This window comes from Sciurus vulgaris (assembly GCF_902686455.1).
Source record: "Sciurus vulgaris genome assembly, chromosome: 10".
Lineage (NCBI taxonomy): Eukaryota > Metazoa > Chordata > Mammalia > Rodentia > Sciuridae > Sciurus > Sciurus vulgaris.
The window spans coordinates 62,110,564-62,165,962 of NC_136470.1; the positions used below are offsets into that span (position 1 = coordinate 62,110,564).

General features: G+C 40.8%; 1 protein-coding gene across 1 annotated transcript; it reads left to right on the forward strand.

Moving 5' to 3' along the window:
* Positions 1–510: 510 nt before the first annotated feature.
* PLCXD2 (phosphatidylinositol specific phospholipase C X domain containing 2) lies at positions 511–53,344 on the forward strand. Its single transcript, XM_079100587.1, has 4 exons — positions 511–1,225; positions 34,881–35,341; positions 40,750–40,991; positions 47,379–53,344. The coding sequence occupies exons 1-4, from the start codon at positions 1,063–1,065 to the stop codon at positions 47,536–47,538; spliced, it is 1,026 nt and encodes a 341-aa protein (XP_078956713.1). The 5' UTR covers positions 511–1,062; the 3' UTR covers positions 47,539–53,344.
* The last annotated feature ends 2,055 nt before the right edge of the window (positions 53,345–55,399 follow it).

Consider the following 55,399-nt stretch of genomic DNA (forward strand, 5'->3'; position numbering starts at 1 on the left):
TGTAGGTGAATCTTAATTATGTAACGCTTGAAACACAGACCATCCTTGACATCGTCATCCCAATTTGAGATACACCATCTTTCTCTGCTTCTCGGGCCTCAGCCTCACCTATTTCTGCGGCTACTGTGATTTACGGACATGTAATACTTTCTGGGTAATTGTCACGGAGCGTGAGCGTGTGCGGGGAGGGGAAGAGGATGGAGAGAAACATGTGTGGTCTCGCTGAACATCTGCGTGCTGACTGTGCGAAAGGCTGGTGGAAAGACCTAAGCATCGACTGGTCAAAGCCTGCAAATCACGTCCGCAGTAACTGCGGCGGCAGCTGTCTACACACAGAAAAGCAGGAGTAGCGGAGGGAGGAGACCGGGAGCAAGGGAGGTGCGGGAGCCGGGTGGAGGGGCAGCCCAGAGGGCGCCGGCCAATCGGAGCGCGCTGCGCCAGCGGCCAATCACGGGCCGCGGAGTCTGGCAAATCTGCCCGGCAGTGCGGGCGGGGCTGCAGGCAGTCGGGGTGCCGCCGGTTACACTTGTGAGTGCCTTTCAGGAAGCTACAGGGCAGTTGGCGTCCGTGCAGAGGACCCGGGAGCGAGTAGCAGGCAGGCCCCGTTTATACACAGCCCAGTGACATACATAGAAGCGTAAATCGGGCTAGAGATGGAGCGCCCGGGCGCGCACATGTGTGCAGACCCCAAGGCGTGCCTGTACGCCGTGGGGGCACCTGTCGTGTGAGTAGCTCCGGGCGTGGCTGCTCCTGGGACGTTCTGTTTCTGTGAGATTTATCTCCAGGGGCCTACCGCCCCCGTCTCCAGAGGGGAACATAAGAAGTTTAACGGAGCTGAGACTGAGCAGATTAAAGGAGTGGAGCAGAGGAAGGGCCGAAAGGGTGGGGACTGCGGGCGCTGGGGAGAGAGAATCGCTTCTCTGACCCCTCTCCCAGCCAGAAAGGCATTTTGGAAAGACTGGCCTGACAAAAGTGGCCCTGAAATGTCTAGTGAGCTGGAACGGTGATGATTATTGAGTAAGTGTCACTGGGCTGAGCCTGGCCAATTTGTGAACGAGAGGGATGCTAGCAGTTAGGAAGGCAAGGAGGAAACTCAGGATGGGGACCATCTGTTCCCCCAACCCCAGCGGGACAAAGGCGGCTTCAGACGTCTGCAATGCCGACTGGATGGCCTCGCTCCCCCCTCACCTCCACAACGTCCCCCTTTCCAATCTGGCAATCCCAGGTATTCTTCTATTCCTACTTGTTCACACTGTGTTGAATTCTGCCATTTTAGTGTTAATGGGTTGGGTTGCTTTTCCATTGTGCTGAGAAAATAATTATCAGTGACCCCTTTTATTCCAAACCCAAAACTTAATACTGAAGCAGCTGCTTTAAAGAGATTTAAGTACACTGCATCATTGGCAAAGGGGACTCATGAGAAAGGAGGCACTGCACTGTTGTTTTCGTTGGTTTTGTTTGGTTTATACTTGATAGCCTCATTCTAAGAATATTAACCTTAATGCTGGGGCCGGGGGATGTGTGGGGAGCAGCATGTACTTGAATCACTAAAAGAAAAAAGGAGAAATCAAGGGTAATGATTAAAAAGTAATTAGCAATTTTAGATCAGGATCAAAATTAAGATGGAAAAATATTTCCTTTCTCATTTATCTCTCCATGTATATTACAGAAACAAAAAACAGATGAACATTAGAGAACAGGTTCAGAATCAGAGCTGAGAGTATAAAGACACATATTTTTGTTTTTGGTAAGGCCAGAAATAGGGACTGCAAGTTATCATTGCAAGCAGTCATTAGGTGTGATGAGGTGGTGGTGTTTGAAGCTTTGTCTATATATACACAGGTGTCTACCTGACTGATTTAGAACTGCAGGCTTGAAAAGCACTTCTGCTCCAGCCACTGTCTCTCGCTTGGGATTTTATACCTTGACATCACTTTCATTAGATTTGTTAAATGTATCCTTTTCCTTTCACTGAAGAAGATATTAAACAGGGTTTCTAGGGACAGATGTTTAGACCACACTGAACTTGGCCTAATGTGCTGAGCAAAGTCCTACAATGCTGATACTTGGAAAACAGTCAAGGAGCAAAGGATGGACTATTGCCAATCTCTTCTCCCACTTGGAGGCATAACAATTGAAGTTCACCTCTAGACTACCAGGCAGACTCCCAAGCATTCTCTGGAGCAGTCTGCCTTTTGGGTGGCTGAAAAGATGACCTCATGCAACCCCCAACCTGTGCTTTCTATGCATGAGGAAGAACAGTGCTGACTTCAAATCTAGGCTCTCTTGTGCTCACCTCTTCTTCTGGAGGTCTTCCAGAGTTGTCGTCCTCATGGGCCCTTTCTGCTTTTGAGCAAGGAGAGGGCTGCTCCATTCTTTATACTTAGGATCACTTCTGTTTTACTAACATTTGACTACATACAGCTCAATGGAAAATGTCAGATGGTCATGCCTCAGAACACGTCTTTTCCATGTTTAATTGATGCCTGTGGAGTCATCACTGAAATGATGCATAGGCCACTTTTAACATTAGTCATTTGCCTTCAGGCTTTCCAATGCAATTATTTTGTCGAGTGATAAGGCAGGTAGTGTGTGTTTGCAAGCAGAATGGCATCTTAGGCAGGTAGTAAATGGCCCTGTCATTCCGGGCATGTCCCGGGTAGGTAGGGGCTTCCTCCTTCCTTGTGGTACTTTGGATAGCTCGAACTGTAGCAACAGCTCTGCTAGTGGGTTAGCTGTGAATTCTGATTCCAGAACTCCAGAAAGGAGCTGGGCATTTTTTTTCTGTGATCTATAGGGTATCTCACAGTTACTAGAATTGTCGGAGAAGCAAACAGCTGGGGCCTGTGGCTGTAACTGGAAATCCTATGATTAGCTGCTATGGGGGGTTCAGGAATTTTTTCACCCTGTTTTGTGAAGTCCAGTCCTGCAAAGCAAAAAAAAAAAAAAAAAAGTGGGGAGCTGATTTCTCCAAAGATGTCGAACTCACTACTGTGAAATGTCTTTTTCCCCAGAAATGGATGGGATATAAGTAAGTGTATGTATATGTAAGCTCAGATAGAGGGTGGAACTCAAGTTCTGTCAAGCTTTGCTGAGAAATTCTGAAATATGGAAGACTTCCAGGAAGTTGGGGGGGGTCATCATATTTTTTCTCCTTCCTCTTTCCCCTGTTATCATCTTCTTCACCATAATATTCCTTACTGAACTCTGCCATGTGGCACCCTTTGGTAAACACAACCTCAAGTCCTTAAACCTCCATGAAGTAGGTATTAACATTGTCCGTCATTTTGGAAATGATTATCTAGAAATTTTAAGTAATTTTCTCAAGATGACACAATTGCTAAGTGGCAGAACTAGTATTTAAGCCCATGTGTAGCTGCAAAACCCACACACTGTCCCTTTGCCCTTGAGGGGGGCTTTGGGAAGTGCAGAGCAGTGTAGCTAGTCTCTAACTGAAAACCAGTGTTCACAAACCGTACTCTACAGGGAGTGAAGGAATTTTTAAAATCAGGTGGTCTTTATCTGAGTGTTTATGCATCACTGTGAAGATTAGGCAGATTGATAGAGCTAACTAGATGTATACATATTATATATCTGATGACAGATAGATAGATAGGTCCTTATTTGGAACTGGAACCCAGTAAACTTCAAAGTCAAATTTAGTGCTTCAACCTGTTTTGTGTCTGAGTGTGTGTGTGCATGCTTCTGTGCCTGACCTGGTGCATCTATAAGACTGGGTCAGCTCTATCAGGATAGGAGAGGGCAGCAGTAACATGGGAAAGGTCAGGGGAAAGGTAGGGGTTCTGGCAATAATAGCAGAACTGGACTGGAGTAAACTGTGTCAGATCTGAGTGCACCTGCTGCGTTTTCCTAAGTCATGATGGAGAGAACGTGTGTGAATGTTCACCTCTCAACAGAGCCTCCATGAATTATTTTGCTTCTGCAACTGTTAAGAACACCTGTTGATCACCAGTGTCACCCAAACATGTTGAAATATCTTAGAGAAGAACCTCAGAATACTTCTCATTGCCAACTGAATAGAATCATTTGATGTCCAGAGGCTTGAAGGATCTGGAAATGACAAAAGTTGGGTTTTAAAATTGAGGCTCCAAACTCTACAAATATATTCATAATGTATTCATTATGTTATTGAGAGCATGATATTTTCTGTGGGTTGGTGGACTGAGAGGGAAATATTTTTCTATAATGTGCACTACCCTTCAATGACTTATTTTTCTTTGTATATTTCAGTGCTATTTCTTTTTCTTTCCTCTTTAACCAAGCTCTTTCTCTTTTATTGAAGGTAAACTATTTACCTATTGGGACATCTGTTGTTGACTCTAATTGTGTGATATGGAAGAAGTATCTGAATTTTTCAGGACTTAGTTTCTTCATTCATAGTTAAGATATTATATCAAATGAAATGCAGAGTCCTTTCCACATTAAAAATTACTTGATTAATTTCTTTGGTGGAGGTACCAGGGATTCAACCCTGGGACATTCAACCACTGAGCCACATCCCCAGCCCTGTTTTGTATTTTATTTAGAGACAGGGCCTTACTGAGTTGCTTAGTGCCCTGCCATTGTTGAGGCCAGCTTTGAACTCGTGATCCTCCTGCCTCAACCTCTGGAATCGCCAGGATTACAGGCATGTGCCACCGTGCCCGGCCTTTTATTAATTAGAAGGTTTTGTTTTGTTACCTGTTCTTTCTCCAAATTTAGAAAAAGATGGAATGAATGGTTGGGTCTTTTTAGGTCTGAAGGTCATTTCTTTTATGCCTCTTTAAAACAAGAAATTATTTTTGATATTTGCAATCAAGGATTCACAACTGCCCCAAAGGAAGTGGAATCTACTTGGTTTAGCATCCTAACAGGGCCTTCAGATTAATTAAAATGAACTTTCATCTGAGAACATTTTATGAAACTTCTATGCTCAGGCTTGTGGGAGACCAAAAGAAGAACAAAGCCCTATAGTAAAAACAGAAAACAAAAAACCTTACAATCTAATGAAACCCTCAATCTGTCTATCCACTCATCTATCCAACCCCCCCACCAAACATAGTTTAAAAAAAGAACAAATTGTTATAAATGTCAGAACAGATATAAATAATGTGTTACAGAAGAACATAGGATAGAAAGATTAATTACAGCTTTTAAGAGGAGGAACTACTTTGTTGAGAAAATGGCATTTGACCTAGATTTGAAGAATGTCCAGGATTTCAAAAGATGTAGCTTAAGGGGTCAGGGTTGGGAAGGGGACTTCCCAGGAGAAATAAACTAATACTGAGGATCAATCAGGAAATGGCTAGAAGACGCCCTCTCCTGACCCTCCATGTCCCTTTCTGGTGCCTTATCATAACACTTCCTGACATAGTTATTTTTAGGTGTCTATCTTTTCCATGGCCTGTGAACAACTTGGAGATAAAGAATATGACTTACTTCTGTTTTTAACCCTAAGTTCTAGTAGAAGGCAGCAGCTCAGTCACTGGTGACCGTTAGGTGCATAATTCAATGCATAGCCCGCAGAGTAAAGAATGCTGCAGAAGCGTCTTGTAGCCACCCTCATTTTCCTCTGGGATCAGAGCTAAACGGGCGGATTAGTTAGTCTCACCTTTCATAAATAGGCACCTGAAGGCAGAGGAAGATTTTCCAGTCCATCCTGGCTGTGTCTCGTTCTGAAACCCTACTATAAAAGGCCCCCTTTAAATAAAAAAAAAAAAAGCTGAGACAGAAGAAATGGTCAGAAGAGTCAGAGGCGGAACTTGGTGTAACTTCTTTCCTTTTCTTTCCCTAGCATGCTTTCTGTCTTCCTTCTGTCCTTGCAGCGTCTCATTTTCCTGCCTGACTGCTGCCTCTCCCTGCTCCCATTTCTCCTTTCCCGCCTCCCCTTGCCTTTCCTCAGGTGCTCCTCATGGCTCTCCAGTTTCCAAATGGCTCTGTCGTCTCAAGTTGTTGGTGTTCACTCGCTTCTCTTTTTTCCTACCTTTCCGGGATGCAGTTGTGCAAGTGGGACCACTTGCTAATTTCTATTGCTCTTCTCCCTGTGGGTCCCTGCTGTCTTCCCATGTGTGTGACTTGGAGACAGCATCATTAAGGGGACAAGGATGATGGGGCCATAACTCCTGCTGCTAGAAGTCGGACCAGGTCTGGTTCAGCTAAAAGAGAGTTGGGAACTATCCCCAAAGACTGCAGAATAACTTGTCTAACAAAAAGATTTGGTTGGCTCTACTTGAAGAATAGCATGAGCTGTGAGTCGGGCCTAGAACAAATCCATTTTTTCACAGCACTTGAAACTTGAAAACCAAGGACAAAGCTGAATCTACCATTTCTGACTCAATCAAGAAATAAAAATTGTATGAGACTAAAATGGTTTCTTAAATGGAAATAGTTTCTTGTTTTGTTTTTCATTTTTCCTTCGGGTAGTCATGGTGAAAAGATAAAAAGAGGTTATAACTTTGGTGTTCCCATTAGTAGATTTTGTCCTCTGAGACAGTTTATCACTCCTATCGTACCTTCCCTGAAAATCACACAAAAGCCACCAAGAATTCAGAAATGCATGTCCATAAGAAGCAAGATCATGGATTGGATAAGAGTATGAATGCTAGAGCCAGACTGCTTGGATTTATCCCTCATAAACTGTGTGATGTTAAGCAGGTTACTTAACCTGTCTGGACCTCAGTATCCTCCTCTTTGAAACAGATGAATATAGTACCACTTCATTTGCTAGGTGTGAGAATTTAATTCAGACAGTGTGCTTTCTTGATGCAAAATAAGTACCATATAATAATGACTATTGTTATCATATCACAATATTCATTTATCGAAAGCCCATGCTTGGACTATATAATGAAGAAGAGGTGTAAGATGCAGTCCATACCTTCAGGTAATTCACAATCTCATTAAGGAGTTGACTATCCAATTAAGCCCTGCCCACTCTATTTGATCAGATTAGGGCAACTCCACCGGCCACCCCTCCAGGGGGCTTTAGAGTAAGGGAAGGATACTCAGAGGGCTGCCCAGTGAGTCTTAAATGCAATATGAGGTTGACTGATGAAGAGAGCCAGAAAGTCTTTAGGATTTACTCAGTCCTATCTACCCATCTGAAATTCAGCTGTCAGACTTTTCATTTGCACACATGGGAAGCCTTTGGGAAAAATTCAGTTCTCTGTGACATGACAGGACCATATTGTTCGTTCTGCTGTTCCCATTTCCTTATCACTTACCGAGTCCTAGCCCAGTCTGTGTTTCCAGCTCTAGAGTGAGACTATTGCAGAATGCTTTTTGTTAAACAAACCTGCATACATGTTTTATTGTTGATCTCCCAGCACAGACGTCATCCTCCGTACAATCACACAAGCGACACACCTCATCTTCACAGGCGCGCACATACACACGCGCGCACACACACACACACACACACACACACACAGAGCTGTGAGCTCAACTGCACCCTCAGAAGGCCTTGGTTCTAACTAATGGCTCTTATTTTCACCCTTCATAAATGTCCTGCTGACCATGCTCACTCTCTGTTCACATCTTACAAGCCGGTTGCTCTCACCTGCACACTCTTCTCCTCACGCATGCTTCTGAAGCTAAGGACTTGGTCTAATGTGTGGTCTGACTTGACCTCCACTAGATGTGACAGATGGCAACCAGGAACTTATGAGCACAGGCATACTAAAAGTAATGTCAGCGAAATGCTTCAGCATCCTGTTAACTGCCTTTGGGAAAATTGCAGACCACTTTGCAGATGCTGACTAACCCCAGTTAGAGTTTTGAATCCGGCCTGTGGAGGAAGGGCTGCTTATAGACATTGTAATAGTTGGGTGTGTTCGTGTGTGTGAAAATAATTTGAACACACATCAAGAAACAAATTTAGGTGGGGGAGACCTGTGAGCAAATTTCTGTATTTTATGCGTGTGGTTAAGCAGGAATCTTGCTGCCCTCTCACTTGCTTAGTTAAATACTGGTAGAATTTTGGAATCAAACATTATGCAGAAGGATGGCATTTCCAAGAGATAGTGGGTCAGGCTGTGGAAGCCTGTGTTGCTGGTAAAGGGGACATCTAGGCTGTCCTAGACACAGATAGTCTTTTCATGAATTCATTGTCTATGAAGCAGACTAAGAAAATAACATGTTGATTTTTTATTAAAAAAAATTTCAGTTACTCTATAACTGTCAGCTATAAAATATCCTTTATTCTCAAAGGATATTTTATCAGCATTTTTTCTGTACAGATCTAATGATATAAAAATAAAGGAAAAAATAGGACTCATTTGTGCCCAGTAATTGAAATGTCCAGAATGCAGCAGTAGTCAACAGTAATGATAGAACTGAAAAATTCCTAGGCTCTGTCAGATTGGGATGAATATTTTATGAACATGTATGATTTGAGGGCTATGTACTGGGCACAATATTCTTAACGTGTAATTGAAACTAGATTAAAAATAAATAAATAAAAAGCCAGACAGCAGAAGGCGAAAACAAGACTTGCACCATCCTTCTTAGGTTTGAGTTCGAATCCTGGAAGGAAGTGCCCATATGGATTCTCATGAAAATTTTGTGAGCACGTTGTGTTAATCTGACTACAATAATATTAGTACTTGTGTACTCCTTTTGCTTTTTCTGGTTCTCATTGCCCATGTAAAATACTGCATTTGTTTAAAATAAAGTTATTAATCCACAAAATATTTATTGAATACCCTTTTGTGTCAGGTATATTAGATAAGGTGATTATAGAGAAGAGTAAAATTCTTCTCTCTACTTTCCATGAAAGTTTGATCTTAGAAGAAAGCTAAAATTCAAACATGATAGAAAAGAATGCATAGCATATTATAACACTCAGAAAACCAATACCCAATTTCATTACTGGTAGTAAGAGGAAAGCTTGATAGACTGGGCTTCGAAGAGGAGGTGACTGCACTGAATCATAAATAATAGGAGTAGATACCAGGCATACAGGTGGAGGGTAGAGTATCAAAATGCAGAGGGACTGGACTGGGATAGAGCACTCACCTAGCATGTGTGTGGCAGTAGTTTGAGTCTCAGCACTGCATATAAATAAATAAAAATAAAGGTCCATCAACAACTAAAAAATATATTTTACAAAATACAGAGGGATTGAGGAGAGGAAGATGAGAGTGATCTTGAAGAAACCTAGGCAGTCTGGTGTGGTCAAAGAATACATTTCATTTAAAGAAAAAGGAATGGAGATGAGACTGGAAGAGTGACAGAAATTAGATCCTAAAGCACCTCGTCTGTCATGCTAAGATTGAACCTCAACCTAAAAGCAAAAAGCAGCCACTGAATGACTTGGTCAGGCGGAAGCCTGTAAGATAACTGCGTAAGAGTGAAATGAGACAAAACGACCTGTCAGTTATTAGACAGAGTGAGGGTCAAGGTGAGAAAATCATTGTTTTTTTCACTCAATTCAACATTAAGTGTGTTAATTTCCTTCCATGTGCCAGACTCTTTCCCAATTTGATGATGATCAATACAAACATAGTCCTTATCTTCAAGGTGCTTACAGTCTAGTTGGGGAAACAGACATTTCATCAATCTGTTATAACATGCCATGCAAGAGAGCCCTGGAGGTGTAGGTTGCAGCTGGAAGAAGCGCATGAGCACCTTAATAAGACTTTCAAGTCCAGGGAGGCCTCCTGGAGGAAGTGAAGAGGAGCTAAATTCTGGAGGATACATAGGAACTTGCCCTCCTGATAGCAGTGTTCTGGGGCGGGCAGGAGAGTGCAGTGTGGGTGATGACCTTCAAGAGACACAGTGGCCATTAACGAACCAAAACAACTAATCATAGTTGTGCCAAAGTTTACAAGGAGGAGAGAAGCTGAAACTAAAGGTACTTAGAGGTCCAATCGACCATGTTAAAGGGATTTAGCATTATCTTAAAGGAGTGTGAGGAGATTTAAGCAGGTGAATAACAAGATCAACTTTGTGTTTTAGAAAGATCTCTCTGGCTGCAGCACAGAATGTATGGAACCAGGAAGAACTGTGACCAAGGGGATGAGGTCATTCAAGTGGGAGGTGATCTGATCTGAAAAAGAGAGTAAAACCATAGACCAAGAAAAGGGACAAACTCGAGACATTTAGAAGGAAGTAGCCACAGGCCTTGGTGATTAATTGGAGGGTTAAAGCAACTGGATTGGATAAGTGGTAAGTGGGAGGAGGTGGTGTTCCCAAGGACACTTGCACAGGAGAAGCAGCAGGTTTAGGATGGTGGAAGGAACAGATGCACTTAGTCTGGGCCATGCTGAGAAGGACACGGGTAGAGCCTGGGAGGGAGATGATTCAGAACTGAATCTAGCATTGCACAATTGGCACACTCCCTGCCCTCACCTACCACTACTATTACAGCTAAGATCAGATGGGTTGAGTTGAAAGCTTATATTCTCATTTAAAAAAAAAAATTATTATTTTTTTTTTTTAGATTTCAACTAAGATTTTACTTCTTTCAGAAAATCTACCCCGAATTTCAAGTTCCAGAGAGGATAATTTCCCGTCTGCCGCTTCTACATGAGTTCTGTTATTTCTTGTTTAACTATTTCCCCAATCATATTGGAAGCTTGTGAGTGGGCCTGGAAGTTAGCTCTGTGTGCCTGTCAGCCGTGACATAGAAACTTTAGGTTACTTTACCTCAGTCATCAGTACCATTGATTTCACACATGGATGTACAGGGTTATACCAAAAGATTCAATAAAAATAAGGTAATTTTGTAGTAAAATGTTTAATTTAATGTTTTCTCCTACCCTGAACCTCAGCATCATTCTTCTGTTAAAAAATGAAATGTTGTTCAATAGATGTTGTCATCTAGAGCTGAGAAGTTTCCTCAGGGAATGCCCACGTGTCCCTCCTGAGGGGCTACGTGACAAAAGACGATGCCAAAATGAACATTAGCAGCAGAGAGGAAGAATTTCTTATTAATGAATTATCTCCACAATATCTTTTGGGGGGTGGAGATTGGAGTCTAATGAACACTGAGGAAGAGATAAATCTTTTGAAAAGAGAATAGACACCCACCCACGTGTGGAGGGGGATTAGACACCCATGTATGGGAGTGCCTCCCATACCTGTCATTGAAAACCCTTTGACTTGAATGAATCGTAGGCCGTGGGGGCTGATTTGGGGACTGTTTAAGGTGACTGAATACTCATGTGCCCTGCACAACCCTGGAGAGGTTTGCTGCCTTCTCTGTGCCTCCCAGGATGCCTCGGGGCAGGAGTGGGGGCTTTGGAGAGAGGCCTTTAACCAGAGAAGCTCTACTTGGATCTGTTTTACACATAAATATTTTATTTGAAAATATCAGCAGTCTGGAAAGCACCATGGAAACTTCTCATATACTCCAACTAACCTGTTCATCCAATTGGGGGTAAAGCAGGACCCCAGGCTGATATCCATCTTCAGACAGTGGGATGCTCACTAGCTTCTCCACACATAAAAATGAATCAGTTAATCAACATCCTCTGCTTCCAGGAGTTTTGCCTTCCACATTGCTTTGTTGCCTTGTGGATAATTACAAATTCAATGGGCAACTGATTAAAAATTAAATTGGCCACATGGCTCTCTCAGATGTTGCTGGCAGTTTGGTGGTGGTTATTAACATTCTCCCACATGCCTCATGGAAAAGACGCCTAAGAGGTGAAGTTTTTCCCTTTGGGTTGGCAAGGAGGTTTAAAGATGTTATTCTTCGGATTGGGAGACTACTAAATGGTCCCCTGATCTGATTCTGGGACTCCAGGCTGGCTAATTTTGATTATGCTAAGTAGGCCCCAGTTTTTTTGCACTTGTTAATATGGAGCAAAAAATCCCTACAAATGCTGCGTTTTCTCCAAGGTCCTAATTCAGGTGTTGAGATGAGAAGTCCCAAGGAGATGTGATCAGAAAATAAATTATGCAGGTATAAATTTCAGGGAATTTACTCTCTGGGACTTTTTTAATTGTGCAGTGCAATATTTTATTATAGCCCTCTTTTTAGTCATAATTTTTGATTTATTTTTGTACTCTCTGTTTTCTGACACTTTTCCTCTTCATTGACACAGATAAACTCAAGCTAGAAGGACAGATGGAGATAAATGGATCTAGGGGTAAACAGGTGCTGGGGGTGAAAAGGTAGAGAGAATGAACTCTACCTGTGTAAAGAAGATAAAAGGAACAGAGAAGTTTGGAAAAGGATCAGGAGACCAGACTTACCAGCTTTAAGCAGCCCTCTGTGCATCTGTTTATTCAGATATTTGTGACTTCATTTATTCGATATTTTTGTATTCAGTACCTACTATGTGCCAGAAACTTATCAGGCATGGAGATGTGAGCATGAATTAGACATTATCCTACCCCTGAAGACTTAGTCAGGTGGCAGAATCAGATATGGAGATAATAACCACCCAGTGTCCAAAGTTCATCAAGTATGAACTAAATGCCCTGGAAGCACAAAACAAAGAGCAGTTAAATTGGCATGGTAGAGCCAGGTGACTCAGACTAATGATTGTGAGCTGGTCACATGTAGGTAATTAAAATGTGAAGGCTAGGGACAATAGGATATATCCTAAGGATGGTAAGACCTCTTTGTTTTTTTAAAATGAATCTGGCAAGAAGAACCTAGAGGAGAAAAAGTTTATTTGGGGATCACGGTTTTAAACGTTTCAGTGCTTAGATGGCTAGCTTCATTGCTCTGGGCCTGAGGTGAGGAAGCACATTGTGGCAGAAGGACTTGGCAGAGGAAAGCAGTCAGGACAGGACAATCGAGAGGCAGAGAGAAAGCTCTGTTCACTAGAAACAAACTATAGGCCCCAAAGGAACTCCCAGAAACCTAACTCCTCCAGTGACACCCCACCCGCCTACAGTTACAGTTACCATCCAAGTAAACCACTCCAGTGGTTAATGCACAGATTAAGTTAAGGTTCTAATAACCCAATCATTTCACCTCTAAACTTCCTTGCATTGTTTCACACATGAGCTTTTGGGGGACATCTTATATCTAAACCGTAACAGGCATGTTGGCTAACTATAGAAGTGAAGGGTGAAAGAAATGGAAAAGATCTGGCAAAACAGAGCCACGTTGTTTTCAATATGTAACCTACACCACATTGTTCTCAACATTGCACTGAGCACTTAATGCTTTGTTTTGTAACCTCTACGGAGCCAGAGACAATGTAGGGTCCAAAGAAAAACCTAAAAGGAAATATAGTGTTCCTTCTATGACTTCAGTCTTTGAATGTCTCTTTCTCTACCATAATTCCCTCTTTTCTAATATGCACCCCCACTTCACTGGGCCAATTATAATTCATCCTGTAAGAAACAGCTCAGGATGGACTTCTGTGCATGCCTCCTTTAAGGTAGGACAGTGTCCCCCACCAGTTCTGTTTCCCCAATAGGCACAGCCGTGTTTTGTCTTCTCTGTACAACTGGTGTCTGGCTCAGAGTGAGCACCTTATGGAAAGAGTGGAGGTAGATGGAGAGGGAAGGAAGAAAGAAACATGGAATCTTGAAATGTCTACAAAGGACTTACACATAAAGAACAGATACTTCCAGGTAAGTTAAGAATAAACTAGGACATGCAAAAAGCAACTAATAATACCTAGGGTGGGACATGATCTTGTAATGGCATTGCAACATCTTCTTGAGGTGCCCTAAGGCTTTTGAAATAAGAATAAGCACAATAATAGTAATAACAGAAGCAAAAGAATAGTCTTCTTAATAACACTTATAAAGAGGTCCAATATTGCTTTACTTGATTTATAGAAACCTAGTTAATCCTACAACCACCCAGTGATGTAGGTACTCTTATTATTCCCATTTTACAGATGAAGAAATTGAGGCACAGAGAAGAAAAACAGATTGAAAAAATCCTGATAACAATACTAGAATTGTGAAAATGAGTCTTTACCAAATTTATTTAATTGCATTTAAGTAAAAGACATTTTTAGAGATGGAGATTGACCCAGTGTTCGGCTGTGACTTCAGTTCCTTTGGTTGGTTGCAATAAAGGGCAGTATTCTTTTCATCTGAGGGCTTTGTTTCCATGCCAGGGCTCTTATGCTGGAGCACCCATGAGGGTGGTTATGTTTGAAGGACTTCCTGCTGACCTGGTCTGGCTGAACAAGTTGCCTTTTTTTTTTTTTTTTTTTAAGACCAGACATCTAGGAGGCTTTTTATTGACTCTCAACAAAAGCAGCCCAGTGGTTTAAGTGGTCTGTGTAGTAATCACCCAGCAAGGCTCCTGGCAGAGGAAAAATCTTTCTGCCTCTATATAAAAAGATCAGCATGCGGCATTAGCAGGTGGGCAAGCTCCTCAGAACACCCGTCTTTGAGAGTAGGTGTATTTCCACAAACTGTCCCTGCTGAGTATAATGTACCAATTTCCTTTAAACCCATCATTCCATGTAATTTAGACTGCAACTTATTGTATTTTCCCTCCTCCCTTTTCCCTTTCCTCTGTCAGAGCACTGGGCTTAGCCCTTCATTTACAGCAAGGAAGAAAGACCCCTCTTGTCCTTGAGGGGATCTACTGAGAAGCATCTCTCTGTCTTGGTTATTCTTCAGTTTGTCAGATGAATCTTAAAATAACCCTGCCCTGTGAAATATTTTAGCAGCTACATAACACGGAACATGGATTATCTTCTCAAAGCCCCCATGATAAATCTCATTAAAAATGCCCACAAAGCAGTGAGCCCCAGCCTTTGGAGTGAAGGAAATTGTGATGTAAATGCTAAACAAGCAGCGACCTTCCAGCCAATGCCTTTGGTCACCGTAGTATAGACCCAACATCAATGGACAGGAAGATGTCACCGTGAATCTGTAGGAGAGGAAAGAATTTCTCCAGCAATTTAATGAAATTCTCAGATGAGCCAAAAAGAAGTAACAACCTGTTTTGGAAATGATTTTTTTTTTTTTTTTTTTTTTTGGTATACATGATGAGTTAAATCTAAAGCACATTTTCAGGTTAAGTATAGTAAGTATGAAAGAAACATTATTTCTTTGTAATCATTAATAGTCCTTGTTAAATAGGGTCATAAATCTCTTTAATGAGTAACTAATAAGTGGAAGCATCCAATTCAAGATAGAAGAGACCCTAAGGCTCATTTTTATCTCCTTCCTATGTTTTAGAAATGAAGAAATTGAGTTCCAACTATGAATTTGTAAGTCCACATTTAAACAAGTACCAGAGCAGAGTCAGCACTGGGGTCAAGATTTTGAGCAGTGGAATTATATAGGAAATGTTTACTCAGCTGAGAGAAGGTTAGAGTGCCCTCATGTGTCCCTACGTAGAAATTCTTTCGGTCTTTACAAAATTTAAATAGCTTTCATCAATTTTCCTTGTACTGGGGTGAGGGCCAGGCATTTAGCTTTAAAGAAAAGCTTTGGGATGTTATCAAAAGTAAAGGAGCATGTATTTGACTTATTTAGTCAGTAAGGATATAGAAGCAATTATATCACCCCTAGAGTGTCTTTATATGGATTTAAGTCTAACAGACCTAGATTCTGTCCTAGGCATCCATTTGGAATCTTTGTGACCCTAAACTAGTTCCAGCCTCAGTTTCCTCATCTATAAGAGGCAGGCACGTGATCACTGCCTTGCAGGATTATGGCAGACATTAAATAAGATGATGTAAGTAAATGTCCATTCAATAAGTTGAAGTTGTTTTAGTTATTTTCAGACAAGAGCCCTGCCAGGGGTTACCAGCAAGTTAATGAAAATCAAAAATGAAAGCAGAAGTGCAAACATTGGGGAGGTAAACTAATGTCTTTTAGTTCTTATGTGAAAGAGCTTCTATGAGCACTGGAGGCAGAGATCATTTTTGAAGAAATGCAGGCTGAATATGTGATTCCTTCAAAATAATTTCTCTTTCAAACAGGGAAGTTTCAGTGGTACTTGGCCATATGGTCTTCCCACAGATAGAAACTTTCAGAAGTAACACCTGATCTCTAGCACAAAAGGTCCAGCAGTTCAAAAAGAAAAAAAAAAAAAAAAAACTACTGTATATGAAGGAAAATTTTTGAAAACTGGGTTCTATTTATGTCATTGATCCGGTTCTTTTTTTTTCTTTTTCCTTTTTTAAAATTATTTTTTGATTCCTTGTACACAAATAGTGTGCAACTTTCATTTCTCTGGTTGTACACAAAGTAGAGTCACACTGTTTGTGTAATCATACATGCACATAGGGTAATGATGTTTGTCTCATTCCATTATCTTTCCTTCCCTCCGCCCCCTCCCCACCCCTCATTTCCCTCTACATAGGATGGATTCACTTTTAGAAATCTTAATTTATTGAGAAGCTAACCATATTACAATCAATAAAAATAGAGGTGAAAAACAATAGCTGGATGGATCCATCCTTTAATTTTCTCCAACTCTTTATGACATAAGCCATCACAGGTAAAGAATTCTGAAATCGCAGCAAATCAAATCTTTTTAGCCAATGAACTTTCAAAGGTCTACACCACCGCCACCCCCCCCCCCCCCATCCCAGTAGCTCTCACAGCTATCTTTTCGTACATGTGGGAGGAAAAAATATCATTATTTATGATACAAGGAGACTTGACCTTTAAATGTCAGTGCAAGTGTAGAGTCTGGCCATTCCATCTGTACCTTCCACCCCCTTATTGGAGAATTGCAGGAAATAGTTTGATAGCGTGTAAACGGTGAGGCGGGAGGGGTGAGGGAAACACAACAAAGGTGCCGCCATCTTTTTTCGTTATACAACCAGGAAAAGTAAAGGAAGAAATGTGCTGGTTTCTGTTATCTAATTACTTGTTGGAGGTACTGCACGAAGTCCCAGGGAGGTTTGTGTAGATTATTGTCCCTCCAGAGCAGATTTAAAAGGCTGATCGGAGTTGGCAGACCTGCTTCTGAGTCCCAGTTGCTGGCTCGCCCTTTCTGGTAATCTGTTACCTTGAAATAAGGCAAATGCAGTACCTGAGACGGGGCATGCATTATTTATAGGACGTTCCTCATCAGAGTCATCTGTGGCTGTGGAGCCACAGAGCTGGAGCCCTGGGCCTCGCTGGGAGCAGACCTGCAGCATTCTAAGGCACCGCAGTGCTCCTCTGGGCAGGGTGAAGCTGGAGCTGGGCTCCTTTTGTGGTCGTAAATCTTTAGTCAACTAATGAAAAGATGTTCCCCGCCTCACATCTGAAGATCTCCTATTTGTTCGGATTAACTGCACAATGCATTTTCTGGCTTTTGCTGTGGTTTTGGTGAAATGCTATTCCCCATGTTCATCTCGTTTTCTACTGTACTCTTCTGTTCCTTTATTTTGTACAGCCTTTTTCTCCACAGAATGCCCCTGACTCTGTGCCTCTTGCTTCCCTGTGTTTATACTGCTGGACCCTGCGAGAGGGTTATGATACCTGTACACCCAAATAAATAAATAGATAAAAGTTTCCCCTTATATTTTTCTACCTTCTTCTCCCCCTTTGAATAGCACAATCTTCTTCCCCAGCTAGATCTGCCTGTGGACTTCCGTTCAGGTACCAGGTGAGACAATGCCAGGAGGGTAGGTCCAGCAAGACAGAGCTCCTGGTGGGATAGGGCCTCAAAACAGGGTTGGATTGAGACCTGTGTTCTTCAGACAGCTTAATAATAGGGCATCCTTTTAAATTGTCACTTTAAAAATATTCATTCATCCCTTAGTGAGAACAGAAGCAAATGGCACTGCATCTGTAAGAAATCTCTGTTTGGTTTGTCTCCTCTCAGGACTGCTTCCTCAGCCCTCCATCATCCTATCATGCCCGGCGTCTGCCCCACTTCCAGTTTCAGTCTCCTCGGTCTTCACTCCTAGTGCCGGGCTTCTCTCCCTTTCCTCCCCAGAGCTGTGAGGTGTTTCCAACACTTCCAAACTTGTGTGCCCTACCCAATTATTAATACTGGTTCAAGTGTGTCAAAAGCCCTTAGTGCCAGAGATAATATTTCACTTGTGACTACCCAACAGAAAATACTGCTGTTACCAGGATTCACTCTGCTTAGAGGAGAGTGGGATTAGAAATGGCTTATTTTTTCTTATCACATGTTCTTGTTCCAGATAAGGCGTTTACTGTGCACATTGAAGAGAACATTTTTGTGTTTAAACATCTTGCCCATTTTGTAAGAAGTCATGAGTGAAAATCTGCATTGACTGGCCCCAGTTTTGCAGTTTGTTCCAGTATTTTTTTTATATCTCTGCTAGATTTATTCCCTCCGTCCCTGAGCTACTGGTGTGCCCCTCCACATGGTCATAATTAAAAGCCCCCATCCCAACAGAGCTGGCCCCTGTTCTGAGTCAGGAAAACACTGGAAGGGAGGGCCTCCATGGGAAGTTAGGGCCTGACAGCAGACAGCCTGGAGTCCAGCTGAACCAGTGCTCGCTGAAGGGTCTCAGATTGGCTCCCTATAGTTCTTGTCACTACCTAGTCTGAGTGCACACTCATGGAGAGAGTGAGCTGTGCGCAAATGAGTGAGAAGTGTCTAAATGGCATTTCTTCCAAGAACTTGCCTTGCAGAGTAACGAATATTGAAATACCTGGAGTCATTTGTAAATTTAGCCATTCGTCAACAGTGATCTCTCCAAACCTTGGGAAAACAGCCAGATTTTTGAATCAAATGATTTTGAGTGGGCATATTTGACTGCCTTCATTTTAGAACATTCGATTTTTTTTTTCAATTTCTTAAAAAAATCACAGGTCACTAAAATGCAAGCACTTTTAGTGAGATAAGGTTGAAGACTAAATCTCATTTTTCAGTCCATTTTCTAAAAAATATTGTTAAGAGATTGTTTTAATAGAAAGTCTATGAAGACAAAGTCTTCTGTTCTCTATGTAAATCAAAGAATAAAATCCTTTTATTCTCTCAGGAAAAAAAAAAAATCCAACTCTTTAAAATTGCTTAACAAGCAACCAGGCCATCATCTCTGAAACTCCAAGTTGGACTGACAGTCTGAAGAGGAGCCATTGTCCTGCTGAGCCTCTCAATTTCTGATCCCAATTCCATTTGGGGACCATTCTCCTTTCTTTACCTCCTTAAGAGATGGGAGTAAATTACCTCTTTCTTGGGCTTGCACACTTAACGTCTTTTCTTTCTTTAATACACAATGGCCTTCTGCCATCTGTACTGATCATCTTCCAGCCCACTTGAGCCTTTACCTACTGCCCAGACACCTTCTGGGAGTTAGCATCTTATGAACGACCTTGCTTACTAAAGTGTGAGCAAGGTTTCTGTCCTGTGCATATCCTGTTTTTGTGGCTGTTGTTGTTTTTGCACTGGACCGGGTCTTTGCAACTAAAATCTTAAATTTGTCTACAACATAGAATTTGTACTTAGTGCGTGTATTTTATATTCATTTAGAAGAAATAAATTTAAAATTCAGTGCAGTTTTGTTCAGCATCAGCTTCACTGGGTAACTGAAAAGTCCACTGTACCAGATGATTTTATTTTTCTCAAACAGCCTGCATTGCTCTGGCAAGTGACACACATGACATAGGCTAACAGTCAGGGAAAGGATATGCAGATTACAAATTATGAAACCTAAAATTCAGCCTGATAAAAAAGAGAAGCCCTAATTGAACACTATTTCTAATAGTAAATACATGCATATCCAGGATATGTTTTCTGTCCAATCTTATAATGGATCAGGCCATCTTAATTTCTACAAAAATGATATGATTAAGTCCTGATAAAAATTTGGAGTTTACATGGCACTTAGGTGACGCTTTCAAAAAAGGTCTTAGAATAATATTTTTCTCTAAAAAAGTTTTTAGAAAAAATTAATAATATCTTTTAGAAGCCCTATCAAATATTTTAGAGAAATTGATTTTTTTTCACTAGTTTTAAAAATGCTTTTCTAAAGAAATGAAAAGTGGCATTTTTCCCCTGGAATAATAGGTTTTTTGGATTTCATTTCAGATGGGCCAGTTTTCGTGTCAACATATATTTATAGACATACACACAAATACTTTAACTGAGAGAACATTAGTTCTAAACACCTCTGTAGATATCCCTTACCATCTAAACTCTAGCTATCTAAACACTTGCTATAACGACTTATGTTTTACTGGGAATTCACCGTCCGAATTTTCTTTTAAAAAAATCTCATTGCAGTCAGCTCATGTGCATGAGTTAGCTGAAACATTTAAGTTGCAGGTGCATCCAGGCGAGAAGGTGGAGAATGCGTTACAACCTTATTTTGCTGTTCTCCCAGTAGGCCGAAGTTCTGCATTAGTGCTCTCGACTTATCACATTATTCAGTGAAAATGTCTTCCAAAAACAGCAAAAAGGCTGAATAAAATGGGCAAAGTCAGGAAGCCTCAAAAGTCCATATATGCAAAGAAAAACAAAGTGATGAAGCACTTTGAGAAAATACAGAAAGCTTATGAAAGTAGTGTAGGTTCTAGTGTTGCTGTTCAAAATAAATCTGGGAGAGATGTTTGAGTGTTTTAATGATATTTGTGAAAACTGTTAGGTGCTTCCCCAGGTCCCCATAAGCTGGAAAGCATTACTGGTTTATTTTTTCCCATTTTAAGTAATAGACTTACATTTTAGTGTAGACTTTTACTCTCCAAAAATCTTCTATTCAACATGTTTTTAGCAAAAGGTTAGATTTGTTTTTCTATGTATTTTTTTCTATTTAAATCCCTTGCAAATGTCTGATTTTATCATACTAAAAATAAAGTTTCAAGAACATTCTTGAAACTTTTTTCCCTACACCCTCAAATCATGATTATTTCCAATTATGGACCTAGGAATAACCTGGAGATCATTTATAAGTTTCATTTTAGTGCTAATTGAAACTTCAATTGTTTAATCCCATGATCTGACTTTGCTTCCTTTGATGTTGATTTTTAACCTAAAATAAATCACTTAAACTTCAGACTTCTTTTTTCCCAGCTCTAAATGTTAATTGTCATGGCAGTACCTAAATATAAATATTTACTGAGGTTTCAATTATTTGTTTCTTCTATAGAATTAGCTAAGTAGAAGATGACAATTTTTTTAATAATAGGTTACGTTTGAGTCCATTTAGTTGGCCAGGGACTCTTCCAAGTGTTACCTCACTTTTTTCATTTAGTTTTCACAATAAACCAGTGAAGTTAGTACTGATGTTATCCCCATTTTGCAGATGAGGAAAGAGAGGCATAGTATTTCAGTCATGTAGCTAGTCAGTATGTATGAATTCGAGCAGCCTGGTCCCAGACCCTATGCTCTTAACCACTGTGAGAACACTCCACTTAGCTTGTTCAGAGCTTTGGTAGTTCACTAAATTAGTCTCATGGCTCATCATTTGTAAATATATATATAGACTGCTAGTCTGGGTCCTTCGGGGCTGAGAAATGACTTGTTGGTGCCTCAGATGACAACTGGGAATACTTAAGAGATAACTGGAAAAGAGAAGAACTGAAAGGTTCCCAACCTATTAGTGTTCTGGGGCAGAGAATGAGACTAGAACTTCCTAGTAATTGGTCACCTATGGATGGAGGTCCACTGGGAAACAGTTGCTGGAAGGATTGAGAGACGTGCCAATAAGGACAAAAAGAGGCACAGTGTCAGAGGTGCAGCCCAGACAAGCCAGGAGCTCAGTCTAGGGCACTGTTTCTCAATCTTCTGTTCATTATCACTCTGCTCAGCAATCTTTTTAAACATCCCTATCCTGATGGCATCCCCCTGTGAAATGTTAATACTGCAGATATACTGTGCATCTATTTATGTACCATATGCATAACTGTGCATAAAAGTAAGATTTTTTTTCTCCCCCACAAGAACTAATTTTTGTGATGTCAGTGATGATAGGCAGATACCCTGAATGGTGAGAGGCACCCAGTCAAGGAAGGGGTCAGTGAGCCAGCCTGGAGGGGAGTGGACTTCAAAGTTGAAGGCTCAGCAAAGCAGAGCTGTACTGGAGGGAGGTGGGGACAGAGAGATTCTTAAATGTGTGATGTGATGAGTTCTCTGACATGGGGTCACCATCCCCACCTTCCTAGATGTCACCCAGAGATGTAGTAAAGAAATTTCTTGTCTCAGTCCTCCCTTCATGGCTTAGAATATGATCACCACATATTCTGAAGTGCCACTGTGTTGTAATGCAATGCATCATTTTAGATACAGAGTGTGTGGCTTGAATTATTTTCATTTTATTTAGAAACCAGGTTCCCGAGAAGCTCACCTTACATTCTTTTTAATGGCGTTCAGAAAATGGCTACTACTCCAATTTGCAAGAAATAGGTAATGAAAGTGCTTTAACTAAAAGCTGCCATGTGCTCACTTGAGATGTCTAATCCCCAAATAACAAACCTCAGAAAGAATTAACCAGCAATGTGTACTCCACCTAAAGAGCAAACTGATTTTCCTGGCAACTCACAAGGCCAGCTTCTTTCTTGCTTCTGGCCTCATAGATCTTCTTGTGCCCCAATGCTATCTAGGAAGAATAACCATCGCTCTAAACAAAGATCCTGGAGCTCTCTCTTCCTTCGTGGCTTTACTGCCCTAGTGACTATTCTGAACTCTCTAACCGAACACATGTCCCAAGGGCCCCAATTAATCTTAAGCAACCTCTTCTAATCACCTCCTAGAAGATACAGTAAGGCAAGTAAGGTCTCCCAATATCTTTTTTCTCAATTAAAAAACTGTGATCATTCATCTGGTCAAATGGGGCATTCCTGGACAAAGGAATGGTGAGGAGAGCATTTGTCTCAGTATGGGAAAGGCAATCCATCTGATTGTCAGTGAAAAATTGAAATTACTAGATGAGCAACTTGAGAAGGCCATGTCTAGAAGTCAAAGGAAGGATAAGCTTGTATTATGGCATGGGTGTCAAGCCTGGGTGTCAAGCCTGGGAATCATCTGGGGAGCTTTCCACTCCCGCTCCAGAGAAATTCCAAATGGGATTGTAGTGGGATTGTGATTTTTTGAAAACTCCCTCTAATGTGCATTCAAGGTTGAGGATCACTGCTTTAGATTACATGTGCCTTTCCATTCATTATCCATGGGTTGGTATGCATACAGAGAGGAAAAAGAAATATTACAATGACTGTTGATGGTCCAAGAAAATTGGAAGAGAAAAGAATATTAATTGTTCAAATAAAAAGGCAGAAAACTAAGTTTTCAGAAACTCAAGAAAGAAAAAAGAATCCTCACCTTTGTAAGGCTAAAAGTAGTCCTAGGAGTATCAAATATTAAGGAAGGACTTATGTCCATATGTCCTACTATTTATAAAAATTAGTTGGCAGATGACAGCAAAAATCCCTGCCAAGAAAAGTCTGAAAATGGTCATCTAATAATATTTGATGCTTATTGCTTCCTAAAACTTTCTTGGGTTTATGCCCTAAATTGGAAATATTAGAGGAGAAAAACATTTGCTGAGAGTCAAAAACTATGTTAGAAAATGTCATGTTAATATTTCCATGTGCATCTCGGGGCTGGGCATATGATTTATGTATAGACAATAATGTGCTTTAGCAGTGATCCTCAGCTTTCAGATAGTTATAATGAATAATCCTGCAGATGACAGTGACAACTGAATGGCCTAGGAGAGAGCTGAAGGATGAAGTAAAGCTGGTACTGGACTCTCAGATTGGTGGGAAATGTAAAAATGCAGTTGCAATGAGGCAGAGTAAATGTAATTTGTGATCAGAAAGTAGAAAATTGAATGCTAAGGTTTTAGAAGAGGGAGGGTGACAGCTTTGTCTATGACCAGAGAATGGTGGCTATGTTCAATAAAGTGCAGGCTAATCTGCCCTCTGTATATCAACCAATAAGACGGTGAGGAGCAGTGAGTCAGGTACAGAAAACAATGTCTTTCAGAGCCTCCGTATTTAGGATACGGAGCTTCAGTTAAGAAGTTCTTTGCCCTCTGCTTTCTAATTAATAAAGAATGGCTGATAATACACATTATGAACTCTTCCTGGGTGTCAGCGTGCTCCTAAGCACTTGGCATGTATTTGAATACTCACAATTTTATGACAACAGGTACTATTGTGCCCATTTTACAGACGAGAAAAGAGACGTGAAGTAAGTAACAATATGGGTTGAAAATGCTGGGGAGAACATATGGACAGATTATGGATGAAATCATATTTTACAGAGGGTATCAACAAAACAAGAGTGAACCTAGGTATACTGCGCTCCAAGGTTGCCAGGCTACCCAGAGGGGTCCTGGGGAGAGATGAGGCTAGATGAGGCATTAGAGTCATATTGAAGAGAGTCCTGACTCCCAGGTTCAGATTTCAAACCTGATTTGGGAGGCAGAGGGAAAGTATCATAATTATAGCTGTGCCTTAAGACCACCTTAATGTGTGCCTTTTTTTTTTTTTTTTTTTTTATTGTAAACAAATGGGATACATGTTGTTTCTCTGTTTGTACATGGCGTAAAGGCATACCATTTGTGTAATCATAAATTTACATAGAGCAATGTTGTTTGATTCATTCTGTTATTTTTTTCCCTTCCCCCCACCCCTCCCACCCCTCTTTACCCTCTATACAGTAGTTCCTTCCTCTATACTTGCCCCCCTCCCTAACCCTAACTCTAACCCTTCCCTCCCCCCCATTATGTGTCAACCTCCACTTATTAGCGATATCATTCGTCCTTTGGCTTTTTGAGATTGGCTTATCTCACTTAGCATGATATTCTCCAATTTCATCCATTTGCCTGCAAATGTCATAATTTTATCATTCTTTATGGCTGAGTAATATTCCATAGTATATATATACCACAGTTTCTTTATCCACTCATCAATTGAAGGGCATCTAGGTTGGTTCCACAGTCTGGCTATTGTGAATTGAGCAGCTATGAACATTGATGTGGCTGTATTTCTGTAGTATGCAGATTTTAAGTCCTTTGGGTATAGGCCAAGGAGTGGGATAGCTGGGTCAAATGGTGGTTCCATTCCAAGTTTTCTAAGGAATCTCCACACTGCTTTCCATAGCGGCTGCACTAATTTGCAGCCCCACCAGCAGTGTATGAGTGTACCTTTCTCCCCACATCCTCGCCAACACCTGTTGTTGCTCGTGTTCTTGATAATCGCCATTCTAATTGGGGTGAGATGGAACCTTAGGGTGGTTTTGATTTGCATTTCTCTTATTACTAGAGATGTTGAACATTTTTCCATATGTTTGTTGATTGCTTGTAGATCTTCTTCTGTGAAGTGTCTATTCATTTCCTTAGCCCATTTGTTGACTGGACTGTTTGAATTCTTGGAGTAGAGTTTTTTGAGTTCTTTATAGATTCTGGAGATTAGTGCTCTATCTGAAGTATGATTGGCAAAGATATTCTCCCACTCTGTAGGCTCTTTCTTCGCATTGCTGATAGTTTCCTTTGCTGAGAGAAAGCTTTTTAGTTTGAATCTATCCCAGTGGTTGATTCTAGCTTTTATTTCTTGTGCTATGGGAGTCCTGTTAAGGAAGTCTGGTCCTAGACCAACAAGGTGAAGATTTGGACCTACTTTTTCTTCTATAATCTGCAGGGTCTCTGGTCTGATTCCGAGGTCCTTAATCCATTTTGAGTTTAGTTTCGTGCATGGTGAGAGATATGGGTTTAGTTTCATTCTGTTGCATATGGATTTCCAATTCTCCCAGCACCATTTGTTGAAGAGGCTATCTTTTCTCCATTGCATATTTTTGGCCCCTTTGTCTAGTATGAGAAAATTGTATTTATTTGGGTTTGTGTCCGTGTCCTCTATTCTGTACCATTGATCTACCTTTCTATTTTGGTACCAATACCATGCCGTTTTTGTTACTATTGCTTTGTAGTAGAGTTGAAGATCTGGTATTGCAATACCCCCTGTTTCACTCTTCCTGCTAAGGATTGCTTTAGCTATTCTGGGTTTCTTATTCTTCCAGATGAATTTCATAATTGCCTGCTCTATTTCTGTAAGGTACGTCATTGGGATTTTAATTGGAATTGCATTGAATTTGTATAGCACTTTAGGTAGTATGGCCATTTTGACAATATTAATTCTTCCTATCCAAGAACATGGAAGATCTTTCCATCTTCTAAGGTGTTCTTTAATTTCTTTCTTTAGTGTTGTATAGTTCTCATTGTAGAGGTCTTTCACCTCTTTTGTGAGATTGATTCCCAAGTATTTTATTTTTTTTGAGGCTATTGTGAATGGGGTAGTTTTCCTAATTTCTCTTTCTGAAGATTCATCACTTATGTATAAAAATGCGTTGGATTTATGGGCATTGATCTTGTAACCTGCTACTTTACTGAAATCACTTATGAGCTCTAAGAGTTTTCTGGTGGAATTTCCAGGTTCCTCTAAATATATAATCATGTCATCAGCGAACAGGGATAGTTTGAGTTCTTCTTTCCCAATTCGTATCCCTTTAATTTCTTTGGTTTGTCTAATTGCTCTGGCCAGAGTCTCAAGAACGATGTTGAATAGAAGTGGTGAAAGAGGGCATCCCTGCCTTGTTCCAGTTTTTAGGGGGAATGCTTTCAGCTTTTCACCATTTAGAATGATATTAGCCATGGGCTTAGCATAAATGGCCTTTACAATATTAAGGAATGTTCCCACTATCCCTATTTTTTCTAGTGTTTTGAGCATGAAGGGGTGCTGTATTTTATCAAATGCTTTTTCTGCGTCTATTGAAATAATCATGTGATTCTTGACTTTAAGTCTATTAATATGGTGAATTACGTTTATTGATTTCCTGATGTTGAACCAACCTTGCATCCCTGGGATGAAACCCACTTGATCATGGTGCACTATCTTTTTAATATGTTTTTGTATGCGATTTGCTAAAATTTTGTTGAGAATTTTTGCGTCGATGTTCATTAAGGATATTGGTCTGAAATTTTCTTTCCTTGATGAGTCTCTGTCTGGTTTAGGTATCAGTGTGATAATGGCTTCATAGAATGAGTTTGGGAGGGTTCCCTCCTCTTCTATTTTATGGAATACTTTGAGAAGTATTGGAATGAGCTCTTCCTTAAAGGTTTTGTAGAACTCGGCTGAGAACCCATCTGGTCCCGGACTTTTCTTTGTTGGTAGGCTTTTGATGACTTCTTCTATTTCAGTACTTGAAATTGGTCTATTTAAATTGTTTATGTCCTCCTCATTCAGTTTAGGCAATTCATATGTCTCTAGAAACCTGTTGATGTCTTCGAAATTTTCTATTTTGTTGGAGTATAGATTTTCAAAATAGCTTCTAATTATGTTTTGTATTTCCATCCTGTCTGTAGTGATATTTCCTTGTTCATTCCGAATTTTAGTGATTTGGGTTTTCTCTCGTCTTCTCTTTGTTAGTGTGGCTAAAGGTTTATCAATTTTGTTTATTTTTTCGAAGAACCAACTATTTATTTTGTCAATTTTTTGTATTGTTTCTTTTGTTTCAATTCCATTGATTTCAGCTCTGAGTTTAACAATTTCCTGTCTTCTACTACTTTTGGTGCTGTTCTGTTCTTCTTTTTCTAAGGCTTTGAGCTGTAGTGTTAGGTTGTTTATTTGTTGAGTTTTACTTCTTTTATTAAATGCGCTCCATGAAATAAATTTCCCTCTAAGTACTGCTTTCATAGTGTCCCAGAGGTTTTGATATGATGTTTCTTTGTTCTCATTTACCTCTAAGAATTTTTTAATTTCCTTCCTAATATCTTCTGTTATCCATTCATCATATAATAGCATATTGTTTAATCTCCAGATGTTGGAATAGTTTCTGTGTTTTACTCTTTCATTTATTTCTAACTTCAATCCATTATGATCTGATAGAATACATGCTAGTGTCTCTATCTTCTTGTATTTGCTAACATTAGCTTTGTGGCATAATATATGGTCTATTTTAGAGAAGGATCCATGTGCTGCTGAGAAGAAAGTGTATTCACTCTTGGTTGGATGGAATATTCTATAAATGTCCGTTAAGTCTAAATTATTGATTGTGTTGTTGAGATCTATGGTTTCTTTGCTCAATTTTTGTCTGGAAGATCTGTCCAGTGGTGAGAGCGGCGTGTTAAAATCACCTAGTATTATTGTGTTGTGGTCTATTTGGTTTCTGAAATTGAGAAGGATTTGTTTGACATACATAGATGAGCCACTGTTTGGGGCATAGATGTTTATGATTGTTATATCTTGCTGATTTATGCTTCCCTTAAGCAGTATGAAATGACCTTCTTTATCCCTTCTGACTAACTTTGGCTTGAAGTCCACATTATCTGAAATGAGGATGGATACTCCAGCTTTTTTGCTGAGTCCATGTGCATGGTATGTTTTTCCCCATCCTTTCACCTTTAATCTATGGGTATCTTTTTCTATGAGGTGAGTCTCTTGCAGGCAACATATTGTTGGATCTTTCTTTTTAATCCAGTCTGCCAGTCTATGTCTTTTGATTGATGAATTCAGGCCATTAACGTTCAGGGTTATTATAGAGAAATGATTTGGTTTCCCGGTCATTTGGTTCATTTTTAAAATTTTGTTTATTTATTTGTTTGACACAACTTGTTTCCTCCTTTATTTGACAATTCCTTTAGGATAATTCCTCCCTTTGCTGATTTGCTTCTTTGTTTTTCATCTCTTCCGCATGGAATATTTTGTTGAGAATGTTCTGTAATGCTGGCTTTCTTTTTGTAAATTCTTTTAGCTTTTGTTTATCATGGAAGGATTTTATTTCATCGTCAAATTTGAAGGTAAGTTTTGCTGGGTATAAGATTCTTGGTTGGCATCCATTTTCTTTCAGGGCTTGAAAAATGTTGTTCCAGGACCTTCTAGCTTTTAGGGTCTGGATTGAAAAATCTGCTGATATGCGTATTGGTTTCCCCCTGAATGTAATTTGGTTCTTTTCTCTCACAGCCTTTAAAATTCTGTCTTTATTTTGTATGTTAGGTATTTTCATTATAATGTGCCTTGGTGTGGGTCTGTTGTAATTTTGTGTATTTGGAGTCCTGTAAGCCTCTTGAACTTGATTTTCCATTTCATTCTTCAGATTTGGGAAATTTTCTGATATTATTTCATTGAATAGGTTGTTCATTCCTTTGGCTTGTTTCTCTAGGCCTTCCTCAATCCCAACAATTCTTAAATTTGGCCTTTTCATGATATCCCATAGTTCTTGTAGATTCTGTTCATGATTTCTTACCATCTTCTCTGTTTGTTCAGCTTTGTTTTCAAGGTTAAATATTTTGTCTTCAATGTCTGAGGTTCTGTCTTCCAGGTGTTCTATCCTATTGGATATGCTTTCTATGGAGTTCTTAATTTGGTTTATTGTTTCCTTCATGTCAAGGATTTCTGTTTGGTTTTTTTTCAATATCTCTAACTCTTTATTGAAATGATCTTTTGCTTCCTGTATTTGCTCTTTTAACTGTCGATTGGTGCGATCAATCAATGCTTGCATTTGCTCTTTCATCTCATCATTCAATGCTTGCATTTGCTCTTTCATCTCCTCGTTTGCTTCTCTGATCATTTTAATTATGTACATTCTGAACTCCTTTTCTGTCATTTCTTCTGCCATGCTGTCATTGGGTTTTATTGATGTAACATCTAGATTTGTTTGCAGCATTTTCTTTCCTTGTTTTCTCATGTTGTTCAGATATCAGTGGACCGCTGAGATATTGCAGATTTCCTCTGTTGATTTACAATGACCCTGAAGATTTCTATATATATCCCCTCTTAGCCTTCAGTAGGCTGAAGTCTTGGAGGAGGTTGATAATGCGGTGCTGCACAAGGAAGCTGCCTCTCTAGGAGTGGTGGCCTTCAGGTGGGGTATATTCCCTGCTAGTGGGCAGAGGTGCCTCCACTTGTTGACCAATGGTCATCCAAAGGGGACCTAGGCTGTGGGCTGAGGCAAGGCCTGTTTGGGCCTGAGCCTCTGGTTTTACCGTCCTTGTGGGAAACCTCACCCAGCAGGGAAGACTCACCCGGTGGGGAGGTCTCGCTGGTCAGTTTCCTCCTAGAGGTTCCCCTCAATTTACATCTACTGCCTGGGCTGGGCTGCCTTCCTCTGCAAAGTTTCCAGGGGCCCGGCCCTACCTCCTGGGCCTGGGAGCCTCACCCTTCGCAGATGAATCTCCTTAGGCTGCCCCTCCTCCGAGAATTTGCCCATAGGCCTGGAACCTTCGCTCCGCCCTAAGCCTGTCTCTGTGCGACTCTTCCACCCAGAAGCCTCCTAGATCCTGGGACCCTGTTCTGCACCTAATCGCCTGGCTGCGTGGCCCCTCCTCTGAGCAGCCACCTGTGGCCCCGAACAATCGCTCTGCGTCCCAGAGACCCGCCACAGGCCTCTTCCTCCAGACAGCAGGCCAGTATGCCGGTGCGTCCACTAGGAGTCCAAGAAACTCACTTCGTGCCTCCTCCTCCCACCAACCACCCGTAGCCCGGGGCAATCAATCACTCCGAGTCGAAGTGACCCTGCCCGTTCCTCCTCCTTCTCCAGATAACCCCCCGGGTGTTCAGGAGCGGTCCCTCTGAGTGGCTCTGAATCCACGTGACCCGCTGCACGGGTCCTCTGGGCAACCGCCCGGAGCTCTGGTGTGGTCCCTCAAGACCAAGCGTCCCACCACGCTTCTCCTCCAGGCAGCCCCCCTGTGTTCAGGAGCTGTCACTTTAAGACCAAACCACTCACCACTCGCCTTCTCCTCTGAGCAGCCGCCTGGAGCGCTAATGCAGTCACTGCGAGTCCAAAGGACCCGCCGCGCTCCTTCTCCTCCTTCTCCTACTCCTCCGGGCAGGCCCCGGGGTTCAGAAGTGGTCAGGGTCCAAACAGCTCGCCACGCAGCCCCTTCTCTGGCAACCGCCTGTAGTTCCCGTATAGTCACCCGAATCCAAGCGGCTGCTCCTCTTCCTCCTCGTCCTCAGGGCAGGCCCCGGGGTTCAGAAGCGTCGTTCTGATTCCAAACAGCTCGCCGCGCGGCTTCTCCTCTGGCAACCGCCTGCAGCTCTGGCGCAGTCTCTCCGAATCCAAGTGGCCACGCTCCTCTCCTCCTCCTCAGGGCAGGCCCCGGTGTCCTGAGTCCACACAGTTCTCCCCGCCACTCCTCCCCCGGGCAGCCGCCGGAGCCCCAGTGGCTGCTCCGAGTCCCAGCGCTGTGCCAAGCGGCCTCCTCTATGGCGCTCCAGCAGGGGGAGGGGCGTCTCGCCGGCAGTTCTACTTCACAAAGTTTCCTGCGTTCTGGGACCCCCGTCCCATCCGGGATGCCCCCCCAGGGGGTGAGAGTCACCCGGCTACTTTGAGTTGGTCCCAAGCGTCTCAATATCTCCTCTCTTGAATCCTGAGTTCTGGAGCAACACGTAATGCAGCCACCCTCTAGGCCGCCATCTTGAAAACCCCATGTGTGCCTTTTAATATGAACAAATTAGAGAGAAGCTGGAGTGAAAGGATTAGGGTTCTTTTAGTCCTGATTATCTGACAGAGAATAAGTCTATCAATGAGGAGTGGCAAAAGTGGAGGGAAGAGATACATTTGATATTTGTCGCAAAGGTCAAGTGTAAGAGTTTTGGTAACTGGTTAGAAAGGAGCGGGGGTGTGGGAAGAATTTAAATAGAATCCAAGATCTCAAGTCTGAGTGGCTGGGTGAGCTATTGACCAGAATTCAGGGTCGACAGGGACAGTGTGAATAGCTGACTTAGGAAATATGTAATTTGTTTTGTGTGCAGGTTGTCAGGTGGAGGACCACAGTAGGAACACAGAGTTTAGAGGAAAGGAAGCTTCTGATGTACTTACGGGTACTATGGTTAACTGGGAAGTGTGTAATCTCTGAAGTGGGAAAAGGGAGAAAATGGAGAACAGATCCTTGGAAAACATTTAAATTTGGGAATAAGAAGGAGGAGGAGGAGCAACCAGAAGGGATAGAAGGATAGAGATGAAGGAAGAATAAAAAACCCAGAAATACATATTTAACTCTTTCATTGAGCTCAAGGGAATGGAAGGCTCCAGAAAAGAGCTAACGTGGCAAGCCTTCAAGAAGCCAAGAAGAATAAAATTATTTGGACTGGTTGACTAGAAGTTGTCAGGATCAACGATAAAAGGGTGGAAGGTAAACTCAGATGGTGAGGAGTGAATAGGTCAGAGCAGGAAAAGGCAGCAGAGCAGGACTGGTCGGCAGGGTGGTTAAGATTCTGACCACAAGAGGGAAAGGGAAGACACTGCAGTATTGAGGGGCAAGTCAGAAGAGGGGAAGTGCTTTGTTTTCTTTAAAAGGGCACCACTTAAGTCTGTTCTAGACAGAGGTAAGCAGACACAGAGTGTGAGTAAAGATGCATGGTCAGTGCTGGGTAGTAGCAGCAAAAAAGCTTTCAGCGACAGGAAGTCACAGAGGATGAGCCCCGAACTGTTTTCTAACCATTTCATTAAACTAACCAGAATGCATAGAACTGTTGTCCTTAACAATTCCCATGCAGCCATTCTCTTAGGGAAGAAGGCAAGGACTAATAAGAGGAGTTTTATTTCTCTCCCTTTAATTCATATCCGAGGGCAAGTGGGGGAATTGCTCTTGTTATAGACTGTTTTTAAGGAGATGAAGGGAGGAAGAGAAGAAGGGAGGAAGTTTTGATAATGAATTTGGATGTAAAATATAAGGATTGTAATAAGAACTATTTGCAAATTGCTTTACATTGTAAATATTGTATGTTCACCAGGAGGGAGGGCAATTTTAGCCTGTTTTTTTTTTTTTTTTTTTTTTTCCAAAAAGTAGTTAAATGCATGATCTTGCTTGAATGTTGTATAACTCACTCTGCAATAGGCAAAAGATGTCTAGGAAAAAAAATAAGTAAAAAAGCAAAAATATTGATAGTGACTATTGAGTGATGGGTTTTTTTGACTGCTGTCAGCCTAGGCAGGACACCTCTATAAAACATTCATCGAACAACCTGTCCCTTGTCTTGTCCTGTAAGGGTGGGAGTAGGTAGAAAGCACAGGATGTCAGAAAGGATAAGATGGACCAGAGGAATGACAAAGAAGCAGAGTTAAGAGAGACTCAGTTTCCTGGGGAATGTGCCTGTTCTCTCTCTCCTGTGGGGTGACCTGGGTACCCAGTGTGTTCAGAAATGGCCCCTGGGGTCCCATTGTTGTCACATTTCGACACAGTCCTCAGACATGGAGAAAAGTGTTGGAGATTGTTAGCACATCTCCCTCTGGACTTGAAACCGGGCTCAGCAGCAAGAAATGAATCCCAGCGGGGATTTGTCTCTCCTCCATGCTTGGATAATGGCTATTCCCCAATGCCCAGAGAAGAATTAAGTTCAATATGTGCTTTGTGCTGTATTACACACTGCATCCTGAACAGCTGGGCTGTTAACACAATTTAAAAAGGAGAGAGAACTGGCTGTTCACCATCCATATATAAGGTATTTATAATAAATCTCTCAATGAGGAGATAAGAAATTTTCCTCTTTCTTTACAGCCAAAGGAAAAGCAGAGCATTAGGCAAGTATCCAGTGAGTCCTATTAACAGTGATAACCAATGTGGAAGATCCAGGGGGACTTGTTCCACATTCCTATTAGTAATGGCAATTTTTTTTTATCTGAAATATGCTGGTAATTTTCTCACTTGCAAAATTTAGTTTGCTTAAGGATTCATAAATATGCTTTTTCTTAATACTTGTGGAATCTCTTCCATGTTCTAGATGCTACATAAAAATAGAGCATCATTTGTCACCTGATTTTCTTTTGTCCACCCTATTTCTGAGATGATAAAATTGTAAAGCCAATGCAAAATGATTTCAAGAGAATGGACATAACATAAAGCAGTGGGGTTTTATAAAATGCCATATTATGTATTAAATTCCTACTCCGAAATTTAGTAAAATGAAAAGCTTGTGACAATAAACTGTTATGAATACGAGAATTTTGGTTCCATATGGTTGGTTTTGGTAAGGACATGGTTAGTAGTGTCAGAACAAGGACATTTTCCTCCTAGATTTGCATTCAGCTACTTCTGTGTGGTCCCCAGACTCAGACCCGGGCACATGCCTAAACACATTAGACTGCCGCATGAGTGAGTTGATAATCAAAGGATAAAAACTGACACTGGATAGAAAATAATGACAATTAGAAGATGCTTTTTAAAGACAATTCTCACCTAAAATATTTACTAATAAAATACTTTCTCACTGCAGTCAGAAATATGCAGATCACAGTCACTCATACTTTATGACCAAATAATTTCAGTGTTTAAGAGGATACCTACCCTCTTATTCTTAAGGCAGAGGAATAAGAACATGCAGTGGGACCATTTAATAGCAATTTCAACCTATCAAGATATCAGTTTAAAAAAAAAAAAGAGGACAATATAACTAATCTGTGTTCAGTACATCAAAATGTTTATCTGATCTGTCAAGAAATCATCCCTACTAACTCAGATTTTTACAATAGTAAAATAGTATATATACATACCATTTTATTTTTTTATATATATTTTAAAAGCATATACAGGAGACCAATTTTTTGAATTCTACATTTCCTAAAATTAAAATACCTGTCCGAGCATTACGTAGACACAGTTTTCAGTGACAGCGTGAAAAAACTGTATGTTCCACCATGAAGTATTCTTCTTTGAGGGGGCACTTAAGCAACCTCTGTGTTAGGATATTCTTCAGCAACCATCTTTGTATTTCCAAATATTTGAGTTTCTTTCCTCTGAACAGCTTTCTTGAAGTGAAATTACTAGATTAAGGAAATGAATATTTTAAAACTACTGCTTCTAAGCATATTTCTAAATAGCTTTCCAATACAGTATTTATTAATCTACCTCACACTAGCAATATATGAGAATTATAGTGTTACCCTAGGCTTAACAAGCTGCTAATAAGGCTGCATTGCTTTTATTTGTGTTCATTTCATTCGCAGCAGGCTTAGAAATTTTTGCAAGTATTCATTTACAATGTTTTCGCATATTTGATTCTTCATTTTTGTTGCAGTGGTTTTCTTCCAGGGTGGCTCCATGCTCCCAGCTTCCATCTCATGTCTTCTTCCTCTTTATTGCCTTGTCCAGGTTCCCATGATTCATTCAGCTACTGGGTGGATGAAAAGTCCCCAGTGGGACCTGACCAAACCCCAGCTATCAAACGTCTTGCCAGGATCTCCTTGGTGAAGAAACTCATGAAGAAATGGTCGGTGACTCAGAACCTGACCTTCCGCGAACAGCTGGAAGCTGGGATCCGCTACTTTGACCTTCGTGTGTCTTCCAAGCCAGGGGACGCTGACCAGGAGATTTATTTCATCCATGGACTTTTCGGCATCAAAGTCTGGGATGGACTGATGGAGATTGACTCATTCCTTACACAACACCCCCAAGAGATTGTCTTCCTGGATTTCAACCACTTCTATGCCATGGATGAGGCACATCACAAATGCCTGATTCTCCGGATCCAGGAGGCCTTTGGAAGCAAGCTGTGTCCAGCCTGCATTGTGGAAAGCATGACACTGCAAACCCTGTGGGAGAAGAAGTGTCAGGTAGGAGGGGAGGAGGGATGAGTGGTCAAAGGGAAGAAGGCAGCTCTTTCTGCTTTTCCTAAGTCATCTGTGAAACAGCTCAACCCTGGGCTCAAAGGCTAGAAAGTGTGGGATTATTTGGCACAGTGATTCCTGAGCTCTAGGATAGTTTCAAGCCTTCCCTGAGTCCTATTGCACTGATTAACACCTGCCAAATATTTAAAGTTTGTCTGGCAATTTGCTTGGCATCTAAATCGACTGAAAGACCTGCCCAGAACCAGCCCAAGGCAAAGTTGTGAAATGGGCCAGTTGGTCTTTCCCATTCTATCTCCCTTGAGGTCTGCTTTAAATCCCCGTCTCAGGTCTCTGCAGATAACCCTTGCCAAGGTTGTAAGTGAAAAGAAACAGTATTAACTGACAGACCTAGGAAGTCATTTATCAAAGGAGTGTGAATGTTTTAAAGGCCCGTCTCATAGAATGTGGATCATAGATGGAAAGAGTTAAGGAAGGAAAGACCTGATGAAAGGGGTCCAGGCTGGGAGTGCGTTCCCAGGTGAAGAGCCTCCAAGCCTAGACCATGCGGGACACACTAGGCAAGGAAACGTGGGCCTCAAATACATCCCACGGAATGGTAACAGCAGGAAAGAGCTTCAGGGAGAGGGATGTGTTTTAATCAGCTTTTTCATCACTCTGACCAAGGCCTGACAAGAACAATCTAAGGAGGAGGAAAAGTTTATTTGGGGCTCCCGGTTTCAGAGGTTCAGTCCATGATTGGTGGACTCCATACCTCTGGGGCCTAAGATGAAAGAGCATCATGGAGAAAAGGGCTTCCCGGGGGGAAAGTAGCTCAGAACATGGCAATGGGAAGCAGAGAGAGCTCCACTCACCAGGGACAAAATCCCCAAAGGCACATCCCTAGAAAGCTCCTCCTGCCACACCCTACCCACCTACAGTTATCACCCAATAAATCCCTATCAATGTTTTATCCATTCATTACCATCCAGCCATTCCACCTTTGAACAGCTCTCACATGGTCTCACACATGAACTTTTGGGGGAGCACCTTGTATCTTGACCACAACAAGTAGCCTCCCATTTAGTCTCTTAAAAAATAATCAAAAAAAAATAGCAAGTACCGTAAGTCAAAGTTATTTATTTGCCCAATAGATGCACAAAGCCCAAATATCCTTAAGAGGCAGATGCTTTTGAACTCTGGGAGGGACTTTTAATTAAATATAAGTTAGAGATTGTTTATTTGTAAATATTACTGAACACTAATATGTACCAGGCACCAATTCTATGGAGGTGGAATAAATCAGTAAATAAAGCAGACAATGACCCTTGTCCCAGTGGAGCCTCTGTTCAAGTGCATAGAGATAATCATAGAATAAAGATAATAAATATATGTTGCTAGAAAGTGGCAAGAACTATGGAAAAGGAGAAGGCCTGGCACAGTATCCGGGGGACCAGGGCTCTGTGGGTGGGCAAGTTGGTTGCAGTTTTGCTTAGAATGAACAGGGAACTCTATGCAAAGATTCATGGAAAAGGTAGCATTTGAGGGTATTGTGGGTATCTGGAAGAAAGGAAGCAGCCAGCACAGAGGCCTCAAGGCAGGAGTGTCCCTATTATCTTTGAGGAAAAACAGGGACAAAAGCTGATGAGCAGGTGATGAATAGCCGGAGGAGGTCAGAGTGGTCACATGGGGAGAGTTCTGAGCACAGAGTGTGCCCTGACGCAGGTCTTAATGGGATCCCTCAGATTCTTGTGCTAGGACAACATCAGGGACAGGGGGAGAGAGCAGAAGTAGGGAAACCAATGAGAAGACTTGATGGCAAGTGCTCATATTCTGAACCTGTCCAAAAGCAGAACCAACGGGGATTCTTGAGGAACAGGACTCCAGGTGTGAAAGAAAGTGAGGGCTTGAGGATGACTCCCAGGTTTGGCCTGAGTAACTGGAAATACCAGGTCATTTCACACACCAAACCAGCGAAAATGCTAAATGTCTTTGACCTCTCAGAGGCTTAATGAGGTAAATCTTAGTGTTTCTTAAAATATGTCTAATATTCCTCACTAAAACTTTTGTGATATTTTGCCAAATATTTATCACATCTCCCCCCCAAACCCAAGTGTATGTCTGTTGAAACTCAGAGGTCCAACTAACCTGGAGACATTTTGATTCCAGTAGAAGTTCTCTCTCAGGTGACTAGATAATAGTAATAGCAGTAACACCTCACATGTACTAAGCCATTATGATGTGCTGGGCACATGGATTAGCTCATGTGATCCTCTCAATAACACCACGAGGTAGGTACTTCGTTAGTGTCACCATTTTATAGGTGAGGTAACTGAGGCATAGGGCTATTGAGCAACTTGCTGGAGGGAGCATAGCAGGTGAATGGAGAGCCAGGATTCTGTCATCGGCTCTTTCTGCTCCAGACTCCCCATGGCTTCTGCTGCTTCCTGAGGGCTGTTGTGCACCTGGATCATTTCACAACTGCTCTCATATGTTTTTGCTAATAAAACGCTTTCTCTTTATCAATAAGCCCCTATTTTCAGAGGGTCCCAAACTAGAATGGAAAAGAAAAAAAAAAAGGAAGGTTTTGATTATGAAGTTTCAGGTACGGTTAAGTTTGAGTTTAGATAAAATTTCATGATTTTATACCTAGATCGTATTCTGAATGGCTGATGCATTGCATACTAAAGTGATTAGAAATCTGCAGGAGTTAGAAGTATCTTCAGGAATAATGAACAGTATGAACAGTGAATTTCTAGCAGCAGGAGGAAAGTCCATCATGATTTTTAAGAATAGGATAAATTAACTATGTCATCCAACCTCAAATACTTCTAAAGTTATGAAGAGTCTGTGATGACATATCAAAAGAAGGGAAAGTGTCACCAATTTAAATCCCAAGATTCCCCTATGCTCCTTCCTTCTCCAGGTGGCCCATGTCATGTCTTTAAAAGTTGAAGCATGAGGTCTCAAGGAGGGTTACTAGTCTTTTCCCTGTGCTGGGTCAGGTTCCCACGTTAAATGTGATCAGACTCTAAATATTCATTATGTAACCAGTTGCTTCGTGTTTATCCCCCTGAGTATTTTATTATGCAATTTAATATCAAAAAGTGTACTATCATCCAGTCAAATTTCATCTATCCAACATGCAGTTAGGTCACAGCTCATAGACAAACATATACACTTGTGGATATGAGGTCTGAGGGTACAATGACTTAGAAGATTTAATGTGCATCTCCAAAGTATTTATGATCTCACCGAGTAGGTAAGAATAGATAACTCTAGTAAATACAAAACAGTTAACATGCAAACATAAGCTAAGGCTACCTCAAATGCTCTGTAACATAGGAAGGGATTTTTTTTAAATAAATCAGATGAAAAGTAGAACAGAGCATAAATCTGCCTCCCAGAGGCCCCCTGAAAAGAAATGATCAGAGTAAGAGGTAGTCAATCAAGGAATAGTTCTTAAAAGAAATGAGATTTTTAAATCTGCCTCAAGAGGAAAACTGAACATGAGCTGCTGAGCTGTAGGGTAAAGTATTTCAGAGAAAAATACGGAAAGAGTGAAGTGGGGAAGAGGCTGCAAAACATGGGTCCTAGGCGAGAGTCTCTGCACCTAAGTCTTGCAGAATGAGAGCTGATTTGCTAGGCCGGCCTTCACTCTGGGCAGAAATTCCCCCTGAAATCTTCAGGGTCAGATTGCTCAAGAAGGCCCTTGAGAAAAAGCACAAAGGCCTCTTGCATAATTCGTACTATTTGCACCTTTTCAAGGCAGAATAAAGGACAGCACTGTGGTCTTGGGATGCTCAGCCCAGTGGCCAGGTGTCAAGGGAGAGGAGACCCTGTGGCAGGCCTGTCACAGGCCTCCTCCTCCTCCCATAGCCTACTGCCCAGGGCAGCTCTCCTCAGAGGCCCCAACCTTCCAAACTTGCCAATTACACCCCAGCCAGGAGGAAATCCTCCAGGATCTCCCAGGCAATCTGCTTACAGTGAGCCTGTGATTAACCTCATTAATATGTGTTTACCACAGACATCGTTAGCAGCCAGTCAGCATTATTCAAAACCATTAAAAACAGCGAGCCATGACCCTGCTTAGTACATGCAGCCTGGCATTCTCTGGCTCTGGGCCTTTGGGAGCAGTCAGTCAACACCTTAGTCACCAGCTAAATGCACACTGGAAACATGACAGACTGCAGAACCCTGTCTTGGGTGCCTGGAGGACCGGGCTCCAGGCCAGCTATCTGAGGATTGCAGGCCCAGGCATCACGCGTGCACAGGACTTTCCTTTCGCAGGAGATCTTGGGTGCTCAAGACGGGAAGAAATATATTACTTCTAGAAACCTACACAGAGATCCAAATTGGGACAATTGAAATAGCAATTCCCTGTCCCACAGCTGCCTCCCAGAAACTAATTAATGCTGTGGATGCGACTGGCTAATTATTTTCAAAATTACCACCACCGTGAGCCGTCCCTCTGGAGGCCCATTGCTTCTGTGAAGTCATCCCTGACTGGAGTGGCACATTCCCTTCCTCCCCTGAGAGGCATGATTTCCTTCAGAGTCAGCGCACACAATTGAAAATCTATGTACTCACAAATCAGTTCAATGTGTTTATCTAAACTCCAAGAGCTCAGTGTCAATTTCATGAACACTGGCTGGAAACATAACTTCTAGACCACAAGAGCCAACCCAACCTGAGAGTTTTCAAGCCTGAAGTCCATAGATTTCCCAAGAGTGTGTGTGTGTGGATAGAATTTAACAAGACTGAATTTGGATGGTAAAATAGTACACATTTGTTTTTACTAAACTTTAACTGAAAATTCATTTACCTATGAATTATAAGTATAGGCAGTGACCCACAACAGTTTTGGCCTGGTTACTTTATGCCCATAGATGTGTCCATGTCACATTTCCATTATTGCAACTATCTGAAAATATCACTTGTGCTCATCACTAACTCAAGTTGTGAGACCGATTAGATTCACAATAAAATAATTTTATTTAATGCATTTGTCAGGAGGTATATACATTAATTTATTACGAATGTATTTAGTGTATTAATAGGTCTATTTCCATATCATTAGTTTCCTTTGTCATCTTGTCTATTTTGGGATCTTGCCTTTTATTTGTATCTTGTTTATTTTGTTTTATAGTCATTTATGAGATAATTCTGAGAAGGTGGTCAGTGATTTTTAACATACTTTCAAAGTTATTCATGGCCAAAAATAAAAGTAAGAATCTGAGTCAGACATATAGAAGAGCTCAGTAAATCTTTGCTCATTGATTTTTTAAAGTACATACATGACAGTTCTTTCATTCCCACATACATTTGCCTTTCCTCCCAGCAATCAGTGTAAATCCCAGGGGTTAGCCTCATTTGGCTTTTTCATGAGTTGCCTTTCTCTGTTCTGAACATTTCAGGTTCTTATCTTCTACCACTGTCCCTTCTACAAGCAATACCCCTTCCTGTGGCCAGGAAAGAAGATCCCAGCACCTTGGGCAAATACCACAAGTGTGAGAAAACTAATCCTCTTCTTGGAGACCACCCTGAGTGAACGAGCCCCCCGCGGCTCCTTCCATGTCTCCCAGGCGATTCTCACCCCCAGAGTGAAGACCATCGCCCGAGGCCTGGTGGGGGGTCTCAAGAACACACTGGTTCATAGGTAAGAGTTTGCTTCTACCCCACAAGTTAGGTTTTTGAAGAGCATTTCTCTTGATTCTCTTTTGAATACACCAAAATAAAACTCTAGAGTTTGTGGATTTAAAAAACAATTTAAAAAACACCTAATGTTTGAAAACAGATGTGTATTTGAAGGGGATTGGATTAGTAGTGCCCAAAAGAGCCCTAAACACTTCATTAAAATGTACACATTATTCCACAAATACTCTCTACGTTTTGATACTAAGGCAAACCACTTTGAGTCACCGCCACTGTCGGATCACTTCTGACACCTGGCCACATGGTGCCCCTGCCCCTGCCCTGGCAGCCCAGGTACTCACTCATTTAAGAGGAAGGAATTACAGACCACTCTGCTGGGTGCTAGGGATTCAGGTGTGGCCCATCAAGAATTTGTTCTTCTCGCTTCCATGGGGAGCGTGAGTCCTAAGTACCATGCTATGGCTTCAAATACTTCCTCAGCGCAGAATTAAGCCTTGTCTGAACAATTAAGTAGGAGGCACTCAATCATTTCATGTGAGATGATGTTCTTTATCCTGGACACCAATAAGCCCAAGGAATGAAAGATGTTGCCAAGAAAAGAATGGTTTAGATGGAGTGTGTATGTGTGTGTGTGTGTGTGTGTGTATGTGTGTGTGTGTGTGTGTGTGTATGTGCATATATACACATGTACATATGTGTATATATATATATATATATATATATATATATATAAATGGAATGCACTAATACCTTTGTACATCAGGGTATCCCTTGCAATTCCAGCTCATATGTTTAGGTAACAAAAAAATATTTACAAGAATCAGGTTGGTTCCTGAATTCCAAGTGGCGAGTTCAGATTTCAGATAGTGAAAGACTCATTCAAACACTTGTCCCTATTTGTTTCTGAGATTGAATAGCATGAGTTCAGATAACAGTAATTGACCAAATCAGGAGTTTAGATGGTAAAAGGCACCTGCATTTTTCTTTCTTGGTGAGAGCTCCTGATTTTATAGACTATGGACAGAACCTGAAACCCCTTTCTGCGTGGCTCTAATTATTGACTTAGAATTTGTGTACTTGGCTTGAACAAAAGAATCTTATAATCTAGTGTGATATCTCTTTGAAGGATTCAGAATTTTAAATTTTAAAAAACATATATGTTCATGAATCCACACCTTTTCCTTGTGCCTTTGGTAAACTTGTAGATTAACATTATTTACTTATGCATACATCAAACTGAGTACCTAAGAGGAAGTAGATACGAATATACAAGATGAATAATAGTCTCTGCCTTGTGGAACTAACTCACAGTCTCACAGAAAAGAACAGCATGAACATTTCTTTTAGAAAGGTGAAAATCACTAAAATGAAAGTCTGTACAGAGAACAGTACTAGTAAGAGAGAGGGACTATTTAAAAATCAGTGTAAATTAGATCTTTTTACTGAATTCTGAGCATGAAATGTCTTTTTGCACAGGATTTCATTTGATTCTTAATCCCAAGGCAGCCTCCAGAGGACACATTCTCCAAAGCACTTCATCATTCCCACTTAAGGTGAAACCCAGTGACACTAGGTGACCCACACATCTAGTAAACTAATAATACATCTCATACTCTGGTCATTGCACCACCACTGCCCTCTCCAGCGTGCCACATTGGCATGGATATAGCACATTTTATTGCCCTGTCCCTTTCTGCTCCACAGGCTTGTTTTCTTCTTACTACCTGAATCTGGTCAGATTTCCTTGGATACAACTGTTAACCCTCAATTTAACCATAATTTTTATATTTGTGAATTCTTAGCACTTTAATCTGTCTGCCAGTGAATCCCAGGTTCTTTGTTTGGTGGTAATGCTGGTGGCATGTGCCCAAGGCCAAGTTCTTTCAGTGTGCCAGAGCCCTTGTTCAAATGGTAGCAGGCAGAAGTCCCTGACCTTAAAAAGATACTTTGGCATCTTAATCCCAGTTCATCACAAGAATATTATGGGTGTGATCATGCATTCCTATGCCTACACATCAACCAAAGGAGGAAATGCAGGTCTGGTCAGGAATGTGTTCCCAGATGCCAGCATAGCTTGTGGTTGTCATCTCCTCTGAACTACTCAACAAACATTTGTCCCTCTCCTGAGCACCAACACCCAGAATGTCTGTCCTAAGCCATGCTGGGGTGCTTCCAGCTGATCCTAGGCACTGGTTGTCATCTCAAACAAAGGGGAGGAAGACAAGCTGTGTTTTTCTACACATGCAGAGGTGGTTTTCTCAGCAGGAAGATAACCCACCCTGCAAGGAAGCCTTGGGCAAGCTTTGGACCTGAGATCTTATTTACCTTGGTTCATTACCCTAGAAGGAAGCCATGGAAACTGTTACATTCTGACTGAATTTTTATGGCAGTTTTCCCCAGACTCAGAAACCAAAAGTTCAGATTCCTAGCACTGCCCCTGAAATCAGATGAAATTGATTTTTGCCTGAGCTTGAAGACCATGGAACTCAAGGTGACATGGAATGAAATCAGAGGGCTTGAGATTGGAGCTTATATTGGTCCCTGTTTTGGGATGAATTATGTCCCCAACCCCAAAATTTACATATTGAAACTGTAACCCTGCTTCCTTAGAATGCGACTATATTTGGAGAAAGGGCCTTATATAGAGATAATTAGGGTGGACCCTAATCCAATCTCACTGTTGTCCTTAAAGGAAGGGAAAATTTAGACATAAAGAGACACCAGGGATGTGTGCATGCACAGGAAATGTGAGAAGGTAGTCATCTGCAAACTAAGGAGAGAGGCCTCAGGAGACACCAGACCTGCAGGCTCCTTCATCTTGAACTTACAGCTTCTGGAATAAAACAAAATAAGTTTAGTTGTTAAAGTCACCCGGCATAGATTCTGTTAGGGAAACCCTAGCAAACTAATGTGGTCCCATGGCAATAGTGTGGTCTTGGACAAGTTCTCTGAGGTCTCTGAGCTGTGGTTTTCTCACCATTAAAAGGGATTAGTAGAACCCCACAAGATTATAGTTCTAACCTGGAAATGCCTACCACAGTGCCTGGTGTAGAATAGGTACACCGTCCCTGGTTGTAAAAAAACCCAGGAATGCAGAGTGGCCTTGTCCTTGAGTGGGTGTCAAAGTCAAGGGGAAGTTTTTAGCTAACTGTTGTGCATCCTGTGGGGATTGTAGCTTGAGGGGCTATCAGGAACATCTTTCAGCCTTTTGCATGGTCCTCTCATCCTAGGAAGTGCCAAGAGTTAAGAAAATAAAGTGACTCCTCTTTCCAGTGGACCCTATATGTCTTTTCTCTCCACATAATCCCAGTTATTTGATCTGTGCTTTAGGGAAGGTTGACCTGAAATGGAAGCAGAGCTCTTTGTCCCTGGAGACCACAGATTCATACCCTTCCCACATTTCTCTGCTCAGGTTCCAGAGATCCCTGAGGTTTGACTCTGGCTGCTGTTAGCTGGGGTTGCATCCAGGCCCTCTATTCTGTTCATTCCCATGATGGCCAGCAGATGGCGCTTGCGCCTCATACTTCAACAGACTAGGGATTTTTGTTTTTGTTTTGTTCTTTTGTTTTGAAGTCTGAAGGCCTGAGGCTGAGTACTATTAGGTGCTTCATGTGGGCCACAATGTGTTTGTGAACGCCTCCATCTCCAAAGAGGTCCGTATTTGTAACCCTTAGCTCTCAGATCACAATATTTTGTTGCCTTCACAAGAAAAGATGACTTTTTGAAGTTTTTTTTATCCCCAGCTCCAAACATCTCTACCTTATACTCTTTCATTAATAATTCCTTTTTTTTTTTTGCCACATACTTACATGGTACTTATTGTATCCCAGGTACTTCTCTGAACACTTTCTATGTATTATTTTACTTAATCCCCGCCCCCCAAATCTGTCTGAGGTAGCATTATTACCCACGTTTTACAGGGAGGAGGCTGAGGGACAGCAAAATCCAACAAGTTAAGGTCATATTGAGATTATTAAGTCCTCAAGAGTCCCAGCTAAAGATGAAAGCACTCCTAGGAAGAAGGTCTATTAAGACCTTCTTAATAATTACCTACAAGTATAAATGTAAATTGATTTATGAGTTGATCGTAGAGTAAGAGAAGAGATCCAGGACTGATTGATTATAGGCATCACCGCAAGAGGAGAAGGGGGAAAAAAATCTACCAAGGCCTTAATACCATTGTCTTTCTAGAAAACTGAGAAGTTAGATGTATTCTGAAAGGAGGGAGGGTGGCTTTAGATGTATTCTGGAAGAAAAGGAAGGGAAAAATTGATACCCAAAGAGTGTGACCAAAAAGAAGAGAAAGGAATGAATTAATATAATACTTCACTTATTCTCCATTTTTGACCTAAAGCAAATTCTTTCTAAAAATTTCTGGTCCCTTAACCAAATGTACACACCAGTTTCTGTCTCCCTCAACTCATTTTCAACCTACTGAGGATTTAGTGAACTGTTTTTATCATGATGCAAAATTACGAGTGCACTTTACAGCTTCTTAAAGCTTTCTTCTCTATAGTGTCCATGGTAGTCACATTTACTACTAATGTAGAAACCATCACATTGACTTGGATTTATTTTTTAATTTGTCACTAAACTGAGCTCTGGACAAACTTCAGGATGTCACATAGGAAGCCTTCAGTCTAGAAAATGGCACTGGCCGGCTGTGTTCATGAGTCAACTGATTAAATTTTAGTCTATCAAGAAGCTACAAGTGAATTTTGACTCCTCCTTTAATGCTATACATTAAAATTAACTTGAGATGGACCTTTGCGCTTAACTCAGAGAGCTTTTAAAAGAAAACATAGAAGGATATCTTTGAGAATTAAGAGTAAGCAAAGATTTCTTAGATCTCAGAAATTATAAAAGAAAAAATTGGTGAATTTGATTCTATCAAAATTAAGGAATTCAGCTCATCAGAATGTGTCATGGAGATAAAAGTGAGCTACAGGATGGGAGAAAATATTCATAAAATGTATCTGACACAGACTAGTACCTAGGATATATAAATAATTTCTACAGCTGAACGTTTTCAAAAAATGAAAAGTATTAGTAAAAGAATTGAATAGCTACTTCATGAATGGTCAATAAGCACATGACAAACTGCTCAACTTTGTTATTCATCAGAAAAATACGAATTAAAACACTGTGAGATGTCACTAACATCCACTAGAATGTCTAAAATTAAAAAGCACCAAATTTGAGGGAGAATGTGAGGCAGCATCCATGTGCAATGGAATAATCTCTTAGGAACAAGTCTTAAAATTCTTAGAACACTAAATGTAAATCAGCCTTATAATACAGCGATCCTGTGCCTTGATAATTAGCTGAGAGAAATAAAAATAAATGCCCATTAAAAGCCTTGTAGATGAATTCCCATAAAGTTTTATTCATAACAACCAAAAATTGGAAGCAGCTTGTGTATTCATCAATATATTCATCAACAGGAAAATGGACAAACTGTGTTATGCAGTATTTAAGAAATAAAAAATACAGATCCATGTAACACCATGGATGAATTTCAATACCATTATGCTGAATAAAAGAAGGCTCACACAAAAGAATACATATAGCATGGTTAATGTGAAGTTTAGAACAGGTAAATGTCGTCTATCATGGGAAAAAAATCAATAGAGGTTGTTGCCTTTGAGAGGACCAAGCAGGAATTGACTGAGAAGGAACATGTGAGAACTTTCTGGAGTGCTGCTAATGCTCTATACAGTTATGAGTTTGGGTTATTTATATATGTTTGTCAAAACTCAGCAAGTGTACACTTAAGATATGCACATTTTATTGAATATAATCTTTATTTCAAGAAAACTGGAAACACATGCAGACTCCTATTTAATCATATTCTTGCTGAATTATTTAGGGGATGTGTATAGATGTTTACAATTCAACTATGTGAAAAACATAAGCTGGATTGACGGGAGGTTAGTGCTGGTTGATGAACAGATAGGTGGCAGGCAAGTATAGAAAAATTTTAGTGGTAAAATCTCGGTGGTGGATATATGGACTTACTGTAAAACTCTTCCAATGTTGCATATGTTTGAAGTTTTTGTTATAATAAAAAATCAAAGAACCCAGCAATAATTAGACTCTTGAGCTCAGTGTTTCAACTGTCCTGTTGACACGGTTATCCCTTTGATGCTTGGGACATAATCTCCCTTCCATCAAAAAAATCCCAAAACCCTGGAAAATTTAATTTTCTGATGGATTAGAAACAACTTCATCCTTTCTGGAGCTATAAGCTTAAATGTACTTAACCCTGGGGGCTTGTGCCTTATTGATATACTTTTGTTATATTGATGGAAATGCTGTTTCCTTTTCTGGAGAAGTCCTTCTAAACTCTTGGGTCTTTTCCTCTTTTCGCCCAACACTTTCCTCTGTGTAGGAATCTTCCTGCCATCCTGGACTGGGTGAAAACTCAGAAGCCTGGGGCCATGGGTGTCAACATCATCACGTCTGACTTCGTGGACCTGGTGGACTTTGCCACGACCGTCATTGAGTTGAATGACCTTCTGCAGGAGGACAGAGCTTTGGCTAAATGCTGATTTAATTGTTTATTTGACTTAGGGTTGAAGTTGTTGATCCAGGGTAGAGTTCTTTGAGGGATTTCCTGTTGGGATGGCCCCTGGGCAGTGGTAGTGAAAAGAGAGTAAGAGGAGGAGGGCTTCTTTTTTTTTTCTTCCTCACAGGACCATTTGATTAACATTATAGGGCCTTAAATTGCATTTTTCCCAAAGGAGAGTTTTAAAAAGCTTAAGTCCAAGGGAAGAAAGCATGTTTCATGTGCTCAAGGTCAGAATCTCCCCAGTGAATTATGGTAGTGAATAGAATGTGGAAATAGGGTCTCTAGTCTAATTGGAAAATGGAGTAACCCTCAATTGATCCAGTTCCCTATTGGTTTCCAGGGTCTTGTGTTGAACCAGTGGGAAGGTTAAGCCAGAAAGGCATTCCTGGTCCAAAGGATGACTCTTTACAAGTGTGGACTGCCCTGTGGATGGCTCTAACTTCAACCCGAGGTTCTGGGAAGACAGGCAGCCAAGCATCAGATCTCTCCAGGGTTGTCAAATGGCACCACTACTTCCCTGAGGGAATAAGACTTGTTTGTCACCAAGGTGTCTCATCCACAAGCTGTTCATGCATAGCTTGTGCTGGTAACTGGTCACCTGAATTCTTCAGATAAACAGTGCCTACTGCCCTTGGTATCAGAAATGTTTTCTAGTTTTAAAGCTTTGATTCTTTTCTATTTCTTTTGGCCCCTTCTTAAAGGGAAGGGAACAATGATGGGAGATCTTGTCAGTATGGGGCCCACCAAGAAATAGACATGCATGTTTGCTGCATGCTGGCTTTCTTTGATTTAATTCTCTAGTGTTTTTCTAAAATGACTGCCAGGTAAACACCTGCATCATTTTGGCAAAGTCCTCTTTGGAGTGGGGTCTTCAAGCCAGACCTTGGATTTGCATTTCATTGTCGTCTGCCTACGACTGAGACCTGCACTGTGGAACACAGTGACAAGTAGAAGGCACCTTGTCCATGGCACCATGGAGGCTGAAGCAGGATGCATGGGAGAGTGCAATGGCATTAAAGGAGGAAGCTCCAAGTGGGTTTGGAGCCATTCTAAAACTCCTTGAAAACAAGACTACCTCGAGGACCTTTAGGATGACTTGTGTGTCATCAAGTGAGAAATACCCAGTGCTGGGACTTTTCCAGTGCTTGTCTGGATTGCTCTACTTTCTGCAGGTTGTTCTGAGCCTACTTATCACTACTACATGAGGGCTTTGAAACTCAAGAGGGGATTTTTTTTTTTTTTTTTTACTGATAAGAGGTGCTTATCTATGAAAAGCCCTCTTGTGTTTTGGTTTATTTATTTATTTATTCATTATTTATTTATAGATTAAGTATCTGCAGTGCTTCTGACCTCAAGAGCACTCACACAGGAGCTAACTGACTTTTCCTTGCCCAGAACAGACTCTGCCATGGCCTTCCTCTCCTTACCAGGACTGTGCATCTCAGTGAGTGACACTGTGAGTGACACTGGACTCTGCTACATGCGATCTGACTCCCTCAACTCTGCTGAGGACAAAATGGATGTGTGGCTGTGATCCAGATCCAAGAAACACTATCAAGCCACACATAGGGACCGAAAATGAAATGGGTCGTGGAGAACTCTTAGTCCTTGGGGTAGACCCTCCAGAGCTGGAAAGAAAGAAGCTAGAAATAAAACTGGGCCTGGGGATGCACTCACTTTGATGCCCCTCAGTCCTGTTGTATTGATGGAATCCCTAAGGAAGTGTCAGTTTCTGGATTTTTAAAGAGGAAATATAAATCTAGAATCCTGAATGGATGGGGGCATTTATAAAGATTACTGGACTCTTCTTCCAGCAGTTTCCCATTTCTGTCCTTTGATTTCGCAGGCAGATTTTGCATGTTGCCTGCAATGGGAACGTCTTAGGTGAGCTACCAAAAACACCTACGTGTCCCCAACTATTGGTCTTCCAGCTTCGCTTTCTGTAAAGCAACTTAAGTCCTGACCTTTCTCATCCTCAGCTCAAGATGATCACAACAGGAATGCCTATAGGAAAATCTGGCTTAACTTTCCCTGTTCCTGCATTTGAATCCTTCCCTGAAGAGGTTTCTGGAATAGTATTATCAAATTCTATGGGATCTTCTTCAAATAGGAGTAAGAAGGTGGGTGTTCTCACTTTCTTAATTCTCCTTCAGTTCTGCTGTTGAACTCTAATGACAGGCTCTGAAACCCCTGACTTAACCTCTGAGTTTTATTTTCTTTCTTATTGCTCCATTTTGGTTTGGTTTTTAATTCTTGGTCATTTGCTAAGGACTAGACCATTTTCTCTCTCCTAACCCTGTGTTCCTTGACAAAGATTTACGGAGGCAAGAGGAGAATAATTCTGCTCTGTTTTATTTGAGCCTCAGCTTTGTCCAGGTGCTTGGTGCTATAAGGCCAGGTGTGTTGACAGGTATCTGTACAGGAAGTCAGCGACACCCAATGGCTGCTCACTGTCCAGTGAAATGTTTACTTAATGTTCTTCCTTCATTTTAAAATATATAGTTGCACTTCTCTTGGATTGTGACATTTTAAATGCATTTCAGTGTTTGCATGTGAAGAGAAAAATCATGGAATATGACACAAAAGAACAGAATTCCTAAGGTTGCACCTACAGATCCCTGCTCTACATGAGGAGTGCAGGCATTTACCCCTCAGTGCTGCTATGGGTTGCTTGCCTTGCTTGAATTTTGCGAGTCTGCACTAGAGTTCTGGGAGGTAGGATGATGATTATTTACAATTTTTCCCAGTAAATGCTCAAATCTCTGCCCTCAGAAAAAGGCAAAGAATGTGTGCATTCTGCTCCTTGATCATGAGGCTATGCAGGAGAACTCAGGCACATAGCACAGAGAGAGAGTAGACTTAAGGTCAGTGACTCATTCTGCAACCATAAGAATGGTAAGCCACCCACAACACTTGTTCTCACAAGTTCTGGGGCCCTTTCAGAGCAAAACAAGACTCTCACGCTTGCTCAAACTTAACTTCAAGATCAGCTAAACAGCTACTTGATAAAGCCAATAGGAATGAATCTCACAGAATTTGGGGTCCTGTTTACTCTGAAATATAACTGTATTTTCCATGAGCTTCATTCCAACACTGTCACATTTCCATGATTTTGTGGCAAAGGGACCATCACAGGTTTCAACTAGGTGAAAGTGGTGTTTTAAAGGTTTGGACTTTGAGCTTATTAGAGGTGCCCTGTGGTGTCATGAAGAGAAGATATTCTAAGGACTGGAGAGAGAGGTCAAGATGGGGTTGATAGAAGAAAATGATAAGTTATTTAGTATTAAATTTTTTAATTAATGGAAGATGTAATAGGGTCATGCAAGAAAAGTTTTTTTTATCTGCTGCATTTGACTCAATAACTGTTTAGTCATTTTCCTTTGTGCTGAGTTCAGAGCCCTGAAGTTTTGTGGTTAAGCCACAGTATAAATCCAAGTTTTATATAAATGCAAAGAAAAGCACAAGACCTGGGCCCAGGTAATGATATATTTTAACTATTTTATAGTTCTTCTTGCATGACCTCATATTCAAATAAAAATTTATGTTTCTGTCCAAGAGGACAATGTAGTAGAGCACCTTTCTTAGGAAGAAAAAGGGCTTACACAAAATCAGGCCATTGCAGATTACATTCCTGCCAGAGGTAAAGTTGGGTAGTGTTCTTTATTGGCTGTTCGGTTCTGGGAAACAGAATTGTCTAATGAATGGGACACGGCCATGAGACTCCCCTCCCTTAACTGAGCAAGTGAGCCTGTGCAAAATTGTCCTTAGCTCTTTCATCTGTAATGAAGATGTTGTCTGCTACCTAGTGATGAGTGTTTGGAAAACCTTGGTTACTGAAAATATAAGGTCCCTATGTTTAGATTAAATGCCTTATACTCAGGGGATGTACAGTTGTGGTACTTCTTCTTTCTATGCATGTGTATAGAGAATGTGACTTGGGCTTAGTTCCTAAAAGTGTGGTGTAAGTTGACAGAACTTTACCAGGAATGGCACCTTCTGTGTTCCGTGTAATGAAATGTGTAGGGCTCAAAGAAACCTGCCAACATGCTTATCGGCTCTGAGAGGTGGAATTTCTCAATACATGCTAAATAGTCTTGTTAGGCCAAGAGGAAACAAATGGAAAATGAGAGTGTCGAGCATTCAAACTGAGAGGAAGTTTGGTATGGCACAGAAGAATATGGTTGCCATTGAAATTCCACTCACTTACCAGTACATCTTGGCTCTCTGCTGCAGGCTGGCTCCTGGTATTTGCCACCATAGCTTTGTCACTCAAAAGTGTTGCCCTGGAAAACACAGGAGCGAAGTGATTAAATGACAAGAAGTTTAGCTGGAAACTTTACCCTTAATTCCAGAGGATTCTGATCAGCTCTTTACTGCCCCCAAGAGACACACTATCTCCTTAGCCTTTGGATTCCCAGCTTCCTGCTAGAAACAGCACACTGATGGCACTGTATTTCTGAACTAGCCCTAACTCGGAAGTATCCACTACAAAATGCTATTGATTTTCTTAAAGTAGCACAGTCTTAGATACTGTAAAAATAGTATAAGATAATGCTATCCTGCTTTAGAAATAGTGTTTTAGCATCTTCAACAAAACCCATTCTACTTAGGACTTTTCAAACTCATTTCTAAACCAAACGATTTAGATAAAACATCTCCCTTCCCTTTTCTGGTAGTGCAGTTTCACAGTCTGTTGAGCCAATCCTATCAATGGTCTGGAGACATTTTTCTATATGATTCCTTCCTCTCTCCTTCATAGAAGACCATTTTGTCCTCTTGTCTCCTGGCCATCCTCCATCATCTGCTGACCACTCTTCATTACAGGATGTTGGCAAAAGGCACATACATACAGTGATGTCCTGCACACTCTACCACAGTGGGTTTTGCTCCTTAATTATTTTCAGTGCATAATTCTGTCCCTCAGCCCCATCCAGTCATTAGAACTATACTTGATTTCAGTCCAGAACTTGGGACCAACACTTACTTCAAATAGCACAGGCTTCCTCACAAGCTTTAAGCTCAATAAGAAGCACAGCACTTTGAAAAGTCAAATATGGATCTTTGGTAGTTCTGTACATTTGCAATTTTACATTGTTATTAGTTTTTAGCACTAATAACACTTCATTTATGAATCCGTAGTATCAACATGACAAATTTTAGAACCTATTGTAGAAATGATATTACCTTGCTGCTATTATACTTACTAATTTACACCCCAGTGTAAGTAAGTATTAAAAAATTGTGTATGCATTATTTGTTTTGTGTATATGCCAACTATACTACTTAACCTCACTGATCACAGATTAAAAAAATACAGAAATTGTCATAGTGAAAGTAAGTCTTGGTCAATTCAGTCAATTTATGTATCTGATAAATGCTCTAATGTTATATTTTCTCCTCTATTACTTGTTTTACACTACAGTGCATGTTTGCTAAGTTAAAAATAATAATAAATTATATCAATTTTAAGGTTTTAGGATTAAAATTTTGCATATATGCTCCTTGATACTCTGAAATGTGTTTTATGGCTTAATTATCTTATTCATACAGATTCACTTGGCTTTTTTCCCCTCTAGGAAATAATTGTTCAAATATATCTCTTTCCTTCTTGTAACCTTGATTAAACCGTGTAATTCAACCTAGAACATTGTAAAGCCAGAATACCTCATTTTAACTGTGAAAAAAAAATGTCAAGGGGTATGATGACATGATGTGTTTTCTTGCACTTGATTTGAATGACATAAATAGGATTAAACCTAATAATAAATATTAAACACTGAAACTTTGACAGGCACGTGTCCTTTGTTCTAATGAACGTTTTATTGTTGGATCCACTCCTAATTTTGTTTTAAAGAGGATGCACTCAGTGTCAGTAAAATACCTTATTATGCAAACACCCTCTCAGCTCTGCCTAGAATGTATTGGGATAAGATAAATATGACTGCAGTTCCCAAGATGAGCAGTGCGTGGAACATGTACACAACCACATCACCCATGCTTTTCCAAGCTTTGTCCTTGTCACTTCAGTTATTTCCACTAGTTTCAGACCAGTCCTTACTGACATCATACTCTCACTCTACCACCTTCTTTATGCACATTAATCTGAGTGATTTCTTGCCCAGAAACAGAGCAATGCAGAGATTATTTGTACATAAAATGAACAAATGAGTGGACCTGCAGTTATTGTTGCAATGCCCCATATTTTTCTCATTCCTAATTCTTTTGCACAGAATATCTAAAATCACTAAATTTCAGTGATTCTTAAAATTTTGCCTTATCTGCTACAAAAAAATGATGGATTGTGTCATGAAAGTCCTCTCTATGAATTTAACAGAGATCCAATTAATTCTAAGTAATCATTTATTTCATATAGTTGAATGTTGGAACAGGTAATTAGGAATAATGATACATCTGTTCAAGTTACCATAGCAATTTAAGAACATAGTCACATTTGGAATTTTCTGCCTGTATTATTGTTTAGTCACTCTATCACAATGTCCTCTGGTTGGCTTTAATAATCAACGCATTCAGTGTTTCTCATTTGGTTTTTAGTTATAAATCACATGACGTAGATAGGGTTGAGTCCAAATATAAACAAAGTAGGTATGACCTACATGGTGTAATTGCAGAGATATTATTGTCCTGAACATGTACTCTGGTTGAGATCTTGCTGCTATGATAATGGAGCTCTTGCATTATGTAGGAAGTTTTCAATATCTAATCACAGATTAATTTATCACATTACTACAATGTTATACACAGTAGATGCACAGACCCAGGTTTCTATTCCAACTCCAGAACATCTTGGTTATGTGACCTTAGGCAAATTATATCTATATCTCTATGTATATAAAATATAGGGTTAATGAATGCCTGTTATGAAAGTGTTAAACCGAATAAGAGAGGTAGAAAACTAAACGAGGAAATGTGTGGAAAGCATTTTAGCACAGATCATGGTTTATAGTAAATTTTCAATAGTAGCTATTAGTATCAGAGGCTGGGATTGTGTACCTGCCTTCTCCAAAGAGTACCTAACAAAATCCTTTTAACATGATTGACTGCTAACTTTTGTGTTCATTGAATGATTTAGCAGGAATTAACCAATGAGAGATAAAATAGATAAATTTGGATAGTGAAAGAGAATATATTTGAAGCCCTTTTTGTGGCAGACTTACAGGGCTCTGTGGCAGAAGGTCAAGGCAGCTGAGGATGCTCGATGCTTAGACTGGTTGATTCCTCTCCTCCCCCCCCCCCCCTCTCTCTCTCTCTCTCTCTCTCTCTCTCTTTCTCTCAATAGGTGAGGAAAGGTGGTAGTCAGGGGCAAAGAGATGGATCTCATATAAGGAAATCACTGGAGACAATGTCTTATGATTAGTGTAATTGGGTGTTCCTACCTCTGGAAGCTTCCTAATCTGGAAGAGCTCATGATAGACAAGTCTAGACCCAATCCCCAGAGCTCTGATTTCTTAGGATATATCTCAGGATGTGTCAATGAAATATGTGTGTATATGAGTGTGTGTGTGTGTGTGTGTGTGTGTATTTGCCTTCAGGTAGGACATTTTTGGACTAAATACACTTTGCTCAGAAAGTGGGATTCATGCCATTGGTGATATTTACAATGATGTGGGCTGACAAATAACCACATCCTTAAGTAACATTAAGCATTAGTACCATTAATCACTTAATCAATCCTGATTAGTCAAGAGGGAAGTCTAAATTTAGTGATGAAATTTTTCTATCCTAAGTATCATCCAAAAAGAGAAAAGCAATAGTAGCTAGCTAATATTTAGTATCATTTGTTTATATTGTATTTATTTTGCAGTTACCTTCTCTTCAGAGCA

Excerpts from the sequence above, each read along its gene's own strand:
- PLCXD2 (XM_079100587.1), top strand. The coding sequence starts at position 1,063 with ATGCTAGCAGTTAGGAAGGCAAGGAGGAAACTCAGGATGGGGACCATC. Across the intron at positions 1,226-34,880 it reads TTCCAATCTGGCAATCCCAG|GTTCCCATGATTCATTCAGC; the intron begins GTATTCTTCTAT and ends TGCCTTGTCCAG. Across the intron at positions 40,992-47,378 it reads AAGAACACACTGGTTCATAG|GAATCTTCCTGCCATCCTGG; the intron begins GTAAGAGTTTGC and ends TCCTCTGTGTAG.